Source organism: Calypte anna, chromosome 3 (assembly GCF_003957555.1).
Source record: "Calypte anna isolate BGI_N300 chromosome 3, bCalAnn1_v1.p, whole genome shotgun sequence".
NCBI lineage: Eukaryota > Metazoa > Chordata > Aves > Apodiformes > Trochilidae > Calypte > Calypte anna.
In genome coordinates this window covers 65,257,932-65,330,020 of record NC_044246.1, presented here as the reverse complement: position 1 = coordinate 65,330,020, position 72,089 = coordinate 65,257,932, and positions in this window count along the sequence as shown.

The following is a 72,089-nucleotide window of genomic DNA, read 5'->3' as shown; positions in this document are numbered from 1 at the left end:
AGGTCAATCTGAGCCCAAAGTTTAATATTAAGATAACAGATTATCAGTCTACTTTATTTTTTTTAAAGGTTAGTTTTTAAATGAAACCACTATGTGGTATTTAAAAGGAAATATCACAGAATTGTTTTATTTTCTTAGAAACATATGAAAGGACATGAAATATCTCTTTTAATTTTGAATTAGACAAAATATCTTCTGTTTTCTTCAGGCAACTGAAATGCTTGAATTTCTTATTTTTGGAAGTAGAATTTCCCATTGAAATATCTGCATGGGTTTTTTTGTGTGTGTGACATTGCAGTTATCTAAAAATTTACTTCTCCTCCTGTATATGTTCAAAACTGACAATACCCAGAGGTACTATTTTAAATCCCTGGGATTATGTTTTCATACAGAAGAAAATAGGACTTACTGGGCTTCCAAATCCCCAACACATTTTTTATGGTACAGGGAAAATGGACACGAGGGAGCAAAGAGAGAAGTGGGAAGAGGTTGTCCTCCACTGCTACAGTTCAGTAAGTCAAAGAAAGGTTTTATTTTTTTATTTTATTTCATAAAAATTCATAATGTCTTGCCAGCCTTCAGGTGCTAAAAATACTGGAGTCTAATATCTTGGCTGGATCCACAATGAAAGAAATCCAGGCTAACATTTTCTGAGCAGTAGGAGTAGTTACCATTGCAGTCGATATTATTGCACTGTGGGAAATTTATACTTCTCATTCATTGCTCACACAGTGATTTGTTGATCCCTGTCTGAAGGAAAGGCTGGTGCTTGATGATGTGGGGAGAGTGCTGGGCTCTCATTTTTCTCTGTATTGACTCTTCTTTTCACAAATCCTGTCCTCTTGAGAAACCAACTCACACCATGCCCCGAGGCTTGACTTATGCTGAAAAGAAAATGTTCTGGAGGGTGAGTATTTTTTGTTCTTAGAACTCATAGAAAGTGTTCAGCTTTGCTGTGAAGTGGTACAAAAGACAGCTTCTCTTTGCAGAGGAGGGTAATGTCTGGCTGGGCATTTAAAAGTTTGGATGGGTTTTCTCCATTCTTGCTTTCTGGAGCTGCTTCATTCAGCCTTTAGTGACTCTGAGAAGATGGGAGAGGAAAAGTAATGATCCTGTTAGAACTTGATAATACAACATTTGCCACAAGAAAGACCTTATTCTGTGTAAGGAAGTCGTGCCATTTAATTAGGGTTTCCTCAAGTGACAGAACTTAGGCCAGTGAAATCTGCTGGGGTGTGCTTTTGTTTCAGTGTGATGGGAAGGTTTTTGGTTTACTTGAAGATGATTTGGTTTAGCAACATACTTTTTAAATAATACCTTTCACTTCTGTATCACAGGTCTTAGACAGCTAGAATAGTTCAGTTTCCCAAGGTGTCAGATATATAGCACCAAGGAACCTGTTTTTCAGCTATTTATTCAGGCAGGAGCCCATTGTGGCCAGATTAGTCACTTTGAGAATCTTTCATCAAGTATAAATGTTTTGGGGTTTTTGTATAAAATGCTAGAGGGGAAAATGTTACTGGTCTCCTTCTCCTAGGAGTCTAATACATACCATCTTTCATTCAGTATTTTCTTACTCAGAACAAGTTGACAAATTGTTCTTGTTGAACACAGCACAAGTAGAATAAGTCATCAGGGCACTGAAATTTCAATACTTCTTGGTTCAGAAGTGAGGGGCAAAGATCATGTTTCACCAACAGGAGCAGGAAAATTCCTGTAGCAGCACAATTTCCAGTGTCCCATCATGGTTGAGGCAGGACACACCAGAGAGGCAGGTGCTACCACGTGGAAAGGAACAGTTCTGCTTTCAAGAACTGCACCGACATGACTGGACCAGGCTTTTACCTGGCACCACGGAAAGACCATCCTGCTGTCATTCACTGTGTTGAATACCACGAAAATCTATAAGCTCTATTACTGCTCCATTACTCATGTTGAAAATTCAGATCTTCTACCTATTGTTTCTGGTGGCATAATGATAAATATGTATTTTTATTTTAGCAGTTCTACTTAAAAATCTGTAGTTTTGAGGTTTGGAGGATTCTGCATGGCTTTCTCAGTAAAGTAGGGGGCCCCTACATGATAAAAAGAGAAGCAGAGGAGTGAGTGATGCTTGGCTTTTCTTCCCAAACACTGTGGAAAGAAAATGAAACTTTTGAAAAAACTCAAGAAATGCTACAAGTCAAATAGAAACTTGAAAAGCTTCCCTGCTATATCCAGATGATGTAAAAACTATGGTAGATGGAAGAAGTAATCGCACAGCAGTTTCTTTCTCTTTAGGTCAGGGACAGAAGTCTTCCACTGCCCATATAACTCCCAGCTCACACCAAGCTCTCTGTGGCTCTGCCTGTTATTCTGAAAAATGAATAAAAACTGGGTCATACTGTAATTTTTAATAATGTCATCCCTACTTAGGTGAGTGTCAAGTACACTGAAGTATTACACTTAGGAAGCAAAAGTCAGCTTTGTCCTAGAACAGAGAAAAGCCTAGAAAAGCAGTGTCTTCAGAAGGTCTCTTAAATAAAGGGATTTCAAACCAGTTGAGATAACATTTAATTTATTCACAAAGCAGGCCCTTTTCTGTCTTTGGCAAAGTCTGCACTAGCCACTCACCTTTGCAAACTCCAGACAAACAAAAAGATGAAATAATTTTCAAGCTCATTTTTTTATAGATGCTGTTTGTGACTTAAGTCACACAATCAGACAGAATAAAGATGTTGAACTCATCTTTAATGGCTCCCTCTCTGATACAGCTGTTTAGTAAGGTGGATGCCCACACAACATTAACTGTGGGTTTCATAACAAAATCTGCCCTAAGATCAACTCTGTTTGCAAACAAACCTGGACAGAATATCCATCCATAGAACCTGAATCTTTTGCCTTTGTCCAGTACTGTGGCTTCTTTTTTTTTTTTTTTTTTTTTTTTTCAGTCAACTTAAACAAGCTAGAACCAGCCTCAGGATGCAGACAAAACTTGAGAAAACAGTCCCCCTCATACTACTATATGCTGAGGACAAGCTACTGCTTTCCTGAAATCAGTTCTCCTTTTCTTCTGAACCATAACCAAAGGCACTGTTTAAAGCTATTTCTGGAATTGGCCTCTAGTAGATTTCTCTGCTACATCTGCTTGGTGTGTATAGTGAGACTGAGTTCAAAGACTGTGATGCTGCTTGTGCTGCAGCTCTGGAGAGTCCTGCTGGGATATTGTCCATGACATCCTAAGGTAGTGGCAGTGCCAGCCGGCGAAGACAATCAAAGGATAATTGTGCTCCACATCAGCAGCTGGTGATAGACCATTCCTTCCTCCTCCTCCTCCTCCCTCCTACTTCTCTTAGGAACAAACTGTTCAGAAATTCTGTAAGTAACTGTTGCAGGAGTTTCAACAGCAATCTCCTGCATCTTTGTTTATTGTTTTGATTTAGTGAAAAACAAGCATATCCAAAAGCATGAAAGCGTATTATGTGAAACATGACTCAAGATCAGTGCCATAACATAAAAACATTCTGAAAGTACTTAAAATGGGGTCTCACAGAACCCACTCCTCCTGCTTTATCAAAAAGAGTCCTGCTTTATCAGAACAGATGTCCTTTGAATGATGACCTAGAGGTCAACTAATTCAAGCTTTGTGGAGGATGGGAAAAACAGGTTCTGGAGTTCAGGACCTTTGTTAGAACACTGTCTCAGCCTCTCTTAATTATATCAGGGCTCTGTTAATACTTCAGGCGATCTCCACTCCTCCACTGCCATGCTTTTCACCTAAAAGCAAAAGCAAAAAAAAAGCATAATCTATGATAAAAGGAGCCTGTCAGCAAGCCTGGATTAAGTGCTTTTGGTTACAAGCAGAGTACCCTCTTTTTCCTGTGGTTAGTGTTGGTTTAGCACCCTGCTATTGTTTGTTATGAAAAATGGTGCTCATTAATTAAATATTATTAACTCAAAACCTTACTGTGGGCTTGGAAAATGTCTGGGTATCCCAAAATAGACACTTTGTTTATTCTTTATATTATGGTAACACCTAGAGGCCAGAGCTCTACTGTGCAAGACACTGTACAAATATACACAGGGGACTGGCTCTTGTTTTGAGGAATATATTGAAAATGCTAGATATAAGCAGCAAAGGGGTTATGTAGCAAAGTGTAGTAAAAGCAACAGCAAGATGTTGATGGTAAATATAAAAAAAGTGACTGCAGTGCCTCCTCTGCTGATCTGTAGTTGAGTTTTGTGGTGCTCTTTGTCAGAGAAGAGATCACAGGATTGACTTGGAAGGAGCTGTTGGACCAGAGACATTCTATGATAAATTACATTGAGCGTATGCTGTGTCATATGCATGTGCTAGCATCCCTCACTAGCCTCACTTTCCACATACTAGGATTTTCATTATGTATTCAGCACGAACCAATATATTAGAAGGAAAAAAATTGAATGAAGATGGTAGTCCCTTGCAGAATCACTCAATGTGGGATTTACTTGTGTCCTGAAGACTGAGGATGTTGAGTTCTCAGATTTTCCTTTTGAGTAGCATCTCTGAAGAAAAGTTATTGATAATATTGAATAATCCTAGATCTGAACTCCCCCCCCCCCCCCCCGCCTCTTTCTACTGAGTTAGTGGCAGGAAAATCAAGAACAATTTTGGTTTCAAAAGCAACAGTAAAGCCGTGGAGAACATTACTACTGGAGTCTGGTAAAATTTCACAACTAATCTACACTCAGCTGGAAAATGTTATCAAATCTGACAGTGACTTAAGACAGTCAGTTTGAGGGGCTGGGTGTTAGCCTTGGCTTTGGTTTAGTTACTGAGTCTATTGGAGAAGGAGTTTATTAGTGTCAGAGAAAATCTTTTTCTACTTTTATAAAACAGCTGTGAGAGGCTCCTTGGAAGTGGGTGACATTTGGCTGATGAGCTAGCTGTAAGAAAGTTGCAAGTTTTGTGGTATTTATCACATAGCAACATTTTTCTCTGGCAGCAAGTCTTCTGTGGAGCATTATTCTTCTTGTTATCAATGGAATTGGACTGCTTTCTAATGCTTTCCCTGAACGTTTTCCAAACCTATCTGGTTGGCTGGGAAATACTCAGCAATACAGAAAACTAACGTGTGGCAGCTGTTTACCCATCTGGGTCCCTGGCACATGTTATTCTTTTCACATGGACAAGCATGAAATGGAAACTGCAGCCCACAGTTTGGCAGAACAGTCAGAGCCATGTCATGAGCAGCTCTGCAGTGGCACTGGCTCATCATCCATCTCCTGTAAGTCCCAACTCACTTTGCCTGTTACAGGGAGGTGGTAAAAAAGTAGAAGGGTTGAGTATTTGATTTGACAGTGTAAAACATACATAAATACATACATAAAACAGGTGCCAAAGAGCTTTGCACTGAGTGATCAGCTTCTCTGTCATCCAGTAAAGCTGTATAATTTCACTCAATGTCTTTTCAATCATGGCTTATCTCCTCTGAATTACATTTTTCCATTTCTATACTTTTACACTTCCACTACACTTGGCTGGGGGATCTTCATTCTAAATACTCACAAATTGTTTTCAAAAGTGAAGTCACAATGAAAGATGCAATCTTGAGAGAAAGCTGATTCCTGGTAGCCATTAGCAGATGCATCTTTCTAGCCTCAGAACTTCTGACCTACCCCTATCTCTAGCAACACATTTTTGTGATTGTTTAAACATTGCTTCTATGTGTAAAGAAGAAAGAAACGTGTCAAATGAGGAGTTCAGACTGATTGCAGTAAGCATTTATTTGACAAGTGAGAGACTATCAATAACACAAGTTACATTTTTATCACAGATAATTGAGGGCTACTGACTAAACAAGTGTTTCTGGAATCAAACCTGGTGAGGGCTGGAGAAGACTGATACAATAGTGCATACTGAAATTTCAGGCAGTGAAACAGTGGTGCACACTGAAGGCAGATGGAGATATGATTATCTTCATTGACATTTTGCTTCTAGTGGAAAGTGAAATCTTCTTCCTGCCATTGGCTTTCCTACAAACAATATCATCAGACATTTGACAGCAAAGGCTCTGTAGCTGGTTGTTGTTTTTCTCACTTCCCTGCTATTTCATAGGATTTGTTTCCCTTCCAGCATTACCAGGCAGAGACAACACAGCTGCCCTACAGCCCCTTGGTGAAAGTGACAGCCTCCTTCACCCTGGTGCTTTTCACTCCATATGTGAGTTCATGGTGCCTGCAGATTAACATTCAGGCTAGCACCAAGGCTGATTATTGTACTTTAAGTGGATTTATGGATGCAAATGGGTGCTTTTTGATAGTGTTTTGCATAGTGCAGGGCTTCTGTATTGAGAGTGACAGAATTGTATCACAGATAGTGTGGATTTAACAGTGATGCATTTCAGTTTCTCATCCCAGGTGATCTTCAACCTTGTGCACTCAAATGAGATCTCATTTTTTCTAATCTCACTTTACTTTTTAAGCATTAGTTTATATGCCAGGATTTGTGTTCATTTAGGACACAGAGGCAGTTCCTTCAAAAGCCGTAAAATGGCTTTTACTTGCAGGGACTGGCAATAATTTTTTTTCTTTGGAAAGAATAGGTCTGATTCTTTCTTCCTCCTGCCTAGCAAAATCAACACAGGATATTACTGTCGTGGCACCGGGGAAACAGTGGGAAATCAGGCTCGGAAATGTCACCTCATGGTGCTTTTTGTTCAGACAGACTTGACAAGCAAAGGACCAGGGAGAGAAAAGAGTGACCTGACTCTTTTGTAAGTAGGACAGCACAGTGTATCACCAAGCTATTACTGAAGTAACTAATAGGCAATTTACTCAACTGTGAGCAAAAAGCCACATAAATTTCTTCAGTTATTGCTTCATGAACCAGTGTCTGAGTACATAAAATGTGCACAGATGATTTTGAATCTAGTCCCTTTTGTATTCCTTCAGTGGTGGTTTAATTATACATCCTCATCTCCCAGCCTCATTCAGCTCACATTTCTGTGGTGATTTGTACAGAAGCTCACCTGCCTAATGCTGGTGTCTTCCTCATGCTGCTGTGAGTACTTTTCTTGGATAAAATGGGAATGATGTATTATTTGCACTAGCTGAAAACTAGAAATGAAAACACCAAATAGGATTTTATAGCATTCAAGTGAAATAATTTTCTGTGATTATCCAAATCAAAGCGGTAAATTACCCTAAATTGATATGACATTTTTTTTCATTATCTATTTCATAATTCTTGTTCTTTGTTATTGCTCTTGCAACCTACAAAGTTCTTCTCAATAGAAGGAAGAATGTCTGCAGTCACCAGTCTGTAACCATTTAATAGATGGTAATTCATGTAGTTTTGCCAATAGCTGCTGAAATTTTGTTTCGTTTTCTATTTAGCAAATATCTGATAGAAGCCATTCCCTGATACACAGAGACCTAAGACAGAACTCCTCCCAGGCACAGCTTTTCAATATCTAAAATATATTTTTCTGTTGTTGAACCAAAACTGTTTTGGTTTGGACTTGTTCAGAAATATGGAGCACTGTGCAAATTTGACAGTCCCAGGAAAAGCACTTGGTTTATTCATTGGCAAAAATGCAATTCTTTTCATCTCCATGGTGAAATACAAACCCCAGTGGTCAGGTCACTGATGAAGCACAAGGACTCCTCATTCCCTACAGAGAGGACACAGAGATACAGCAGGATCCTCTGTGCTAAGCCCTCTGAGGTTTAGCTGCTCCATGAGACTTGGGATTGTAGCTTAATATTTGGCATGACACAACAAATAAATAAATACCTTGGCACAAAGCCTGGAGCCTGTCAACATTGCCCCTGCTGCAACCTCCTGTTCAAAATACAGTGCTCTATTTATCGTCTTTCACAGAAAGCCTGTTCAGAGGAAATCACCTAGAATATGTTTCATTTCCTTCTTTGGCTTCTCAGTGATGTCACCTCAATACACACCATATCCAGAGACCCTGGCTGAGAGCATTAGGACAAGTGGCTGGGAAGGCTGTTGCATGTCAGTCATTTAATTCATAATGATGGTTTTCATAGTTGGTCTGTGCGAAGTCATCTTAAGCAGAATGCTTCCATTTGTGTTACTTCTCCAAAATCCTAAAGTGTGAAATAGTTACAGCTGCTGTTTTCTGAACCATTTCACAATCACAAGGATTTTTAGGCTGGATAGGAGCCCTGGTGCTGAGATTTTTTTATCCTTTCAGTGTGGTACATATTCCTAAGCATACTTGTTGAAAAGAGGTAAAACACATCCAAAACATGTACTGGAAGTTGGAAAGTAGCATGTATTTTTATCTTCCCTCCAGCCAGAATTGATGAATTCAGGTGGATTGTGGTGGTGGAATTGGGTGCATTTGGAATGAGGGGAGGATCATGGTGACAGTTCAGAGCTGGCAGCTTGGAAATTGTGGATGATATATTGAAACTGAAGGACAGAAAGAGTGGCATCCAAGAAAGGTAGTCATGATAACAAATGAAGGGGAACTTAGGGATAGGGGGAAAAAAAAAAAAGGTGCATTTTGGGAATTAGTTATTAAGTCACATCCTGGAAGAGCAAGATACATGGTTGGAAATTAATGGTCCTGGGGCGCCCTCCATCTGCTGCTCAGTCTGGGCAGTGAATCTCTTTGGGGTGTGAAGCATTTATTGAGGGATCTCAGGTGGAAGAACCAAACAAATAGTACATGATTAGGAAGGTGTCCTTGGACTCTCCTGGCCTTAAAATCTTTGAGTCTGAATACTTATTTTGGAAAAAAAGTACTGTGATACCTCATTTCTACCCTCTTTGGAAAGCATGTAATTTTTTCAAGACATGGAAGACGTTTTTTTTTTTCTTCTTTCCTTCAGAATGTTAACCTTTCAAAATTAAAAAGAAAACACAACATAACCTAGTATTTCAAGCCTGTTTCACCTCTCATGGCTATTTATAATTGCTAGTCAAATAGGAAATCCTTTTCTGACCTTTGATGCTGGAATATACTTGAAATTCATGCCTTACCGTGCTCTGTCAGCTCCTTTTTCATGCATGCTTTTATATGTGGACTAAACTAAGAGTTTTAGAGCAAAAACTCTGGCAGTGAAATCCAGTTCATGATTTTGCTGTGAGGTATGCTTGCAAAAACTAGAAACTGAAGGAGAACAATTTTTTCATTTAGGGCAGTTTTAAATATGACATCACTGTTTATGACTGACATTAGCAAGCAATTTTAATGTCAGAGTGACACATATGACAGGAACACTAAAGTTTAAGTAGCCTAGAGATGTACATTTTAATTAGTGCTCTTTGCTGAAACATGATTTGCCTGAATATGTGATGTAAGGTAACAGATTATTTTAATATTAGCCAAGCTACACTTTTGCTACTACAATACATTGCATTTCAGTCTCAGTGAGTCAAAATAAACCAATGGCCTATATATTCCAAACTGTGCAATGCTCATCTTTGGGCTGTGAAATTAATTCAGCAGTCTCAGGCTATGTGTTTGTGCTCTACATCTCCAAAATATTGCACCAATCAAACAGCAGGAGTTTGTAGATATGATGCTCAGGAAACACTGAGAAGCATTGGGATGCATCAAATCCTTTCATCCTCACAGCCCAGGCTGGGGCTGAACCAAAATCAGCAACTATTCCTTAGAGTCTTAGACAGACTAAAGTGTGTAGGAATAGTAATTTCTGCTGAGGCTAAGGCTGTGTATTTTGCTGACAATTTATCTCAACCTTATAACTTCTATATACCCGAGATAAAAATTTTCTGTATATCAATCAACCTATAATGTGCTAACTGAAGTTATTAAGGCTGAAATTAATAGAGAATAATGGAAATTAAAATAGGGTAGTAAACTGACTGCTGATTTGCATCACAGTATTGCACTCCTAGACTTAGGAGATACAGAGAAAATAATTTATGAAAGTTGTGTGTGAATTGGCAAGGGTTGGAGAAGAGAATATTCTCTTTTACCTGGAAGCTGTCAATGTAGTTCCTGCAGGAGTTTATCCATCATGACAAAAAGCAATATTTGGACACTAACAACACCTCTAGAGTTTTAGGCACGTACAAACAAAAAAAAAAATCCCACAGTTCTGGTCCGAGTAGAAAAAATGCAGGAATAGGGATGTTTTTTTTGTTTTTCTGTGGCTTCCTCATGCCAAATTCAAACGAAAATTAGGTTCATCTTTTAAGACCAACACATGTTTTAAAAATCGTCAGGATGTCTTTCATATAACCACTGATTTGTCTGCGTAAAAATGCTTCAAAGGAGCATAGCATCAAGTAGCTTTAATTTCACTGTTTTGCAATTTTGAACATGTTTATCTGTTTTTCTTGTTGCAACTTGGAGCTAAAACATCTGTAATACAAACACTGTTAAAATTAGTGCATTTTAGATACTAGATTAGAGTCCACATATATGATTTGGTGTGAGGATGACGATGATTTAATTTTTCCTGCAACTTAAACATGCAAAGAACTCTCAGCACAGGATTTAGAGAGAAACCTGTCAGTTGGAAATGGTTTCTGCTTGAATTGGTTCAGAATAATGTGTCGAAAACTGTATCTTCCTCTCTGAAGTACTTAAGATTTTCATGTTTGTTAACTTAGCTTTTAGAAAGGGAAACCAGAAAGTAAAACATTTTTCCTCCCTAAACATTTTATTTGGATCTAAATGTTAGATCTTCTTTGCCTTTAATTCAGTAGGGTCTCAGCTCAATTGCAGTCAGAGGAGTGTTTGAGTTCAGGAGCTGATGCAGGTGGCAAAGAGGTGTACCTGGGGAGCAGCAATGCCACCAAGAACTGGTGCTGATGCCTAACTCTTACCCCTAGAGATGGGTGTACAGGAGAAAGCTAAGGCAGAAATTATCTGGTACGTTGGGAAAGACAGTATCTGTTTGTTTTATCTTGAGAGCAAACCTACAGTGCTGCTGCTTATATCATCCCAGAATCTTTTATATACCCTCTAATTTGCTTTTGGTGCCTCATGAGAGGGGTGGTCTGACTAAAGAGCTCTCAGTCTCCCCTTGACCTTATTCTGCTGTGTATAAAATGCTGACACTTTCATGCAGAACTGTCTCAAATGAATGACTCCATAAACTGGTAGCTAGGACATCTGTGAAAGAGCCTCTACATCAGATTTACTCATGGATTGTGAGCAGGAAGTGTAAAAAGATCCCAGACCTCTGGGAGAAGTCCACAGTGATGTATTCCTGAGGTCATATAGGCAGGTCTGTCTTGATCTCAATTATTGGAGCTATTTCATTTGGAATAAAGTATTTAAAATATGAATCAGGTCAGAGAGGCCCTGGGAATGGTGCTTCATCCTGGCAAACAGACTGCTTGCTAGGGAGGTGGAATATATGAGTGCAATGAATCTTAATAACTTTAACTGAGGTTGAAGAGTCAGAGTAGGAGAGTTTGAGAAGCCATCACTCTGCCCTAGAGTGTGAGCAACCAGGTCACTGGGACGACTTTTCCCAGGCAGGTGGCAACTATCCTGACCCTTGTCCTGGCTCCTCTGCATAATCTGCTGGTTAATTAGATAAAACAGGCTGACAAATTTCTTGTCTTGTTATCCTGGGAGAATTAGCTGAAAACATTGTACCTCTGGTGAATTAAAATTAAACATTTCAGATGGCTTTTCTAGTACTTATTAAACTTTTAGAAAAGAGAAAAAAAAAAAAAAAAGGACTGAAGAATGAAGAAAGATGGACAGATAATTCTAAGCCTCCCTTGTGAGCTCATAACCTGTATTCAGAATATTTGTCCCTTGATCCATTATTTTTTATGAAGATAATAAATCATGTATCCATGATAACACTGACAAAGCCATGTCTCCTATTATGGTGCTCATTTTGAGATCTTGACAGAAAATACTTGATCTTGAAGGGCAAGGATATGAGGCAAAAGGTGAACAAGAGTTTATTGATTTGCTATTTTAGTGTATTCTTGAGTGCTGTATGACCATTTGATTACCTTTTCTGACCCTTTATCCTTGATACTGTCTGTCTGAAGTTAACCACATACCATTTTAATGGTTAACCAGTTAACCATTAACCACATACCATTTTTCAGTACTGTCTGGTGTGTATTGTTTAATCCATATTCTTACAAGATTAACTGTCCTGTTCTTGGTTTTGGGTGGTTGGTTTGTTTTGTGGTTTGTTTTGTTTTGTTTCATTTGGGGTTTTTGTTACTTTTTTACTTAGTTTGTTGTTTTGTTCTGGTGTTGGATAGGGGTTTTTTTTCTTCTTCTTCTTCTTTTCAGTATTCTGTTGTCTTGAGCATATTATGCCTCCTGGATTCTTGATTCTAAATGAGGCCACCATTTTGAACAGTGTCCTCTAGTTTTAATCTTGGTTTTTATACTTTTCTGTGTATGTCCTACCACCTTAGCTTGTGTGACAGGCATTGTTTGTTGAGCCAAGATTTTTACTGAGATGCCTCTAAGGGTGCTTCTTCCTTGACATCAAGAAGATAATTTAGGTTTCTCTATTGTTTCTGAATAGTATTGTCTGATCCACCATGAATATGCTCTTGTAGTTCTGTACAACAAAAAATGTCTGGAGAAAAAAAACCAAAAAGCAGCTGGAGGTGTTGAGATGCTACTGTATAAGGCACTAGTCAAACATGAAAACTTTTTGGTCTAATTTACAGCTAATAAACCTGTGGTGGCTGGTGAGAAAAGGCTAAATGTTAGTGCACTTGCCTTTTTGTGAGAACCAAAACATTTTAATGGGCTTGGCTTTTTATTATACCTGTCTCCTTAGCACCTCATGTCTGCCAGAAGTAATTTCTCTGAAGAGACTGCAAACTGACAAGGTAGAAACACTATTAAGCATTTATTCTAAAAACAGAATTTAAGGAGCCCTCAGTAGCAAGAGAGTCACAAGAGACCATAATAATGCAAGAGCAATGTGGCAGCCAGAGAGGGGCAGGATTTCTGTGTTGTGGTTCATGATGTAATACTGAGATGAAACTGGACAGAGGCTATTTCAGCCTGACTGCTGATGCACTTTCTAATAGTGACAGCTATCAGACTGATAGAGTCTCTAGAGGGAAGCAGTAGATACTCCAGCAGTGAATAATTTAAAAATTACTCTGCTACAACAACACTTGAGAACACAGTAAATCGAAGAGGTCTGTGTTGGCAGAGGACAGCTGAAAAAAAAATGAACATGTTCTTTACGTGAGTCTGGGACAGCTACAACACACTTTTATTTCACTTGTCTGGTACATGTACCCAAACTGGCCAGTCGTCTAGTACCAGAGAGAGGGAGAGATATACTGTGTTAAAGGCTTTCACTTATGAACTTCATATATGCCATGAAATTTCTGGCAGTTCTTCCCAGTGGAGGAATTTTTTCCTGAAGTCTTTTCCATCAAAACAAATAATGCAATCAGATTCAGGTAGCAAAATAAAATATGAAAAGGTACTGTTCCAGAATATGCAGTTCCTTTGTACTAGAACAGTGTTTTAATTTTAAGTTGGATTTTTTCACAAATGAAATAGAAGGTATTCTAGGAGATGGTTTACGGATTTTGTAAATAGCTAAATACCTTCAATTATTTTAGAAACAAATTCTCAAATGCTTGCAGCAATTACTCTCCAAGCTAAGTGGAAATTGAAGTTGTTTGGAGTCAGATGGATAAAGAGTGTGCATTATCATCAGTGAGGCATTATCAAAAAAACCCCACTCCTCCACTCTTTGTATGATCCATTCAGGTAGCAGTGTAAGGATAAGCTCTTACCAACTGTACTGTGATAAGATGATGGTAGATTTAAACACTGTGGATTTACCTGTAGCACAAACCATCCTAGGTAAATAGCAACACTCCTCAGCTTTGCTTAATAAACAGAATCACTGCAAGCATTCATTCTGTCATTTCTTTCATTTTTCCTACCTTTGTTTTGCATGCCTGAGTTTAAAAAATGTACCTGCTGTTGAGGACCAACCCCAAGTCTCTCCAACCCTTCACACAGGTTGAAGATGTCCCTGTTCATTGAATCCAGTTAGGATGTTTTTCCAAAAGCTCACAGAGGATGCTGCACTTTTGCCTTAGTAATCCATTTTTGCTGTATGGGGTGGCAGCCCCCAAGGATCTCCTTGGTGTGAGAGATACTACAGAAAGGCACATTGCTCTGATCAGTTCTTTCACAGCTTGCAGCCTACTTAAAAGTTGATGTGCAGGTACAATGAAAAGTGGGACATCATCAAAAATCTATGATGGGACAAATACAACCCAGCACTGTGGTTTATCTCATGTCCACAGAACTGGATAGGTCTGATGCACTTTTTAAAGTAGGTTTAATGAAAGGCTCTAAGCCTGCTACCTCTTTTCTTAAGCTCTTACTGCTTTTCTGTAATGCTTTTTAGCTTTCACTATCATTCTCTTTGCCTGACATAGCTTATTTTTACCTTTTGTATTCCTGATGCACCCTCCAGGGCACAGGATGCAACAGAGAAGGCTGATGTTTCATGGCAGAGCTGCAGAGCAGACAGACATTTCTTGCAGGGCTTCTGAGAGTTAAGTATTCTCCCAGAGAGGCTACAAATGTGATGCCAGAGGCTTGACCACTACCTGGGCTGCTTGCTTGTCCACAACAGCCCAGGTCTCAACTCACCTCAGAGCCAGCAATGCTGAAGCAGAGGGGAAAGGGGAGAGGCTCTGCTGTTCCTGAGGTTCATTGGTGGTATCTGAACCAAATGTTGACATTGTCCTGTGCTGGAGAGTTGGGGTTATAGCAGCATGTCAAGACCAGAAAAGAGCCATAGCATCTGGGCTAGATGGAGAGACCTTACCTGCTTTTAGTCACATTTTCTAGTTGTACCCTTGAGCTGTCAGCTACATTCTGCAAAATCCTTATAGTTTGCAGGGCAGGACTCACTGCAGCATGGCATCTTTGTGTTCAACCAACATGCAGGTGAATAGAAATATACTTTAAGTCTTCTGCTTGTTTTCCTGAAGTGTGTATTCCCCAAAATAAGGGGAAGACTGGTGTGTCACATTGTTTACTTACCAAAATATAATTACAATCAATAGTTGGTGGCCCTTGTCACAAATATTTGAAAAAAGGCTCTCAACTGAAAACAGCTCCTGAGGAATCAGACGTGCTATAGGGCAGTCAGTTAGTGAAGTCTCCACAATTACTCGTTCTTGGAAGAAAGAATTGGGAAAGAAAAACTTGTGGAATGAAATAACAAGATCTTTGCAGCAAAAAAATGTTTTACAAAACAGAGCATGTCTGATAGAGCAGTTTTTGTAGAACCTGAAAACTGAGAATACTGGGTGATTGTGCTTACATCCTTCTTTCCCGGAGAACCAAGATTCCTGAAACAAATCTTCCAATTGCCATAATAACAACGAAAGGAACCCTGGATCATTTTGAAATATTTCTGCAAAAAAGCACATTAGACCTAATGACTGCACGCTGGGTGATGGAAAGCACTTCACTTATCTGGGAAAAAAAATGCTTTTTAATGACTTCATTTATCCATTTTTTTAAAACAGTAAAGTTGTCATGTTATAATCTCCCAGAGATCCTCCTGGGTGAGCTGCTGAAAGGTAATTTCAGCACACCAAGGGCTTCACACTGTAATGTAACCTGTTGTGCCTTACAGCTCAATCACACTGTGGCATTTAGAAATCATTCATCGTGGCTGGCAAAAATGTCTTGCAATAACACCATTACTGCAACTTACATTTTTACAGCAATTCTTTCTTCTTAGGCAAACACGCTGAAGTAATCTACAAAACATTTCAAATACATAACAGGCACTGAATCACTGAGCATTGTGATCCCTTATGAACTAGCAATGTCCCTTATATAATAAAAATATATCATTTTTTCATAAGACATTATCTCTGTTATAAAACATGAATACATTCTGAAGTTACATAAAAATTCCTTTTCCAAAAGATCATCCTGAGCCATGGACTCAGATAGCAAATCTTAAAATACAAGACAGTGCCTTATACCTACATGGAGATGAGCAGTCTGATACCAAACAATCAAAAGTTTTAAAGAAAATCTTGACACAAACTGTGATAAAAAGTGCTTCTAGCAGACTACTAACCTTACGTGGAGTTAACCAGGCTCAGGACTGTACAGAACAGGGAATTCAGCATGTAATACTCCCAGTGCTCAGGGCACAGGCTGACATCCACATTTGGAAAGAATTCAGGTATTGGTATGTCATGGTGGAATATTAAAATCAGGGTAAGGTTATATTTCTCTACAGGTGAAAAACATGTTTAATTTTTTAAGATTTGGGGCGTCAGTTATAAATCTTTTAGTGTGTGCTGCAAGAAAAGAGTTTCCTTCTGTCCACACACCTTTACGCAGTTTTGTTTGGCTTATTTACTTTGAGAGGAGCCCATCTAAACCAGCTGCATTCTTCATTGATTACTGGAGCTCATTTCCTCATCTGTCTAAGAGATATGTTGAACTTTCCCCAGTAGAAACAATGGGATGGACATTTAATCTGAGTGGGTGAGTGAGTGAGATAGATTAAGTAAATAAATATTTTTCCTTGGTTCTTGCTGATTCCATGTGCTTCATAGAAGGTTTCTCATCACTGTCTGTACGATAGGTATGATGCAATTTTTATAAATGCAAAGAAGTCTACAATGGAATTGGAACATTTTATATCTATAGATAATAATCAGACTATGTGAGTAAAATGTAAATCAGTGTGTTTACACCTAACACCAAGATATGATTTTATGCATGTGATGTACTCATGAGATACTTGAAAAAATATACTGGGTTTATTTTTCTTCACTGTATCCATTTATACCTTTTCTAACTGAGAAAACAACTCTCAGAAGAAACATAATGACATCCAGAACCGCTATTAATATATTTTAAACAGCTCAAAATACATATTGGAATACTGTATGAAATATTGAAAGATAAGGAATAGGATGCTTATCCTGTTCTGGTTAATCTTGCAAATAACTAAACCTAAATGTACACTAGATTTGGGGTGGAAGGAAAGAAGATCTACTGAACTGGAACTCTGCTGCCTAGTGACTTCTAGTGCTGGCCTAAAATACACTGCAGCACAAGCCCTGTTATCAGAAACCCCCAAACTTGAACAATGTTGCTGGATATCCAATATTTAGGGCCTAAGAACAGAGTGATCTAACCTAAAATTGAGAATTCAAAGCCAGATTCATATTTTCGGTCCTTAGGAATGGTGGAGAAATTGGTATAGTAGATTTTATTTCAAAGGAATAATGGTTTTAGTAGAGCTGCTTGAATCTTTGCTAAACTCTTTGTCTCTGGGGTTTTTGTTGTTTCTTTTTTGTGTGTTTGTTTTATTTATTTGGTTGTTTTTTTTTTAATTGGCAAGCTATATTCAGGATCAATGCTTTCTCACAAAAGAATCTACATATAGGCAATGCATGCTGTATATGAAAAAGCTGAAAACCCATTCTTCATGTGCCTTGCTTTAAAAATTCACAGAATTGATGGCTGGAAGTCTCAGAGGTCACCCAATACACAGCATGACTTAAAGCTGACACCATCATCAGTGCTATATTACCTTGATAGGCTCTGAACTCAGTAATTTTTTCAATAAATTTTGCTTAGGGTATGTTTTAAAGTTACAGGAAATGTGAAGCATCCTTCAACACTGAAATTTTCCAAGTATAATCTGATCATGATAAGAGAAAGCCAGTGATGTGACAACCAAATGGAATTATATTACGGTAAACATGAGAAGGTTCTAGCAAGGACAGCAAGACAGATAAATAAGTATAACCGATCAGCTCAGCCAAGGCAGAGGTGTCTGCATTGGGATTTTATATGTGATTGCATATACCTGGAGTGCTCTGAAGTAAAACTGATTTTAAAGTAAACGCTGTTGCATATTCACCTACAGCAAAATAAAATCTGTCCTAGACCTTGTGCTGACATCATCCTTAAAATCCCCTGCTGCTGCCTTTATGTTCTTTTGCCATTGGTTCCCTTTTAAGCATATTTTTCTTACCAGGAAGAAAACAAGGAGAGATTTGTAAGCAGCAGAAGAATGACCAGTAGAATTCTCACTCTCCCATGGGCAGAAGTCATGGGTTTTTAGTATTACTGAGTGGTCTAAATTTGGGGTTAATGTATCTTGAGTGCCCAGGTGGAGCATCTATACTTTAAAGCCTAGAGGTGGGCCAGGAAGGGCATGTTAGTTTAATACTTCAAACTGATTTTAATTTCCTATCTCACCTAATTGCCATTAAAATTGCAGATTTACTGAACATTAATCTCTGTATGAAAAGCAACATCCTTCATATTTATGGACATTAACATCAGATCTGTTAGAATTTTAAAAATTGTAATAATTTATTAATAGCTATCATGTATTTGGAGCATGAATTCCTCGTAGACCTGACAGCATGTCTAGGAGCTTCAGTTCTGTCCATGATATATATATATACAGACAGCACTGAAGTCTATGTGAATCCACAAAAATTATTTGGGTCTAATACCTACCACTGCCTCATTGCACCTGCAAGCACAAAGCTCAGTTACAGCTGATCCTGATCCAGTTGTGCTCAATGCTGTCTTGCCAGAGATTAGGTCACATTTTAGAAGTGTGGATGAAGCAGCTTTGCCCAGATGAATGAAAAGCACTTTTACAGTAAAGGAAAAGTTTGGCAGTGTTTTAGGATGATGGCATACCCAAGAGGCTGTATGGTGGCCTGGGTTTTGAGATGAAGGCATGCCTAGAAGTCATCTCAGTACATACCAGTTTTTCAGGCTCTTAGAAGTGTAGAAATAACAGATGTTTGTTAATAAGGAGCTATCTACTTTAATTATTTTTAAATATTTTAGTAATTAGCATAAGCAGTGTCAATGCAGCAATAAGAAAGAGTAGAGTAACTCTTTAATCATTTTATTGATGCTGTAGATTAACAGAAGAAAATGGAAAACTTAAATAATACAAAGTCTTTCATACAAATTAAGACATAAAAGTGGGTTATGTTTTGCAACATAGTAACTTCAGTTAATTCCTACTAAGCTGGTTTTGGACAAACTTTTTGTGAATATTTTTGCAGCAAACTGACTTTTCAAATGAGGGAAGGCCTGGGGGGGAGTCAGAATTTGCAGCAGTGTTGCAATGCATTCTCTGCAAGCCTTCTGGACATTGCCCATCAGAAATAAAGGAGCAAGGCTGGATCTAAAAGGGGTGTAGCTGCCTAAGGACAATTTAAATATGTGTGAGCCAGAAACTCCTTGTATGTGCAATAGATTAAATACTGAAGGTGCTTTGTTTTTTTCTGTTTGTTTGTTTGTTTTCATGTGAGGTTACGCCTTTGTATATAACAAAAAAAAAAAGCTTTTTGTATTCCTTCATAGGTGTGCCTCTGGTTCACAATTGAGATACCAAGCAAAACATTCTTCTGCCTCTCCCTCAAAAGTGATCCAGACTGAGAGCAAGTACCACACCGGGATCCACAACAGATGCAACAGTAACAGATTCTTTCCTGAAGGCTGGGTGAGAAGGGAGATGGGCTGTTTCTCTCCACCTCTTTCACCTTTCAGAAGAAAGCAGTAAGAAGCAAGGTTACAGGTATTCTGCACACAGAGAGCAGCTGGAAAAGCTGTATCACTTTCCATAAGCTGTCGGAGATTCATTGCATCAGAGAGAGGAACTGTGATCTCCTGGTCTGAACAGAACCCTGGTGATTCACCCAAACACTTAACACATGGGGCCTGGGCCATTTTGAGGGGATCATAGTCACAGTGGAAATTCATGCAATAACAATGAAGTCTAAATGGCTCTCTACACCACAGGCTTTTACTCATGTAAACCCGTGGGACCACTCATGCAATAAAGCATCTGTCAGAGCTGAGCCTTAGATGTCTCATGCATCCAACCTGATTGTGGGTGTGAGTATACAGTGATGCAAAAATATAAATGTAAATATGCCATGCTCCATGTAGCTGTCAGTAACTGATAGAATCACCTGCTTATTGAAAGTGAATTCATAACTAAAATATGAGATACTTCTTAATAGATTTTTTTCTTTTTTTTTTCCTGAATGGTTGGAGACTAATTAGAGCTCTGATTAAGCAATTTCACCTGACACAGTTATCTGAATATTAACTCATCAGTAGTGCAGTAGTGAGGGATTTTACATACTCTGAGAAATCTGTGCAGATTCCTTCAAATCCCTTGAGTTTTGTGCCTATCAGTTTTATGTGGCCTCCCCAGGCTTTTGAGTGGGGTTTGCATAAACTTTGTTCTGCTTTATTTTTCAAGTGTACATTAATAGATCTCAATGGATTTTTTTAGAGGTGCTTTTTGAATTTATTTTCAATTTAATATGTGAACAAGGCGTGAACCATCTGCAGGACAAAGGGGCAGAATTTGTTGAGTCAGATGTCTCTGCCCAGGTCTTAATTCCCAGTTCATACTTCGTTTGGTGCTGCCCCTGCACATGTGCTTCTATGAACCTGGTCATTGGGTTGAATTGTGTGTGCTTTCTACATTAGCTGCACAGTAACAGCTTCACACAATCCTGTCTTCTAGCCATATTTTTTTTCTTAGGGTGTTGCTCAGGACAAATGTTCAGCATTACTCTGGCAGGTCAAGTTATACCCAGCTGGCTGTGCACCAGTGAGATAAACCACAAGCCTGCACCACAGTGTCCTTTTAACATTAAAATGTGCACATAAAAAATGCTCTGCCTTCTGCTATAAAAAGAAAAATTAATACCTGGGCACTCGGGAATCTTTCTATTTAAATGCAGATTAGAGCTTTCCCCACAGCCGTTTGGAACCATTAATCCTTTTAGGAGCTCTCTCTTCCCAAGGTGGAGAGAGATGGAGAGAGTTGCCTTTCCATAAGGTGGAGTTTTTTTGGTTTTTCTTTGGTTCTATTCAAACCTTCAGCTTGTAGAAAGTGGTGGATCTGCCCGAGTTTTACTGAAAGGAAAAGAAGGAGATGACCTTAAATCTGTTACCCCTGGCACTGGAAAACATTCACTATTTCCAGAGTGTGCCTCTGCACTGAACAAGATTTTGAACCTATATAAACTTTGCCTGAGAAAGACTCCAGCTTTTCTAGTGACTTATAGTTACCGTGAGGTCACTACTTACTGTGTAGCCTACAGCTACAGAGACTTTTTAGCAAATTCCCCGTTTACTGTTCCCAGGCCTACTGCTGTCTGTAGGCTGCTGGAAGCCAAGACATCCTAAGAGATTAATTTGGGATTAAGTAGAGTTGTGCCTGTTTTGGTTATGCTCAAGGGAGTAATGAGGCCAACACTGAAGTCTCCTGGCTGATGATACCTCTTTGGAGACAGCTTAAATGGGAGCAGGTCTTTCTGACAGTTCACAAGGAGTCTTGAATTCAAGCAGTAGGAACTGAAGCAAAACACTTTAACTGTTTAGCTGCTGTGCTTTTGTGTTTTAACTCAGTCATGATGCATCTGACTGTCAAGCTAGTTTAGGGTTTCCTGTAACCCAATAGATTCATTTAAAGTCCTGTCATTTAACACCAAAATAAAGTGTACTGTCTTTTTTTTTTTTTTTTTTTTTTTTTCGAAGCAATCCAGTTGAACTAGAAGTAAAGATTGAAAGAAGAATTTATTATTTCTGTCCTGTCCTGTTGCTGGATAAAAATCTCTCTTCTCAGGAATTTAATTTTTATGGGGAAGTGGGGACTCGGCACTTTATGCATTAAAATACAGGATGTCCAAGGCAGGCCAAAAGTCAGCCCAACTCAGGAGCCTTAGAATGTCGTTCAGATCCACCTGCTCTTCATTTTTGCCCAAGGATCTTCACTTCGTGAAGATAAAGCTTATGCTCTTTATATTCTTTATAGAGGAAGTGCTTCGACTTGAGGTAAGCTGAGAAATGGAATATCTCACCAGAGGTGCTGAACACTATCCTGAAGGCATTTTAAACTCACGTGCTTTGTTTTTCCTTAGGTTATGCATGCTGCACAGTTGAGCATAAAAGATGTAAGACCTCTAGACTGTAGTTTCATCTCTAATAACTGCAACTGGGAATGTATGAAGTGCAAGGCAGAATACTAAAATAGTGGTGGCTATTAATGATTTTTTTTCCTCTTTTTCCCATCACATAAAATAATACATTGAGTCAGAAGAGTGAAACACTCAAAATGAAAAGGGAAGCCTCACTGGGAGCAGATTAGAAAGCAGGGACATATTTTGAGATATTTTATGTAAGAAACCCAGTGAGCATGAAAGAGTTTTGGATGCTTTACCTCAGTTTGTGCTAGGAGATATTTCCAGTGAAGGGGTTCCTTCTCTCATAGCACCATGAGGGCTATCATGGACCTAAGCTCTGGCCAGCTTTTGGATGATTTACATCGGTGGTAGGATTATAACACCCAAAACACATTCCTACTGAATTTTCTCCCCTGCTTTTTCCTCCACTGCAAAGAAGCAGAAGGTGCAGCTGAGTAGCAGTAATATTATGATATTCTTCCCAGTTGTCTAATTGTCTGAAAAGCTGCTGTTACTAGCTCTAGGTCACAGCCATTGAAATGCAACCCTTAGCAACATAAAGAGGAACATAACGATGGTCTCTCTGGATGAAAGACCTAACAAATTAGGGGAATGGGTGATAACTAACAAGCACCTAACTCTTTCCTTTAATGAGATGAAGGTTTCTCATTTCTTGCTTCTTGTGGCCTCTTACAATAGTACTTCGTGCTTATACTGTGCTTTTGATCTTCAAAGCACTGGATAAACATTAACTAATTAATCCTTAAAACACCCCATGAATTAGGTGAGAGAGAGCAATATTTCCATATACTTTCAGCTGGTGCTGTAGGGGAAATATTAGAAAGGATTTTAAAAAGGAGCCCTTTGCTCATTTGTATGTATTAACCTTTGTGTTACATATGTCTGAACTGCACAGTTTCCTTTAAGGCACACAGCAAAGCAGTGACATTTATCTCTATTTATCTGATTTTAATTTTTTTTTTTCATTAGCTTGCTAAGAATCAAGTATATACCCCCCCTCCTGCAATCTGAATCACTCTCTGACTTAATATCATGGTTTTATGCCTTCCTCATCCTTGGGGATAAAAGTTAGCACATGAAGGTAGTATGATTAATCCTATTTTGGACAGGGTCTTGTAGCTCCTACAAGATGTATGATTTAACTTCTCTCCTATCCTTAGCTTTCCTGTGGTATCTGTCTTTGTGCTGTTCTTGCTATTAGTTTTTCTGCCTCAAAACGCAAGTCCTGTTATGAAATTATATCCTAGGTATTGTGATGCTTGGAACTGCTGTACTTAACTTCCAAGACTCTGGTACAAAATTCAGTACCAGATTAACTAAACATGATGATGTCTTGGGAGCTAGAAGTCTATCTGCAGTTATTATCTGTGTGCACCCTTAGTGAACAAATTTGAGCATGCTAATATTTTATGTTTCACTTGCTGGTGAAAGAGAAGTTGCCCGTTCCTCCTCAGGATGTGTCCAGAGGGAATAGCAGCCTTACAAGGCTGCGAGCAAGCTGTTGGGCAACCATTACTGCCTGCAGCTACAGTACTTCATAGAAATTCATATTTCATCACTTATCCAAAGCCACTGCTTCTTCCAGGACTCTATATCATGCTAACTCTTGTTACTATATTTGACTTCTGTTTACATTTCTGCATACACTGAAATCTTCTTTCCTGAATTCCTGATGTCAAAGACCTCCTTGCTCCCTGTGTTGTTAGATGAGTTTTAGAAGATGACAACTGGTAATTCACTGTATTTGGTATGCGCCTGCCTCTGAAAAATTATACATTTAATTGGGATCTTACCCTGTAACCTTTTTTAACTCCTTAATTTACCAATCCATCAGATCAGTTTCCACGTTTAATGAAAATTAGGAAATTTACTTATTATGAAATAACTGATTAAATACTACTGAAGACTATTTAAATAAAATGTTCACTAAGTCTGTAGATTGTTACTGTTACATCGGATATAATGCACCTAATTGTAAACAATATTTGACATGCACAGATGCTGTCTTTCAGAAGAAACTATTCCATGGAAACCAAGTAAGTCATTCAAGAAAACCATTTTCCACATATCCTATGTATGTGTGTCTATACATAATTCGGGTTGGCTTTTCTTGCACCATTGGGACACACTCTCTGCTTTTTTGTTTGAGTTTTGTTTGGTTGGTTTTTTGGTTGGTTTTTGTTTTTTTTTCCTTCTTAAACATCCTTAATATAATTGATTGGACAGAGTTGTCTGTTATCTTTAATCAGGAGTTCTTTTGGATATGAGAGATTCCCCTTGGCTTGATAGTAGTGGCTATGAGCACAAGCTTCCAGTCACCCTGTGCTAACAGACTGTTTCCTGTCTCCTAAAATGTTGTCCCATTTACAATTTATCCAGCACCTGTTTGGGTTTTTTTAACCAAATTTAACTGTTTTTTTAATCATATGCTTTAGAGAACGTGCTCTTGTGGCTATTAATGTTCTTCTCAGCTTGTTTTCAACTTGTAAACTATGTTTTTAAATGAAAGCCTAAGATTGTGCTTTTAGTACTGCTTGCCAGTCTCCTTTGCTAGTGTTGGCAAGCTATTTCTATTGTATTTCAGACAGCCATAGTCACCAGAAGGAACAAACATAGCAATTTTTATATCAATCCACTGTTAGCTTGATTTGGGTCCCTCTGTTGCAAGCCAGTGGTCTAATTTTTTTATCATAATGGTAAAAACAGACTGTGCAAAAATCTGTCTGGAGGACATCTATTCTCTATAGAATTTTAACTTTTCTGTCCCAGTTCCTTAGGGCTGAGACCTCTTTAAAGACACCTGATTTAATTTCCCCAACTTTTGCCTTCTCCATAGCTACCTTAAATCACCATTCATACTATTGGGGGGGAGTTGTGTTCAAGGTACCAGAATAATTTCAAAGTAGGAAAATATCTTCTACAACAAGATAGTTATAATTTTTATCAAATAAAAAAAAAAAGTACTTGATATTATCTTGTACTTTCCAGAGCATAAATTCAGAATTGGTAAAAATCCTACAGCAACTTATATACCAACACCCAGCTTGGGAGAAATGTTCTTTCACTTGCTTTCCCGTGGGCTGTCAACTAAACTTTTTAGGGAGCACAGCCTATAGGTTTGTGAGGACCTCTGACATGCTAACAGGGCTGTCATAATTCTCCTTGCTTCTGTACTAGCAGCTCTCAGAAATAGTGAGAAATACTATGGCTCCTTTTATCTATTGTGTGTTTCCTATTTTCTAGCATTGCCAAAGCCAGTGCTTTGTCCAAAAAAATACAACATTGTGTATTACTTTGTTCTTCTTTAACATGGAGTTTTGTGGCTCTTTTGTCACATGTTCTTGGGCTTTTAGGTGCACTTTTAGAGATTCACTTTTGTTGGAAGGTCAGAGTCTGCCCAGAAATGTGTAACTTGCATTGTACAGCAAAAGGCAGAGAATGAAAACTTGATCTCTTACCTTATTCTGAGTTATTTTATTCTAAATCCAATTAGTGACTAGGATTTTAGAATTTGAAGGTGGTCTTTTCAGCCTCAGATCAGTTATAAAGTCTTCTTTTTTTTCATCTTCTCTTAGTCTCCTCTGATAAAAATCAGATGCATGTGCAACATATTTATAGCATGGGGAGCAGTACTAAGTTTCTGTAAATACTAAGTTCCTGTACAAGATATTAGACAAATTGGATACTTTGGAACCAGCCAACCATGAAAAATACCCCGTGTCTTCCATCTACTGCTCCCTATTACATGCAAAGGAAAACGACGCTTGAATTTTCTTCCAGTTTATTTTGACATTTCTACAGGGGTCCAGCTACTATGATGGAGCTTTTAGCAGCCCCATCCTTCCATTTGGAATATTTTAGTATATTTTCTTTTACTCTTTATCAATATGGGTAATCTCTCTGATCTGTTGATTGTCTCACACCTTTTTAATTTATTAGTTCAGTTTCCTCTGCCTTTGAATTATGAAACAAAAGCTGTTTAATAGTGCAGCTTCCTTTCAGCATCACAGCAGTCAAGAAACCAAATAGATTCAACAGACTCCCAAAGTACATCAGTTTAAAACCACCTTAGTTTCTTGGCAAGAGATTGGTAAATTCTCAGGGAAGTGGAGATCATGAAGGCTGTGGCAGCTGGTTGAAAGAGGAGAGAAAAGGGAACTATCCTAGCTGTAGAGGGAATAAGGTCTGTTTTGTCGCTTCTGTCATCATAAATCCGAACCTTTGCTTTAAGGCAATGGCAGCTTTTCCTAGTGTTCTGCTCCTTTTAAGTCAGTCTTTTCACAAAAATCTTTTAATGCAAACTCATTAAAAGCCCCACAAGCCCATCTATATATGATATATAATTCATGAGAAAAATGCGCAGGGATTTACATGAAACACATTGTGCCAAAGAATTAACCACTCTAAAGGAGAAAAGATAAAAATGGATATAATAAACAGATGTCAAGTGGCTCAAAGATATGTGGTTTGTCATTAGTGTAATGGAATTTTGCAAATGTAAACAAGGAAGCCATTAAACTTGAGATGAAAAAAAATATATATTCTGTGGAGGCATTAGTCATATCTGGAGAACAAGTTTTATTATTTAAGAAAGGGAATAATTGGGCTGCAGTACAAGATTTCTGTGAAAACTCTCCACTTGCAAATCTGCCTCTCTGCTGTTTGTGGAGGTGCTATGACAGCTTTGTCAGTCACTCAAACTGCAAAAGCAGCACAGCACTTCTGTTTCAAGTGAGTCTGTCAGAGTGCTGCTCTAACAAACCAGCTTCAATTTCTCCTCCAGTACAAACAGCAATCCTCAACATTTCACTCATATCAAACTTTTTGGTGGGAGGAAGGTTCAAGGCTATGCTATGCAAAACATAAACTTCCCCAGTTTCTACTTTCTATTATCCAACATACACACCAGAAACCATAGCAGAAAGAAATAGCTTCTTTAAAAAGTAACCTTTTCTAAGGATTTAAGAGATCATAACAATAAGACAAAAGAATCAGTTCCAGATGAAGGCTGTAAAGTTTTGAGAGGTAACTAAAGAAATAACTCTGGACTGAAGAGCTCTGGGGTGTAGAAGCAGCTGATCCCAAGCACTGTAGTTTTTAATGGACTTCTCTGGTAAGCTGTCAAGACTCTTCTCCCCCATGACTCTTCAATCATTTCACTTACTTTCTCCCTCTCAAATGCTGTTCATTCTGTCGTGAGAGTTGCTAAAATTTGTTCCTCTCAGTAATTAACTAAAATTTAAAAATTTGTTCCTGATCGGTGATTACTGAACTGCTCACCAAACACTGATAGCTACAAGGTTTTAATAAGCAAGATACATTTTAAACAAAACAATGTGGTTTTACTAAACTTTTTCAACTGTGGCATTTTGTCCACAACTGCAAATGGTCTTGGGTTTAAAATGGAGCCAACTCGTATGAAAGAATTTCTGTTTTACTAAGAGGTAGAAAAATTGTTGTGTCAGGCAGCAACAACTATGCCAATGTCAAGAAGTAATGATAATTTCTGATGCTGGCTACTGCACTGACTATTTACAGATAAGAAACTGAAAAAAGAGTTTCCCACTGGTTGCATCTGGACTGAGCTGGTGCGTCCTACAGAGCGTCCTGGCTCCTGGTTCTTTGAGAATCAAGTTGGGGCCAGAGCACACCAGGGCTCCTCTTTGTCCCAGCTCGTCCTGCAGGGATGAAAGCCTGGAAGTGCTTGTGGTAGCTGGGAGAGCACTGTGATCCATGATCTGTGCTCAGCTTCTGAAGAGAGAGTGTAGTGAGGAAAAGTCATGAATCTTAGAATAACCTGAAAACTCCATGGTGTGATTTAGTGTGACAGGGGTTGGATCTGGTGGTTGAATCACAGAAACACGGAATTGTCATGGTTGGAAAAGACCTCTGAGATCACTGAGTACAACTGTCAGCAGGAGTTTGGGATGAGGAAAGGACTGAGTCAAAAAAAATAAGCTTAGCAGGAAGAATGTAGTCTTCAACAAATTAATGTCTGTCTTTTGCCTTTCCTAAAGGCATCTCTTCAAAGCAACATTAGCAAAGTTCAGCCAGCTGTGTTATACACTATTTATTTACTAAACATGATTATCTTTCTTATCTCAGACATGGTTTATCTAGCATATAGTTTTAGGCTTTGGCAAATTTCATGTTAATCATAATGAAACACTAATTAGCCTCACAGAAGGCAGAAAGAAGGAAAGATGTCTGGAGCTTTCCCCTTCCCCAAGCTGTTTTCAAAAGTTAACAAAATATATACTCTCCATTGTGTTCACAGAGCTAAAATTTCTGGATGTATGAGGTATAGGTAGTATATATTCTGGGAGGAAATTTGAGAGAGAATTTTTGTTTGCCAGTGCTTCCTTTGCCATTGGGCAGAGTGGGTTCTTATAAATGCCAGCAGACCACAGAACTGCGAGCTCTGACTTTCCCCTGGGACTCCTCAAATTTCCTTCAGCCCTTCTGCCTGCTTCCCCAATCTAAAATCTTGTCACTATCCCTGCTCACTCTATTTTGCCTCTTCCCAGTTCTTTTTACACTTGTTTTCTTTGCCTGCATTTTCTCAACCTGTGTTCTTTGGATATTTCATACCAGCCCCACTGGCCCATTCGTGTCTAATTCTCCTTTCTTAATTCTTCCAGCACTCAGTTCCCTTCCCCTTGGGTTGCAGTCCTAATCTCATCCTGTGGTTTTCATCAGAATACCTCCATGCCCCCTCCTTGGCTCTTTCAGCAGTCTCAAGTCTGCTCTGTCAATTTCCCATCCTTTTGCATTCCAGCATGTTTGCATCCACAGTTCTTCTCACTGTTATTTTCCCGTTTCCTATCAATCTGTTCCAGATTGCTTAAACTATAGAAACAAATTTCTCCATATTTTTCAACCATTTCTCCAGTCTAGCCAGAGAACTCTGAAGTCTTTTCCTAGCTTCTAGTCCTAGTCTCTTTCAACTTGCTTGCTTTGCAAAGTCTTGTTTGGCTCTGGGTCATCATTGCCTTTTAACATATCAGTCAAAACAGTTTGAAATCACAAAAAACCTAGGAACAGGGAGCACTGGGAAATTTGAATAGGGGATGGTATTAGCCTACATACAGCAAAGACTGCAGTCTCCTTCGAGTAATGCCCTTGTCTTTGTCCTGCTGCACACCCATAAAGTGCCAAGGAAGCCATTAGAACCATTTCATCTTATTTTATTATCTACCAATAGTATAAGTAACTGCCTATTATAACTTAGATCTCTCTGGCTTTGGAGAAAATTGAAGTGGCATCAAGTAATAGAAAAATGGTAATAAGCCAGATGCTAAGATGATGTAAATCAGTGTGAATGTATTGAAGACTAAACAGCAATTCCAATTTGTACTAGCTGAAGATCTGCTGTCTTTTGAATATATATTTGAATATCTATATGTACTAAAGGGATTGCTAATAAAAATGTTAAACTGAGGCTAAATTCTATCTCATAAGTCCAGCAACTTGATCAGTCTAGTTTTTCTTTTGATTATCATTTATGTGAAAAAATGGTAGGGTTATTTTTATTATCTAAGTAAACATTCTAATTAGAGAACAATCAAAGTTTTATAACACAGGCATACAATGTTAAGAGCTCAGGTTAAGTATATTGATTAGAAACTGAGGTTGTATTCCCCTAAAAGCCCTATAGATTTATTATTTTTCTGCTTATATAAACTACATTAAATCTTAGGACTTGTATTTTGTGTTCATTTTTCTTTTGCTTTCTTCCCATCCTCCAGAACCTTCTTGTCATATTTGGATATTCTGATTTGATTTTTCTCTCCTCACTCATAGGACTTTTCATTTCTATTTATTTTTTTATAGTCCCCAGGACTACTGAATAATGATAAGTGATTAACCTGTTTCCAGTTATGGAAACTTGTTTATATAAACTAGTTTCAAAAGAACTAATTTCTTGATTTATTTTTATTTAAGCTTCACCTGTGTAAAATTATTTTATAAGTTTTATTACCACTTTACTTTATAGTTTCCAGCTCCTTTCCAGCAACTTTCTCAAGCATAAGACAGTGAGATAATTTTCATTTTGTCACTGATTTAACTGGCTGATGCATGCCAGACCTGATTAACTTAACACCAGTGCTTTTGCACAATTAGTAGAGGTAGTCTGCATAGTTTGGTGCAACACAAGTCAGCCAACTATGTAGTTTTCATATTTAACAGCTTCTATATATTTGCCTTACACAAAATAGAGTATGAACCAAGGAGTATTATATAGGAATCCTTGCACTAACACCAAGTTCAGCTTGGGTCTAAGAATGATTCTGACAAAATATTTTACATGAAGGTTTCCACAGAGATGTTTCATTTTAGGTTTTCCACAGGAAAGATCTGCTATGCCCATTCATTTATCAGAGGTATAAGCAGGGAAAAAAAAAAAAAGTTGAAGAGTCTTGCTGATTTTTTTAATATTCACAGCTTTTACAGACAAATTAAAATTTCTTCAGATATTGATACCATTCAATACCAAAAATCTTTACAGTGAAACTTTGATGAAAAAACCTACCGCAGGCCAACTACCATTTTTTAGTATTCCCCACAATAACATCCAAACCCCAAAGATATCTGTGGCACTGAGCCTGAGTCACAAAGATTACTTTTGTGTTGTATAACTACTGATTGCAGTAGTAAACCACGTTCTCAATTACTAAGATACGAGATTTTTACTCTTATTAGTCATTCCTTAGTGATTTCAGCAAGGCTTTTTGCATCCAGCTGAACTCACCCAGCAGCTTTGTACTTATAATATGAAAAGCTTTACTGTAATTAGACCCCAAATGTCCATAACCAAGTAATTTGTTCTATTCTAGGTGTTATTCCCAGGACTGAATGTGCTCACTTTATGTATTTATTTATTTATCTGGTTGTTTGTGTATTTCAGTTCTAGGGGGCAACAAAAAAATTTCAGTTCCATTATGCAACATTTAAAACTACAGAAGGAATATGTATACAAAAAAGATATTTTCAAACCAAGAGTCACCCAATATACAAATTGATGGAGTACTGAAGCATTGCTAGTATGCTGGCATCTCTTTTAGTTTTACAGTGTTGCTTTAAAATCTGTCCTTAATTCTTTATAATATTTGGTGGGGGTTTTTTCACATGTTTTCACAATGTTTGCTACATGTCATTCTCCTTTCCAAATGAATGTTTGCCTTTGCCTCTTCTTAAATAAAGGAAAAGAGGAGCCTAGAAAATGTACATCAAATGCTGAGAAGTTTAAGAAAATTATGGTGTGAGAAAAGAAGGTGGTTCTGGAATGCAGACAAATAAGAGACCACAGTGGCAGTGCACAGCTGCTACCCACTGAATGTCTAATACAGCGTGAGCAGTGAAAAAACATGGAACACTTTAGCTGTCACTTGTTTCACAGAATAATGCAACAATACTCCTGCCAGGTTTCATTCCTGCTCTGTAAGTGACTTAAATATTTTTGCACCTCTTCTGTTTCCCTTGGTGGCCGCTACTGTTGCTACTATATGCGGGAGAAAGTCACCAGAGGGTAAATCTAACATTTAACTATATTTCTTTGACATATTTTCCACATACAGTGAAAGGCTGGATACGTGTTTGCAGAAATAATGGCATCCCAAGGGAGAAGGAGCCGTGTTTTAACTGCTGCCTTGTGAGCATTCCTTGTTTTATGATTTATGGTAGGTATTAAGCAAATGTTTGCACAAATTAGAGTTGATTTAAGTGTAACAAAAGTTAAAAAAAAAAAAAAAAAAGAAAATGAAACGCAAACACCAGGCTTTCTAGTGCATCAGATGATTGATGAAAAATTAAACTATATACAAAATTAAACTTAAGACATTCAGTATTCTGACAGCACTCTATGGTTTTCCTTCAGATATTTTCTTGCCTAACTTGGTCTTGTTTTCTAGTGTTTCTTCTGCCTGATGTGAAATTCTTAAAAATTAATTAATTCATGGAATGTTCATACACAGTCCCAGGAAGGATTTATACCTTTTTTACAGCACACTCTAATGAGTATGTCTGTTGGCCAGGTAGTGTTGTAAGGTGGAGCTGTTGTATGGATGTTTGTATTGCAGTCATTCAGCATGCATGCCTGCGTTTGTGTTTCAAGATTAACACTATAGACACTTCATTATTCTTTATTTTCTCTCTTTTGTCTTCATGTTTTGGAGTCTTTTGAAAGTGGTCTACAGTGAATTGCAGCATGGGGGAGGTTGGCCTAGAGGGGATCCCATCCCAAAGAGACCGTGTAACTTTGAGTTATTATTACAGTGACTTTCAGTCATTAGAATCACTGGGGAAATGCAGACCTGCTGTGTACTTTGCATCTCTCCAAATGAATCCCTTATTCATGTTGCCTGATTTTTTTTAATTCCCTTTATCATCATCTGTCCTTTTACTTTATCTCTCTCTCTCAATGCTGCTAAGACAAGAGTCTGGAGAATGAGGCCATGAGGTTAAGTAGCAGATCTCCACATCTATAAAGGAGCAGAGCAGTACGTGGACCTGAGTCCCTTGAGGTCTGTGTCCAGTCTTTGTTCTACTATTTTTTCTTGTGTCCTTAGAAGAGAGCCACATTTTCTGTTTTCTTCTTTCAAGTCTCCTGCCCTGCAAGTTGTGTTTATATGCTCACAAAGTCCTTCCCAGAACTTGCTTTCTTTGTCCAACAAGGAGCTTCATCATATCCACCAGTCAGCCATCCCTTCCCTGTGTGCTGTGTTCTTAGCTTGTGTTGTCATTAGAGTTTCAACATGAGGCACTCTTTGTTACTAGGTCAACTTGCTATCAGTTCCTCCACTGCCAGCTTATTTGGCCAGATGATTTTGGGGGTCTACATCATTATCTGAATACAAATGCCCCTCCTTCACTCTGTAGAAGCATGCTAGTAACATGTGCTTGAAAAGAATTTGGCATATTCAGCTGAGGGATATGGTGTCCTGCCTTATTCCATTTGGTCCCTTTTGTGTAGCAGCATAGGTATATTCCTCATGTCTGACATTAACATTTACTTAACTTACATCGTGCCTACCATAATACTATCTGGTTGATAGAGGCCTCTCTTAAAATAAGAATAATTGTTAAATGACTGTTATCCTTCCTAATGGAGATGATAGTTATAGTAATAAATGTTCCTCTCCTTTCGTAATCTCAGGGTTCCCTGATTCCCATTAGCTTCTGCAGAAGAATTGTCATTGTGACTTTTTCCTGTACTTATGAATCTTTCTGTTATCTCTACAAGTAATTTCTGCTTCAAATTTGGACTCTGGACCTCAAAATTCCAAAGAAAAATGTTAGGGCTCATGACAGAGAAAGGTGTTTTTCTTGGGCATGGCTTGATAGTGTACAGATGTTTTTTAAAGATTTACTTTAAATATGCTCGTACCGTATACACTGAAAATGATTTGAGATAGGATGAAACATTTTAAGTCTATTATGAAGAAAATATCTTCAAGGTTCTTGTTGTCTCTTGTCACTAAGTAAAAATACAGGAATATTTTGTTTTCTAGCATTAAAATTTTTCTATGTCTGAATTCTTATTACCTGAAGTAAAATGCCTGTCTGGTCCCAGTTGCACATAGAAGCAACAGAGATTGGCAGCTTCTCCAAACAAGTCAAATCCTGTCTGGAATCTGCAGTATAAAACAATTGTTGTTCCATCTCTCTAGAAGGCAAAACTGTGTTTATTCCCCATTGTAGTAGGATAGATAGACACAGGCAAAGATTTCTGCATGTAATACATGGGGACTTTTTGGCATCTCTACCTCTGGTCATCTTGAAAGTATGCTTTTTCAGTAGGAGAGGTAGTATTAAGAAACAAGCTTGTACTGAAATAGCTGTTGGTTCTATAACATGAAAGCAAGGAAGGCTTTAAGTTATAGAATACAAGAAAAAGAGAGAAGAAGAGAAGGAGAGAAAGAAAGAAAGAAAGAAAGAAAGAAAGAAAGAAAGAAAGAAAGAAAGAAAGAAAGAAAGAAAGAAAGAAAGAAGAAAGAAAGAAAGAAAGAAAGAAAGAAAGAAAGAAAGAAAGAAAGAAAGAAAGAAAGAAAGAAAGAAAGAAAGAAAGAAAGAAAGAAAGAAAGAAAGAAAGAAAGAAAGAAAGAAAGAAAGAAAGAAAGAAAGAAAGAAGAAAGAAAGAAAGAATTATAAAGTCTTATAAAATCTAAGTTGCAAAATGTCCTTACACAGAGATATTTATTGTTATGTTTGAGATTATGTCCTCAGTCACACAACTATTTGTTATAGACTTTGTCCTATTTCTTAAATTGAAAGCTGTATTTTTATTATTCAGAAAACTAAAATACCTTTTCACACCATGACAGAATGCTAGTATTTCCACTTCTGTTTTGAATAAATTCTTCTTATTTACCAAGAAATTGCCATTAGTTGGCAACAGCCAGTTTTAAGGCACCCATCTCCACATTTCCAGAAAGACTGAATACGTATCTGTTTTGTTTTATTAGAAGACCATTAACATTAAGAACCTTCTTTTTCTTATTCCCATGACTGATGGTGTGATACCAATTTGATTATGATAAAATATGCAGTACAGTGTATTTTTTTCTTTCCCCACTTGGTATGTGAATTACAGCAGGCATCATAGTTGCTCTTTGAAGCTTTCTAATTCATACGTGGTGCTGTAACCATGACTCCCCACATCGAGTTGGAAAGCAGTAATTTAGAATTACTGACTCTTTACAGCAGGCAGACCTAAAAGTTCCTACCTCCCAATTAGCAGGGGCTGACCTTTGACTTGCTCATTTATTAAAGCTGTAGGACTGTAACAGGAAACCAGCAAAGAAAACAGAGGGTCTCTCTTTTAACTACCAAACTGTATTCCTGCTTTTCTCTCATCATTATTCCTGCCTGATAAGGTGTTAATTTTCAGAGACCAGCTACGTTCTCTCTTGCTGACTGGATATAAATTCCTCCAGGGATTGCTTTTGATTTGCATTCTCCTATTAATGCTACCATTAGCCTTGATAGCTTTGCTGAGAAGGTTACAGAAAGTAATAAGTATATTCATCTGGGACTTTGTGCTTTCTTGTTTGGCTTGTTTTGAACAGATTTTTCACTGTTGAGATGAATTAACTGAAATACTGCCTCAGCTTCTACTTGGAAGGCAATGTTTGCTCCACTGATGGAAAGGCTCAGTGTCCTCCTGTCATCTTTGCTCTGTCACTAATTATCTGTTTGCATTTATAAGTTGTCCTCCCTCTGGTATAGATTTGAAAAAAGCAGTGCTTGAAAAAGATACAATGCAAGTGTTGTATTATGTCAGTTAATTAATTGTCTTTGGTTTGGCTAAGACAAAATTTGGGAATGGAGAGTTGGAAACAGTGCATACAAAATACTGGGATGAGGTGAAGTGTGCAGTAAGGTGGATGATCTTTTAGTTCAGGATTATAATAGAAATTGCCAATATTTCTAAACAAATCAAGAGAAAGTTGCTCAAAGATGTGAAAACTGTGTGAGAAACAATAGCTACAGATTCCTCTATGAAGCCACAAAGCAGAAACTGAATACTTCGAATAAATGACAGCTGCAAGAAAATTAAAATTGATCTCTCAGTAGTGTGGGGACAGAAACTGCTTAAACAACTAGAGAGCAAGAACAAGAAGCACTAAACAGCAGTGAAGAGAGAAAGTTTTTCTTTTCTGCTTTCTATGGCAATGTTGCCATGGGGAGGATGAAAGTGTGCATTGAAAAAGGAATGAAGAAAGAAAATAGGTAGGAAAAAGATGAGTCCAAGGAGACTGCCCCCAAAGGCTGAGGAAACCTTGCCAGTAGGGTCATAATTACCTGGACAGAAGAGAGCAGAGGGAAACAGGCTGTGTCATTCCAGTCTGTCCAGTGCTCCCCATGGGCAGGTATTGTCAGGTTAGAAGGAGCAAAATACACAATAGAAAGTGGAGTTGGACATGGACAGAAAGAAAAAGAGAAAGAGGGAAGGACACCCACAAAATAAATATAACAAAGGTATGTTTGTGATGCTCCCAAAAGGCTGAGGTTAATTGTTACATATTTATGATGTGAGTGCTGGCAAGTCACTTCATTTGTCTGTGCTTTGTCTTCTGTAAAGTGGTCTTGTTTCATCTGTCACCTGGTTTCCTCAGGAATGGAAATTATAATGGTTTGAGGAGGAATTTTCACTGGTGTGCTATGGGTTCTCTCAATAGAAGATTCCTGAGCTGTGGGCTTTATCTGCCACAAAGTTAGGCCTGTCTTTTACTACAGCCCATGTGCTCTCTCTCTAAATATATACACACAGTATGCAGCCTATCACAAAGTAGTCTGTTGGCTCTGAAAGCAGTAATAATAAGAGAGGAAAGTCTGACAATTATAGTAATAGCCAATGATTTACTGATAGATGTCTAGGTTAGATATAATTGGCTCTGAAAGTGAATGAGAGCTCTATCTACTCAGTAAATACATGGTTTTAATGCAGTTGCTGGAACAAGATAGTTGTTTTTTAGCATTTAGATAGTTGTTTTTTAGCATTTACACTAATGGTTTCTTCCTCAGTTTACAACACAGAGGGCTTATTTAGCTGGGCAAGACTGCAGTTTCTGCCTTTGCTCTACTGATTTTAGAAACAAGCATATTCGACTTAATTTTCCAACCTTGTCAGCTCAAGTCTCACAAGCATTATATTCAATTAGGAAGAAAACCAAATCCAATATAAAACAAATGGCAAAAGGAAGAATCCACACAGAATAAAGCTGCTTGCTCACCACTGTAATGTCCATCCCACTTACTCAGCTGCTGGGATTATGTCAAGAGAGTAATTGTAACTACTGTTTTTTTCAGCTTATTTTAAGTTTCCATGGTGAGTCTCAATTTCCCTAGTATGTATGTTTTAAAACAGCTTTCCTTGTAAATGCAAATGCTGTAGGAATGGCCTCTTAATGGCTTAATGTTCAATATTAACTTAAGTGTGACTCATTTACTCAACCTTCTGCTTACAGTGGTGGAATCAAATAGTTATTGCTATTCTAATACTGCTTCATGCAAGTGTCAGGTTATTCAGTGTCTCACTTTGTGTTGACTCCCCCAGCATATTCAAGCTTTTTTGTGCCTGTTGTGTGTTGAGTTAACTATGGATTTTTAGTTGCCTTTCAGCATCTGAGCATAAATATTATGATTTAGAATTGTTTCTGTAACAGCTACGCTCAGATGTCTAAAAGTGACCTCAGGATGTACAGCTTGCAAACTTCATTGGAAATGAACTTGTCATGGGAAGATATATGGGACAGATGTGTCCTACTAGCCAGTCTGGTCCTTTGTGAAGTGAGTTTGAAATAAATATCAAACCTTTTTTAAAAATGTGAAATTATTTAGCATCTGTCAGTGGATTTGTACCTTTATCTTCTGCTGTGTAGTTAGAGTGCTCTATGTATTATTTCCTGCCACAGCTGATCCCATATTCTCTCCATCTCTGTGCTATCAGTGCGTCACATCTTCAAGCAGGTGCTGAAATTTGTTCTGTAAATGTTAACAGAAACGGCAGAAGAAATTTGAACATTCACTACCAAATGTCCTCGGAAAACCAGCAGCTGAAAGAGCCCAACAAAAAGCTCCTGCTAGAAACTATTTGATCATAAACCTTTCAAGCAGAAAATTGGCAATCACTGCAGAAACAATTCCTCAGGAAAGTATTCAACTTTCAAATAACCCTGAAACACAACTGAATATCATTTGATTTCTAGTGAGAGAGCCTAGCAGTCCATTCCTGAACCAAGACCCTGTGAAAGGTAAGGCCTGCCTGCTGTTCCCAGAGTCCCTGGAAATCACATCCTTTAAGAAGAAAGAATGCAATTGGTCCATTTTCTTATAGGGACAATGATTCTCTACATGTGCTGATTCACACAAAAGTGAGGAAACCTTAAAAATTCTTGGCTGATTTCTTTAAAACCCCTAAGATTCTTGTAAAGCCCTTGACAGATTTGCAGCAAGCAAAATGTGAGACAGCTATTATTCAGATCTGATAATTTCACAGTCTTACTTGCACACTTTCCAGGTGTGTGTGGTAGATGGTAAACACCAGTGGTTGTGTGTGTGTGCACTGAATCTGAGGTACAAAATAGATGAAAAGGCAAAGAAGATGAAGAGGCAAAATAGGTTTGGGACCAGCCTCTTCATATCGTAATCCTAGCTGAAGTAAGGTAGGAGTGGAGCAGGTGCCTTGGAAGAAGCCTGCAGGTTTTAAATTATTGTTCCACTTCTTTCAAGTGCAGTATACAGGGAAAAAAAATAGAGGTGGTTTCCTGTGCTCATATATGTCTTCATCCACAAACATGAAAGGGTCTATTGCAATATGAAGCAATAAAACTTCTTTCCACAAAAATCCAAAAGTTCAATTGGAAGGAAGTTCTGCAAACAAGGAGCCTGAACTGTGAGCATACCATTCACATGGGAAATACCTCTTATTCAGTTGAGAAAAAAAACTTTACTTAGCCAGAAAAGTAACAATCAGAAGTTTTTTATTTGTCATAGAATCATAGAATGGTTAGGGCTGGAAGGGACCTTTTAGATCATTTAGTTCCAACCCCCCTGCATGGGCAGTGACACCTTCCACTAGACAGGTTGCTCCAAGCACCATGCAGTCTGTCCTTGAACACTTCCAGGGAGGGGACAGCCACAACTTCCTTGGGCAACCTGTTCCAGCATCTCACCACCCTAGAGGAAATAAATTTTTCTTAATGTCTAACCTAAATCTCCCCTTTTCAAGTTTTAAACCATTGTCAACATAAGCACAGAATGTAGGGAGGTTGTATGCTTATCTGATAGGCTGAGGTTTCATGTAGGGAAAATATCAATCTATCATAAGTCAGCGTTAAGTAGACTTCAGTGCAAGATTATGGTATGTGGAAACAAAGCAGTGAATAATTTTTCAAGGGTTTTACAAAGGTGATCTACCTTTGGTGGATAAGTTCCACAATTTTAGGCTATGAACACTAATTTTCATAGAATCATAGAATGGTTTGGGTTGGAAGGAACCATAAAGATTATCTAGTTCCAACCGCCCTACCTCCCTTCCTCTCCTAACTCTGCCACCAGAATAGGATCATCAACCTTCCCACAGCTTTTCCCACTATTGCCATCCAATCCCACTGAAGGGCTGTGGCACTCCCTGCATCCTGAGACCTGGATGGCTGCATGTTTCTATGGGAGCTCTGTCTGCGTTGCCACATCCGTTCTCTCAAGTGCGGAGAAGAGAGCTTTCCTCTGGGTAGATTAGCAGAACTAAGCTCCTGAGAGGGTGATGAACATCAATTGAACTCCTCTCTTGGGCTGGCAGGGTGATGCCACCCTTCCTGCACACACTTCCCCATGACCTGCCATGGGAAGTGCTGTACCCAGGCCCTTGCTGATGCCCCACACACTCTGTCTCCTCTGGCCTCTGATGCTTCCCAGGACACTTTTTGTGGTCACCATAAGCCTTGCCAGTGGCTGCCACAGAACTGCTGGCTCCTGGTGGATCTCTTCACTGCCCTGGCTTTTCCTTTCCTGAGGAAACACCCCTGTGCCCAAGTTCTGCTGTTTCCCTCTGGGCTGGGCTGGCACCTGAGCAGCTCCCCTCAGTGACATTTTATATATGCCTAAGTCATATGAGTGACTTGCCATGAGAAAATGTTTTGGAAAGGCTTAGTTCACATTCCAAAATGACCAAGATTAGCAGAAGCATGAATAATTACAGTTTAAAAATAAAATCAGTCTAGAACATTGCTTTTCATGGCATTGGTTCCTAATTGTGATGAACAAGGGAAACTGGGAAGGACTAGACTTTCCTCAACCATTTGGGAGTGAGTGAGCTTATCTCCCATATATGCAAATATTTTTCTTCTGTAGAAGAAATGCAGCCAGTCTGTGGACTGCCTCAGCTCCTGTTCTCCGTGTAAATGGACTTCAGCAAACTGATTTTTCAAGATATGTGTTGATTTGTGTCTCTGCTTTAGATGTCAGGGATTAAGCCCTCAAGGGTATGTGTGTGCATAGATTCGTATGGAAGAGGAATGAAGTGTGGCAACTGCTGGTGACAAGACTAAGGCAGCCTTTCACATGTATACTTTTCTGCCTCAGGTAATAACAGTAGCAGAAATGAAAAAAATTACATGAACAGAAGTGGGATGAAGTGTTTTAATTTCGCAGTGCATAATACACAGCCGGGGGTAGTAATAAAGGAAATACCAAAGGAGTTAAGTGTCTTTTGAATATCTGAAAACTAGACCATATAAGAAAAGATTTAATAATTAATGTTTCACTTCTAATGAACATCAGTGTAGAGGCTTCCAGTAAACTTTCTAGCTTCCAGCTTCCTTAGGCATAGAAGTGAGATGCTCTGTATAAATAGGTTTATATTTGCATATAATTTAAATGGTACACTTATAGTGTATACACTTCATAGACAGAAAAAGCAGTAAAAGCTTTCAAATCTTTTAGTAGCTTTTAAAATTACAGGAAAAGCAAATAGTATTTGTGTCTACTGGAATATAAGGAAGTTATAGTTTATGATATAGTTTTGTGCAAACCAAGGTCAGAATTATTCATAAATCACTTGCTAGTAGAAATATATGTTTATTTCACTCTTGTGGGAATACATTCTGCTATAGATTTTATAATACCTTTCACTTGATCATATAAGATATAATCTTAATCTTACCAGTATTTAATAAATAATAGGACTAGGGAAACTGAGGTAGGAGGGCTAGCTAGCTTATTTTGAGGAAAATTATTTTATTTCTTTTCTCATTTAACTGTCAGTTTAATTTAATCATAATAAATATTGTACAGCCCAGTCACGCATAATGCCAACTTCTCTCTACTCAAGTATTCTTAAGATTTTTATGAGTTGTCTGGTGGCCACTGTTTTATTATTTTAATTTTTAAGAATTGTTAATGGTATTCTGTTACTTCCACAATAAGTATTGTAAGAGAGGGGGAGACACTGAAAGATCTTGGAGTCAAGCTTTCCCTCATTCTTCCCTTACTGTGAGCTTTTAAACCCCTAAATGTCAAGTAAACATTTATTTCAGAATTAAGTTATAGCATATTATGGTGAAAATGGTGATTATTACTTAGGCACTAACACAGTTGTTATAGTAAAACAGGCCAATGCTTTCTTTCATGTAGCTGCAGGATGTGAATGCCTGAGACAGTTACTTAAAACAGCTCAGATGAATTATGCTTCTGCAGTGCTTGTATTTTTCCCCATTGATTATAACAGGAGCTGAAGGTAGTTAGTTTAGATTCAGAGACCTAATTTCTTGACATCTTGAAATATGAGAGATGAATCCTGGCATCTGCTAGTGTTACCAGTGGTGACATTTTGTACCATTCCTTTTAACTACCCCACGTAAAACCACTTTGCAGCGACCTCCTTTTCTTCCATATTTTTATTAGATGGGTTTGGCAGTGCATGAATATTCATTTCTGCTACAACCAAGTAACTTTGCAGTCTTGAGAACAGTAATTATTAGCTGTGACTCCAAAGACAGCTTCTGAAAATCATCAGCTAGAGTTTTGTTCAAAGACTGATGAGTTGGTTTATAATTTCTCAACATTTAATAGAGGTGTGTGGGGGGGGAGTGTTGTTTGGTTTTGTTTGTTTGTTTGTTTGCTTATTATTTTAAGGCTTAGGTTACTCCATTCAGGATTAGTGGAGTACTCAATGATGGCACTTAATCCTTTGGCAACACATCTTGGATGCTCAGTCACATTCCCTGCCCACCATTAATACAGGTGATAACCCAGGTAGAAGTTCAGGCTTGTTCTCTGCTTACTTGTTTGCCCTATGAATGTGGGCTTAAGTGCCCAAGAATCAATGAGAGCATTTTTTAAAAACTGGTGCTGCATTCATATTGCACCAGTGCTTGCTGTCACTCATATTTCCTTCCCTGAAGTATTAACCTTCTATAGTTGCTCTGGCTTGGGACAGCGATTGCCTAGATGTGAGTTTTCAATCCTGACAGCTAACTTTTTATTTCACTAGAAAGACAAGAACCAATTACTTAAACATGTCTGCTGGTTTCTTTTGTATTGTCCCTTTAAGTTCTTGTGGGGTCACTGATGTAGTATGTTGGATATTCTGGTTCTAGACTCAAGTTTGAATTCTGGTTGAATGTTTTCATTGATGTGGCATGGACTGAAAGTGCTTCTATTTGTTCTTGTTCTGGTTTTGAGGGTTGCTCAAGATTTGGCTTAGGGACACAAATAGGAAGGCCAAGTTCTATATTTGCCTAATCATAACTTGGGGAATTAAAGAATTAAACATATTTTGGATGCTTTGAAATTTCTTTCAGCAGCTCTGCTGCCATCAATGGTAGAAAATAAAGAAGTTATACTGCTGAAATGAAAGGTCACTCAGGGTTTCTGGCCAAAACTCTAAATTAATTCAACCTTTAATATTTTGATTTTTATGTCTACACATGGAATAACATGCTTGTTTCCTATAAGCCTACTAACAGAAGCACTGCAGGAGGTAATGACAAACCTTGCTGAGATGAGCTTGTAGTCTGTGCTGTGCATATGAGAGCCTGCAGCTCAAAAGAAAGCAGCATGAAGTGATGCTGAACTGAATCATGACCTCCCAGTGATGGTGTATCTCATGGCTGCCCTGTTCCTGTTAGAAACATTCAATTGCAGCAGCTACAAGAGCTGGAAGAGCTGAAAAAGTGCCTGTTGCAGCATAAGCTTGACATAACCCTCTTTGAAAAGTTTTTGATGCTTTTTCTACATTATTTCCTTGGTAGAAAGAGGCTTGTCCAGATCAAGGGTGTTGGAATTTGAACAGAGATGGTGTTGTGATGCAGTTCCTGAAGATGCGTGCTCAGTGCCTTATAGTTGCTTTGTGCTGTTTACACAGTATAAATGCAGCCTGTTTGTGGTCTGTGCCCCCTCACATTGCACAGTGTGCAAGGTATAGCACATTTACATTATATATTCTGCATTCTTTACATGTTCAGTCATTAAAAAGTATTTTTGTTGTTACTTTTCATTTTTAGTTTAGCCTTAGGAGGGACAATCATTAAATGGATTTCACCTGAATCTTCAGTCAGTGGAAAACAGAGAAATCAAGAGTTATGTTTGCAGAGATTGCTAGCACACCTAAGGGGAAACTACAATTATGGTGTTGGCTTTTTTTTTTTTTTTCCAAGTTCTTTCTTTTCTACCTTTTTTCTGTCCGTCCATATGAAATCCACTGTTTGCTTATTTGAGTACTGTGGACATTTTTGTGTTTGTCTTTAGGTTAAATTTTGGGTTTGTCTTTGCTCTGAAGATAACACGAAAGAAAGATTTTCTGCACATTCAGATTGCATCAAAATCAGGGACTACTGCAGACAGTTTTGGAGTATTGCATATGCATATTAATGATCTATATGTGAATAGTTTCCCAAACCTCTCATTTTAGTTATCTGTCAGAAAGCATCTTTTTGGTTTCTTCCTCAATATCTGTTTTTGTGGTAAACCCAAGTGTAAGTGGACTCGCTTTTTTTGGGGGGTGGGGAAGAAATATCCTGTGGGATGGTGTTTTTTACTTGTGGTATCTTGCTGTGATGGAGTTGTAGGAAAAAAAAGTAGATAACCTGTTCAGGCAGGCAAACCATTGAGATCTGTCCTGAAATCTTCTTTAGCAAAGCTGAAGATGCTGGGAAGTGTGAATGGAAGTAATTTAAAAGTGTTAGTTTACAGAGAGCTGCTGTTTAATTTTTAGAGGCTTTGAAGGGGGTGAGAATGAGTGGCCTTATGAGACCTGATATGGTAGGGCTGGTTGGCTCCAAGAAGTCTAAAAAATACCCAGAAAGATACAGGAAATTAAAAGCATATACAAAAGCCCCCTGTCAAAGAACTCAGTAGTAATGAGAGATGAAAAAAGGAGAAAGAAAGGTGTTGAGGGAGTGCAGGAAGTCAGCATTATGTGAAAACTGTAGCAGAGGGGCAGCAATTGGCAGTACTGAAGTAAAAGACAAAGCAAAACTGCCCCTGTGTGTAAAATTTTGAAGTGAGATATATATGCAACACCAGAATCATTCAAAATACCCCCAAGTGATTGTGGATGATACCTGATACTTAAAACAACTTCCTCTTTTTTGCTGTGTTTACAGCCTTTTAGGAAGCAAATTGCAAATACAGCTATTTTCTCTGGTACCTAACTTGCTGTAACATATTCTTGAAGAAAAATAACTTTCTGACTGCTGCCAAAAAGTAGATAAGGGTTTATCTGGAGCTCTTAATCTAGAGAGGCAAGCCGTGAAAGGTGCTGTGCACTGGAGTGATGTTCTCTCATTTTCTTGCAATACCTCAGAGATAGTCTGATCCATTTGGGCAGTGGAAGACCAGATCCTGAAAGGACACAGCAAAACAAGTTGAACGTAGAGATGTATGAAGACAATAGGAGCCCCATATTTAACATACCTTTTCCAGATTCTATGTCAAAAGATGTTTCAATGTTTTTTAAAGTTGACTTTCTAACTCTCCCTCAGAAGTCTCACAGCTTTTTGATGGTCTGTACAAAATCAAAAGGATGATTAATACTGAAATACTACGTTTAATGCAGAGGTATTTAGGAATGCAGTAACATCTTTCTCTTCTAGAGTGTAGGGTGACTTACGTGAGGCTACAGCTGTGTCCGTGGACATGGAGGAAGCTTTTAGGAGAGCATGGTCAGAGCTGTGGACAAGCTACAGTTGTGCTAGAAGCCAGTTTGTCCAGTTTACTATGGTTGGCTCCATTCCCTGCTTCCAGGGTTTGTGTACCCCCTTGTGTCTGGCTTAGCAGACAGCTCCCCTCCTTCATCTGGATTCTAATAAGCCTGAAAGTCTCACTTTGCACCCCATCCCTGCATTGTCCCTGATTTGTCTGCAGCTCCACCTCACACTCCTTGTCTCTGCTTCCATGGATGGGTTGCCCTCATTGAGAAACCCTCTTTGGGAGAGCATCTGGTTACAGCTGTCTGCTTGGGCTCCAGCGTCTCACTGGCTCAGATCTGGGCTGATCACAGTCACAGAAATCAAGTGTGTGCCTCAAAACAGTGCTGGACTGTCTGAAGTGACACTTCTTGGTGCCTGGACTAAACTTCTCTCTTCATACAGCATCAGGGTATTTGCTGCTCTCGTAGGTGACAGATGTCAGTGAGGCAAGCAGAGGGACCACTGAAATGGAGGACTGCATGGTGCTCTGAGCTCTACAGATTGCACTGTGGTTCTTGGAAGTCTGGCAAGCTAACAATTGTCCTGGTTTCAGGATGCTCTGGTGTCTCTAACCCCACACTGAATTCAGTTCCCTGATTTGGATGTTGAAAACTCTTCCATCTGGGGATGGAAGAGCAAGACCTCTCCAACGCTGCATTAGCATCATCAGTGACATTCATCTGGGGAACTGGAACAAAGGGGAAATGAACAACTGTTTGCCAGGCTATGACTTTGATTCCACTTTCCTGATGGTGAATACAACCCGTTCTCCAACTCTTTGCAGATCTCCTCCCATAAAAGCAAGGAGTATTTCAGTAATTTCAAAAATATATTTTAAAATGTTTTTATTTAATTATTATTTCTGAGACAGTCATAACAAGCAGATGTCTTAAAGCGAAGTCTCCTGGTTCCTCCTCATGCTGACAACAAACTCTGAAATAAACTAAACCAGAATTAAATTAATGCCTCATTTTCCCCTTGTTGTTCCTCTAGCATTTTTTTTCTTAGTGCTCTTCATTCTTCTGAGTTGAAGTACCCAGGCAGTCAGAGTGGCTAAGTACTTTTTTTTTCCTTTTTTTTTCAGCTCATACTCTACAGAGATGAGTTTCATTTCATGAGCATGAGGGAAAATGAGCTACATGATCCTCTCAGAGCTTTCATCCTCTTGAAAGGAATTATGAGCCTGTATGGGTGCTTACAAAACTGTTACTTCCTGAAAATTTTCTAATGCTATAGACTATAATGAGGTAATTTACATTTACTGAGACACACATCAACAAAGTGAAAGGAAAGTCCATGATATTCATGAATATTTTGGCAAGCTGGATTTTTTCAACAAGCTTTCACTAAATTAGAGTGGTTCCATTTGACACTTGAATATCAAATTTAATTTTGCCTTTGGATTAGGGTTGTTTGTGTCACTCAGATCTCCTTAACAATGAATAATTTATTTATTTTTTTCTTTCAGAGTGTGTGCAAAGTTGAGAACTTACATCATTGCAGTTCTCTGACAAAGTCTGAATTTTTTGGTCAGTTGAAGATTTGAACTATCTCTGTGTAAAACACTATATGTGTGCAACTCATTGATAGGAAGAGTTTTCACCTTTTCTTCTGCTGCTATGATCAGAAAGTATATGGAAATTACTTTATTACACTTTGGAGTTCAATGAGGAATGCCATAACAGTGGCTTTATGTTTCTCAGGAGGACATGCAGTAGTGTTCTGAGAACATAGTGAAAAGAAAGGAAAAAGCCAAGAAACTGAAAAAATAGAATGGTGTCCAAAAAATAAGGCCTGGATAAATACATAGATTGTACTCTATAAACCTGTTGGATGTTTGTTCCATTTATCTGGAGAGTGCATTTCAGAAGCAAAAGTTTGCTAAGATAGAGGAACTGGTCAATGGAAATTATGCACATTTCTTATGCATGAAAACCTGCTGCAGGTAAGAGGATCAATAATTAGATGGGTTTTATTCTCTGCTTCATTTTGAGTCTCATTTAAAATTGCTTATCAATGTTGATTTGTTCTTTATCTAATACATCTCATGAATTGCTACTAGCTTGCATACATGATAGAATATTTTATTCAGAAGAATGGATGACCTCTACATATAAAACAGACTTTAATGAACACTGTTATGCTGAGTAAATTACTTTCTCTCTTACACTTTATTCAAAGTTTGATGCCTAAATTTGTTTATTCTGCTGGATACAGAAGATCACAGACTTCATTTTTTGCTGTTAGTGATGGAAGTACCCAAAAAGTGTTTTTGATTACAGGAAATTTTTATTTGCACATGTCTTTGAAGGAGAATGTGTGAACAGCTTAAGGTATTAACACCAAGAGATTAAACATAACACCAAGTGATTAGGCAATTTTAATTGGTCATATAAATAAATAAATACAGTGGAACCAATTTATTTTTTTTCAGATGTATAGTTTCTGGGTGAAAATATACTAAAAAAAATTTAGTCAACTTCTTTTTTTATTCTTAACTGCAGAAAAAAATGTCTTAGGGTCTTAACAATTAAGATTTATTGCATTTCTGTAATTTGCCTAAGTACTTTTTATGTCATTAATGGAAATTTGTTAATCTTGTAAAGTTGGATTGGCTTGCTTTTCTTTTCTTTGTACTTCTGACCTACCTAACAGAAGACGTTTATGGTAGATTTATTTAACTTTTTGATCTGCTAAAATTGTAATCCTCCTGGTGTTTGTGAACAATGCAGTAACAGTCTATGCCATCAAGAAAGTGCCACATCTATTGTAGCCTCTTTCAAGGGTAATGAGACTTTCAATTAGCTCTGTCAAAGTACTGCTGTGAATTATCGGACTCAATGTATCCTATTTTTTATTGTTCATAAGTAGATCCTGAATTTTATCGATACAATCTTTATTTTCAAGCATTTGTCAAACAGCAAACAATTTTATGTTATGGATTATTTACAAATTATCTGAATTCTCTGTGGGAATGGTTACCTCACTGGCACTATTTATTTTTCTGTCATGTATGGAAGTATCTTGTAAAAGCCATGGCTTATCAATAAAAAAAACCATGCTAACACTCTGTTTCATATGCAAATATACTTGTTTCTGCAGATGAAAAGGGACTGGAGGAAGAGTAATAGAAACAAAATCCCATTAATACAAACAAAAAAGAATTGATGGACCAAACAGCTTTTCAAATTCAAATGAATGTTTGCAAGAACACTTTTATCTTCTTGGAATATCTATGGCTGGCTGGATTATGGGTTCAAAGTATACCTCCTGTTTACATTCCTCCTTTCCTGTAAGGTATCTTTCTGAATTGCATTAAGCTGATCTTGCAAGCTTTCTCTTAAGCTTATCAAATGAAGCAGCTTAACCTCCTTATTCAGCCTCCTTATTCACTGCTCCTTATTCACTCCTCCTTATTCACAGCTGTATGTTGCAGTTACCAGAAAGTTTGTGACTTTTAGCTTTTGGAAACCCACAGGTGTTTTGGAACTAAGTGTTTTCTCTTGCTCAGAATTAAATAGCTCTGGAAGCAGAGATGGAGAGCTGAGTGTGGAAAGAAGGGTGATGCAGGAAGATGCCTGTCAGCTGTAGTGATTATGTTCGTGCTGTGCATGCTGAAGCTTCAAGTGGTGTGAACAATATCTTGCCCTGCTATAATAACAGCAAAATCTGAAATGAAAAATGCCTTCATTACTGTCTTATGCTGTGTGGTTAACAAAAATCTCCCACATTCTTAGCTGTACTGAAAAACAAATAGAAAATAATGCTTAAGGGAATTTTAGCCTATTTTTTAATGTCTCGAAACGAATATTCTGGTAGATTGTCTACATGCAATTTGTAGTTATGTGTAAAGGTTCTTAGGACTGGAAGAACCAACAAACCTGCTTAGAAAAACTGTTGGATTTTGAAATCTAGATTTAAGCTCTATAGTCTCTTACAGTCCTCCTAATTCTTTGCATCCTATACATTTGTCACTCTAACTGGAATTTATGTCAGCCTGACTCAAAGGCATAAATGAAGGGGCCTTCTGCCAAGAGCATTTACCTGACTAAGTCTTTTAGAACATAACTGAGATTAAACCAGTGGGCTTCTAAGGAAATTAAGAAAATAAACTGTCAAAAAGAATAAAAAACCCAAAAGCTTCTTATAACCTTTTAAAACATTTTATAGAAGAATATGTCAGGTGTCTAATTCCTCATTAAATCAAAAAAATCTTCAGATAAGGAGAAATGGCCAAAAGGCAGCTGAATTGAAAGGCCCTAATGAGTACAGTAAAGGGAGGAAGGTAAAGCTGATTCAAGGCTTAGCTGCCTGCATTAGCTACATTGCAAACTCATCAATGGACTAGGCTTGCAACACCACTTAATGAAAACCTTTTCATTAATTGTAATTACTTGAAATAATTCTTAAAGAAGTATCTACTGCCTAAAAGGACTGGATTTGATGGAATATGAGATTTTTAAATTAACAATTTGATGGACGGTTTAGGAATAGAATGGATGTTTGGACCATGAGACCTATGTCTCAAAGAGTCTGTTCTTATGTTTTTTCTTACAGATCTAAAACCAAATTCTAAAGAAGCTTCAGAGCAAACAAATTAAATCTTAGGTATATCTCCTAAGTTTCTTATAAAACTCAAAGTGATTTTTGTTCTTCAAATTCCCTCTGGACTACTGATACCCATGTGAATATTTAATATCTTATAGTATTTGGTTCCTGGGGGAATTATTGTCCTCAAGCAAGAAACACTTGAGATGCCTGTCATTATCAGTGCTGTTTTTACACAGGCAGAATAGAGAAGACACAGTCTCTATGCTGTTTCCTGACCACATGCAGGTGTTACCCCTGCCATGAAGCCATACAAAATAGGTTTGATGGTATGAAAAACTAAATGGAAAAGAAAATGAACCTTAGTTGAAAAGTATAACAGATATTCTTCTTATCTAGATTTAATCACTTTAAGTTCCAGCACTCACTCCAGAGATAGGAGTGTGGAAACCCCTGCACTCATTTTTGTAAACTGTCCATCTACCCTGGCAGATTGGGACTGCAGTGAATTTTGAAATGTGATGGATGGTGAATCTATCAGTGTCTACTCTGGAACAGAATTTCTCTGTCCCAGTCCCCAGACTGGCATAATTTCATGTAACCTGTGGCAAGCACTCAATGAGGAGGGGAATCAATAGGGTTAAATTTGCACTTCCAATACAGAAATTGAATATTTTTCTTTGCAGGTCAGTCTTTTTAAGGCTTGTCAGGTGAAGATGCTCAGATGCTCAGTATTAAAGTGAATTCCAAGGAGCTGACTCTCGTGGTAAAAAGGTAAATGATACAATCAATAAATCAATACGTTAGCTATATTTCTGTGGTTACAACACATATGGGACCAAAGGAAACGGTGCCTGTTGTAGAGCACCAATCTCTTGATCTGTATTGTTTTACCACAGTCAACAGAGCACCACCATTTCTGTCTCTATTACAGGATGTTCTTTAACATTGCATGAGTTAATACTGTCAAGACACATAAGTAACTATATTCAATTTTTTTTTTTTTGTCCTTCTGGTGAGTAGAGGACAGAAGAGAAGCCTTATTGTGTATTCATAGACTACAAAAGGCACATGTTTTGTAAACAGGAAAAGCAGAAAGACAACACAAACTACCCTGCTATACTTTTGTGTAGGTCACAGATACAGAGGCTGCTACCAACTTGTGGGACAGTGTGAGGACCCCAGGAAAGGTCAGCCTAATTAAGTCTCTCTAATGAAAGTGTTTAAGGTAGTGTTAGCAGGGTGAGATTTGTTCTGCTTGCAGCTCACACTGAAGAAACTTCATCACTGAGCATTATGAGGCAGGAAACATTATACTCCCTCTCTATGCTCAGTATTCATGCTTCTTAGCTTACATTAATGCTGTATACTGAAATCCCTACCATAACCTGATAGACAACAAACAGTTCATCCTCTGCCTCCCCACAAGGGGGATGCTAAAAATCCTTAAAATCTAACAGCAGATAATGAATTAAGGGTTCCAGGATACTCTCAGTCTTTGCCATTTCTCCACAGAGGGTACAGCAGTACTTTGCTCCTGCCACTTCATTTACAAATTCCCTGCTTTTGATTTGCATTGCTGTGACTTTGTTTGGTAGTTCTGAGAATTTGGTGTTCTACAAAATCTGCCCTCAGAAAAAAAAGCTCCTACCCTCATTTCAGCAGGAGAATTGAATAATAAGGAGAAGCAATAAATCCCTTCCCCATCTTGTTTTTTAATTGTAGAACTTAAAGCCTTTACTCCAACTGTGCTAAGTGCCCTGCACAAAAGTATAAAAAGAAACAGCTCATAAGAAACAACTCATTTTAACAGTCTATGTAGGCATTATTAGGAAGTGGAGAGGGCTACTATTATGCTTGCTTATTCTGTTGTACGGAGGGATTTGATTAATTAGCCAAGGCTGTGTCAGAAGTTTGTGGAAGAGGTGGGACTGGAACTTGGCTCTTTTGAGAGCTTCTCAGAGTTGTGTAATTATAAGGTCATACATGCATGATGGTTAACACCAAACACTCTATTAGGCATTTCTTCCTCTCCATTTCCTTCTCTGGGCAATGTCCCCTTCTTTTCCCATCCAAGTCTCTTGTGTCACAGACTCTATTGAATGGTCTTTTATTGGTCCTGCGTCCAGTCTTCATATTTGGAAATTTTGTTTAGGTACACAGGAATTGCTTATTTATGGATTTCAGGATTATTTTTAAGTTCATTGCCATTTTGCATTTTGCACAAGTAAAAACTAATTTACAGTTCCTGTGTTTCTGAACACCAGTAATGGTATTTAATTTATCTTTTCTGGAGTCCTGAAGGATTCCCGCTCATGTGTGCATATTTGGGTCTTTCCATTAATAGATCCCTTGGTTGGCCTTGGTTTAATATGTAGAAGTATTCTCTCCATCAGTGATGATGGGCACAGTGATGTTCAGATGCTTCAGTTACTTTACTTCCCAGAATCACTCATCCCTTAGTGGTATGGTCTTTAGCAGTTTCTAGCAGCTCCAGTTATTCTGTTTCTACTTCAGAAACATCAGCATCTGTCTGATCTGAAGGGAGAACAGTGACAGTCAGAAAGATAATACTGAAAAGAAAGAGCTGATTGTGAAATGTCTTGGATATTTCCCCCGTCCATCTCTGAGCAAAGCCATCAAAAGCCCACTTGGGTTCCTCAGAAAGGACAACTGCCAGAGTAGATTATGAGAATATCAATTGAGCTTCCCATGCTTCTGCTGAAAGCCTGTTCAAGGCTCTTAATTTATTCACAGATAAACAAAATACTCTTTAGTGCCTCACATGCTCTTCTGACAGATGGTCCTTAGTATTCAGCCCAGGTGTAAAAAGAGAGATAAATGAACCTGTTCTTTTTAATTCACACACACTTGTGACTTTAATCTGAAAAGCTCCTCAGGCTGTCTATCCATTTCTTGTTCTATCTATTAGGCAGATCTTCTATCCAGATATTCACTTTATTGTGCCTTTTAACTGAAGTCCCTCCCCCTGGAATATGCAATTTGCAGAGCATGAATCATATGTATCATTAATACCTGATTTAAAAGTAAAATAACTTTTAATTATGAACATTCTGGAGTTACTTCACTGAGTGGAAAGTCTTATGAAAAGAAAAGGAAAAAAGTACCGATTCACCCCATATGTGAAAGAGGTTGTTTCATTTCACTTTTCAAGAAGTAATGAGTAGGTAGTTACATGAAGTCAAACACTGAAAGAAAACAGGATGGAAATGAAAGGGATCTTTCTGAATACAGATTTTTTCCTATCCTAATAAGCATCTTGATGGACTTCCTTGCTCAAGTGTGCAGATAATGAGCAGTACATCACATGGGAGAAGTTTTGTGTCATACTCACCTTCTGCAAAATTTCTTTTGCCGTGGGGAGTGCTGTATTTCTCAATACCTTAAGCTGTGTCACATTGTCAGAAACTACAGAAGATGGAAAGCCAATAAAAAGGCAAAGCAGGAGAGGTGTCTGGTATTTTGTCATTAACTTATAGATTAGGGTGCAAAGAATCTTAATGGCAAAATACCTGTTTTCATTAAGAAGGAGGGCCTCAGAAACCAAAGAGAAAATGGTACATATAGAATCTTTCAAATAAATATAATGTGTTTGAGACACTGAAAAAATATTCAACTCAGCTCTGTTGAGGGCAAGGTCTTGGAAACAGCAGTACTCCACACCTATGTGCTTTATAATGCGATTTAACTATATGTTATAGGCAAACCTGTACTGACTTTATGTCAAGCTGCTCTTGATCACTATTAGCAAGAAAGAGAGTTTCAGTCAGGGGAACTGGACCTTAACTTACTTCAGATTTTAAACCAGAGATCATACTTACGTAGTAGAAGTTATATTGGTGCATGTCTTGCTTCAGTTTTTTTCTATTATGTTATACTGCTGTCTTTGCTTTTGAAAGTATTTCTTTGTTTTCCTCACCTTCTACAGTCATGGTTTGGCCCATAGAATATGAAACTGGCTGTATCTCAGACCTGGAGATAGTAGGGTAGTTAAGTCTAGCCCACTTTTTCTCTCTTTATTAATTTTGCTTAAATATGCTACATATCTGATGTTAGTCAATCACCATCACTGGAGTGATGTGCAATACTCTTGCTTCTACACTTTTAGGCAGAGTGGTAATTCAGTGCAAACTAGAGGGTTTTGTTCAGGATTTGTGACACTGCCACATACGATGGCATGGAAACTGACCATGAGCCAGCAGTGTGCCCAGGTGGCCAAGAAGGCCAATGGCATCCTGGCCTGTATCAGGAACAGCGTGGCCAGCAGGTCCAAGGACGTGATTCTGCCCCTGTACTCAGCCCTGGTGAGGCCACACCTTGAGTCCTGTGTCCAGTTCTGGGCCTCTCAATCCAGGAAGGAGATTGAGGTGCTGGAGCAGGTCCGGAGAAGAGCAAGGAGGCTGTGAAGGGATCCAGCACAAGTCCTGTGAGGAAGGGCTGAGGGAGCTGGGGGGGGGGGGTCAGTCTGGAGAAGAGGAGGCTCGGGGGAGACCTCATCACTCTCTACAACTCCCTGAGAGTGTAGCAAGGGCGGGTGTCGGTCTCTTCTCCCAGGCAGCTGTCAGTAGGACAAGAAGGCATGGACTTAAGCTCTGCCAGGGGAGGGTTAGGTTGGATATTAGGAAAGAATTCTTTACAGAGAGGGTGATCAGGCATTGGAATGGGCTGCCCAGGGAGGTGGTGGATTCTGCATCCCTGGAGGTTTTTAGAAGAGACTGATGTGGCACTCAGTGCCATGGTCTGGTAACCACAGTGGCAGTGGATTAAGGGTTGGACTTGGTGATCTCAGAGGTCCTTTCCAACCCAAGTGATTCTGTGAGCCTGTGTGATTCTATGGGATTTGCTGGTATTCTTTTGCCTCTACAAGCTGCTACTGCTGTAACAAACTGTAGGACAACCCAGCCCTTGTATCAATAAAAGTGGTAAATTTACTGAGATTGAGGTTGGTGGAACCACAGGATCCTAGGTGGAGATAAGGTGTGCAGCTTGGGGTATTTTCTCTTCTCCCTACCTTTTCAGAGTATCTGGTGGTAGCTACTGGACAGTGATCCAGCTTCAGGTGATGGTGATAAACCAGAGATTTCCCTGGCTCTATCTGCTGCCTTTGGCTATAAAGTATAAGGCAGGAAAGATGAAGAATTGACTGTGTGAATGAAACCAGTCTATGCAGTAAATTATCTTCTCTGAGAGTATGTTACCCTTCCTGCTCCCAAATGATGCTTTAACTACATTTCCAAGAATTTCTAATCACACTATTTAATCATAGACTATCACTAGAATTTGGAATTCAAAAGGACTTTATTTTTTCCCTTTCATTGTAAGGTATTTAGTGTATTTTTATACTTCCTCTACTAGAATTCCATTGTCAGTTAATAAAAAGCACAAATAAAAATTTTAAATCCCCACTCTTACGGTGGAGTTTGCTTTTTTTGTGTGTATGTTTGAGCTTGTCCAGAACAAGCAAGAAGTTCAAAGGGAGCTGATCCCACAGGTGAAAATGAAACCTTTGAAATAACCACTGAGTCTGTTAGTTTGGATGGAGAAGAGATCTTACAACCTTAGCACCAGCTACCTTCATGTGCACTGCATTTCTCCCCGCAGGAAGAAGATGAGAGGAGTGAGAAGCAAACAGAATCTGACAGAGGAGGATAAAAAAGGCAATCTCAAAAGTTGCTGCTTGGTGTGAGGCTGCTTTAATGCTGTAGCTGGCTCAGGGAATGCCAGGTTCTTTGAGATGGAGGCAGCTTGATGTTATACTTAAAAGATAATAAGATGCAACCTTCTGCTTAAAATTCTGTCCATGGGTTTATGATTTTCTGTCCCATGTATCTTGTCTTCTAACCAGTCTGTGTACCAGACTAGAGAGTTCATCTCTGCTCTGATGTAACTGTGAAGTTTGGAAGTAAGTGATCATTCTTTACTTCGGTTAAACCTGTGAAAAAGCACTGAAATCTGGCATATTATAAACAGAGAGTGCTTGAATATGTTTTCTGATATTAATGTTTGGAAAACAGCAACATTATCTTTGCAAATATCCTAACTGGAATTGCTGTTTTCTGGAAATGGTGCTAAAGCTTTTACTCCCAGGCTGTCTTTCTCTCTATTCCCCATCCTTTCCTGTTATGTGAAGTCAGAGTTCAAATGTATGTTCTCTGCTTTGAAATACTCTCCTGTGCCAAGATGCAAAATCAAAGAGAATAAAAGTTTTGATACTCTACAAACTGGTCCAATGCTGGCTGGAGATATCTGGCGCCTTGCTGAAGAGTCTGTATCATTAATGAAGTATCTGAAAACCTTTCTGTGAAGGAGAGGAGGGTGACAAAAAAAGATTCTGATTATACTTCTACCTCTCTTTCTCAAGACATTTTGTGGGGGTGACATTTCCCAAGGCTGCCCTGCCTGAGACATATTTCAGCTAGATGGAAAATGCAGCGAATCGTATCGTGCATGTGCCTCAGAGGAACAGGTTTGTTCAAATCCAGGGCCATACTGCTATGCAAATAAATTTATACAACATCCAGATCACAGCTGGCTCTTATCCAACCACCCTGGAGCGTGGGCAGAATAAGTTTTTGTCTGCCTCCAAACCCCAGCGTAGGCATAGCCATTCTTCTGAATTTGTGCTTGCTGTCTTTGGCACAGGAAGGTTGTTTCAAGCCCCCATGCAAGCTGTGAAAGGCAGTAGTTGAATGTACTGTGGTGACCTTTTCAAAGTTCTTCCACAGCTCAATTGATTTCTTAACACTTGTGGCTTCACCTTCAGTGCTGAGAGTTAGGGGCAAGATGCCAGCTAGTCAAAATTATAGGATATTGAAAAGGTTAAATCAGTCCTGTCTCATCATAACTATCTTTAACAAATGGAGTTAGGCAAAATAGTTCTGATTTCTTGTAATGCTGCTCTAGACAGCTGAAAAAAGAGGAGAAACTTTTAATGAATATGCATGGCTGTAATAAGAGCAGAAAATGGTACATATACTTAACCTTTTTTATTACAAAAAAGACTGTACTCTTGTAGTCCTCCTGATCTGATATACCTGAGCTGCAAAGCAGTATTTGCAGAGTTTTTGATCTTACAAAAGTCTTCTACCTTTTATAGTCTGAAATGATTTGATGCTTCAGTGGTTTTGACTTATAAATGGTAGTTGCAAATCCTTTTTATTCTTTTGGACCTTAAGTCAAAATGTAATTTTATGGAGAAATAATAAGTAGATGACATCTTTGTAAGAGGAAAGAACTGGCATATGTCTGCAGGGTATAGAGCATTTTCCTACAAAGTGGAGAACACTCTTTTTTGAGGTAGTCTCTTGTACCTCTGAACTAAGCTGTTTGGGGTTTTTTTGGGTTTTTTCAAGGGAAAAGTGCAAACACCTTCGAGCCGAAAAATAAAAAATTGTGGCTTAAGTAGCCACAGTAGTTTCCCCCAGAAAGATAAGAATTTTTTTTTTTTTAGCCATGCTTTAATGAGTCATAAAATATTTGCCTGTGTTCTTGGTAAATATTTGAGGTGATTTAGTTGTCTTCAGAGTTCTGATCATCTATAGGGCTTATGATGAAAGCCGCACTTATATAGTTGTAGAGTCTTTTCTAGGAAAACAACTTTTAACTTCAAAACTATGCCTAGAGTCATACAGTACTGTTAGAGATGACAAACTCCTTTCAACACCCTGACATTTAAAAAGCAGACATAATATTCAGTACAAATTTCAATTTCTGGGCTGCAGTAAACACTACAACCTGTGCGGATTTTGTTAAAAAATGCCCTTAAGAAGTGATTTGCAAGATCTTCACAGGATTTAGTGAAGAGCTGTAGCAGAGTAACGCATTCTTGCACTGCTTACCTACATTGAGGAAGGGATTGCAGGTCTATAGTAACAAATACAGGTAGGTAAGGAGCAAGTAGATAGAGTCCAAGGCTCACAATGTGCAAACCAAACCATCTGAACTGGGAGGGAGACTGGATCAACAACTATAAATGGTTGTTTTATTTGCTTATGAATTAGTTTAGATAGTTTTGATAAAGATAAATTTCATGCTTTTGATAGAAGAACAAAATAGGAGCTAAAAGGTGACCTAATTTTGCTGTTTAGGAGTGAATGTATTTAATCTGAAGCTAGGAGAAGTTTTATGAAGTTTTAGAAGTTTTAGACCCTAAATACAGATCTGGGACAAATTTAAGATTAAAAAGCTGGCCTGTATTACAAAAAGTCCAGTCCTCAGTATAATAGATTTTATGTTTGGATCCAGGTGGAGGCAATGATGATATTTGGAGGTGAAATTATACATGCAATGGAAGAATTAAAACCAAACCTGTTTTACCAGCAATTGCCAAACCCAGGGATTTCTGTGTTGCGGCTCAACTCTAGCTTGGGAGTGTTTTCAGCAACAGAATGACACTGGCATCATGGTGCTCAAGAGAATATAGCAGTGAGACCATTCTGCCTGGTTTTGTAATTGCAGCATCACTACTAAATGGAAGATAGATTTCAAAATACACCTATTTTTGTACAAGGCAGTGACTGGGAAGCTGTAATTCAGCTTCAGTACACCGAGGAATTTCTGGTTTAGCCCTATGTTAATGAAAGGGAAACCCTTTTTGCCAGACTTCTGCAAGAATGTCAGAAAAGGGGTTGTAGGGGGAAAGGTGCAGATATTAGGCAAAGGTGAGGATGGATTCTGCTTAAGAAAAAACGCTTCATGTCAATCGTCATTATTCTGAAAACAATAATACTTGCTATCTAGTGCCTGCTAGCACTGATCCATACTGGCTGAAAAGCCTGTGGTAGTCAGTCTGGCCCCTGGTGCAGGGACCCACACATTGTGATTGCTCATCTAAGAGACTCAGCACCTTGCAAGTTCAAGCTCTACATGAAAAGTAAGTGCTACATTTAAGACAAAGGAATCAAAATTCCTTACTTGCCCTGTAATGAGGCTGTGCCTGGATTGGCAGTGCTAAGCCCTTGGGGTTGGCTGGAGCTGTGTGTGACCAGCTGCTTAAGACAGAGCTGCAGCTGAAGGGAATCCCATCACAGAGCCAAGGTGTGAGAAGCAGGGCTAGAAGAGCAGAAAATCCTCCTTACCTTACCCATCTGCTCCTGTGCCCACCTAATGAGGAGCTCTAAGAGCATCTGGCAGCCTCTGAAGTGGGACTTTGGCACCCTGGGTAAGTCACAGCTTATAGCAGAAAGCCACATAGAGCCAGCAAGATGGAAATGCAAGACACAGACTTTGGTGGATTTTAAATTGCTATTACTGAACATGGCCTAATGGGGCAGCTTTTAGGTCTCTCAGATGTTTGTGTGGGAGAAGAAGTACATTTAGTTGTGGTAAGAGAGAGAGGGAAACAGGAAGAAACCTGGTTTACTTAAAGATTTTTAAATCTGCGATTGTACCAGGCATGAGCAAGTCTGAAGGGATATTTTAAAAAGCTTTTTGGTGTTGTTCATGGTGTCAGATACTTCATCCAGTGATGCATATTGTATACAGGGTAATTAAAGTTGAGGATTGCTTGTTTCATTTGAAAATGAAACAAGTCCTGGCTCAATAATACATTTAATTTGCTCTCATTTGAAGCTCTGTAACTGAACTGAGATTCACATAATATAGACACTTAGAGAAACAAGAAAGCAAGGAATGCAATATTCTCAGTCAATTTTATTTAATTTTTTTCTTTCCTGATGTCATATAGTGTGCTTCTACTATGAATGTTTAAGCTGCTTATCTTCATGTTGCAAGGATAAGCTGTAAATAACTCTTACTAAAAAGAAACTACCTAGCCCATAAGCTGTGAATTTTGGTTGCTGTTCCAAAGAAGAGCTGCTTCTAATGAGCATGGCTAATATTCACAGCGTTCAAGAGCCTGTAAATTACTTTCACTAACCAAGCTGTGGCATTCATGTATATCTAGAAATGGCACTGTTGTGGGTCCTAGTAATTTGGGAGCATACAGTGGGTGTTAAGGTGTCACATACCTTAAGGCAACTGTCAGTGCTGCCAGAGCTGCAAAATGGTTCATGTAGAGAGCAAATACATTAAACCCCAAGCATTCCTATCCCCAGATGAAATGGAAGTATTTCATATATTTTTTATATGAAATAATACAATGAATAGAATTTACAATTAATAGACCCAGGGAGGTGGTGGATTCTGCATCCCTGGAGGTTTTTAGAAGAGACTGATGTGGCACTCAGTGCCGTGGTCTGGTAACCACAGTGGTAGTGGATAAAGGGTTGGACTTGATGGTCTCAGAGGCCCTTTCCAACCCAAGTGATTCTGTGATTTATGTGTAGTTTTGCAAGGATCTCCGAGGTTAACAGGGATTAAGGCAGGAATCTTAATCACATAATTACTCCCTTCTGTTGATAGTGATGATTGCCTCCTTTTTGTTAAAAGAAATAACTTTTTAAATATGATAGTGTGATGCTAAAGTAGGTACCAATTTTTAGTTGCAACACTTCTTTTACCACAAAGATACAGAATATTCTGTGCCTAAAATCATAGAACAGTCTGCTCAAGAAACCTTTCACTGGTATTTGCAGCAGCTGCGTTTGTTCATTACACAAAAATTCTACCTCCAAGCTTCTTTCTTGGCATCAAGAGTTGTGTTTTCTTCTTTAATATTCTACTAGTGTTCAAAGCACTAAAATAATATGCAAATAAAAGACATTGTGTTGAGTCCGTAATGGATCCAAAAGATGTCACAATACATTGACAAGATACTTTGGAACAAATAACTCAAGGATTGTGTAAAAATTTATTCTGGTTCGGATGCAAGTTTAGACCTACCCACGTGTCCTGGTCTAGTGATGGCCAGATCTGTTCATTCGTCTCTTCTTACTTAGATACAGACACCCTTTTTGAAAGTAAGTTGTCCACCTGAAGGCATGGTTTATGAGTGAAATCTCTGTCTTTTCATAGCTTGCTGGGAAGGTGGGATATGAAGGTCAAAGCAAATTGTTTATCATTCCCCTCCTGCCTTTCTGTTTACTACAAACACTGTGCCTTCTTCAGAGTTAGCAAACAGCTCTTTGGACTTTGGAAGGTCAATCACCAAAGGCCTTCTTTCCATCTCCTTCCATCTGAAGAAGGGGTAGGGGTGACTAGTGAAATCCAGGGCAGCTACAGGAGTGCACTGCATGGTCTAAAGCATAGCAGCACTTCAAATAATTACTGATAAAGTGTGCAGAAGCATTCCTGTGGGCTCAGTGTTCCTTGTGCAGGTAAAGCAGCTGTACTGAGGCTCCAGGGTGGCCTTTGGCCCACAGGTAAAGACCAGAAGCTCAATTAAGAAGCAAATAGCTCATTCTAGAAAGGCATTAGCTAACATTGCTTAGACAGGTTACTAACACCAAACCACACCCCATGACCCAATAAATAGCTGTAATTTTCCTAACTTTTCTTTCATACCTTGATCAAAACCAGCTACAGAGATCAAAATAGATTAGGCATTCCCTCCCACCCTCACGCCAATAGCTGTAACCAAGATCCATGCTGTTTGTGTGCTCATGTCATATCCAAACAGCATCTGACTGTCCTCTGCTTAATAACCTTGTCTCCCTTACTCACTCTTGGATTGGGCTCTGCATATTCCACTATTCTCCTTTTACATTTAAGCTCATTAAAGTTGATGGATTTTGCATGGTAAATAGCTCCTTTCAGGCTCACATTGCTCAGCACTTCAGCAAAGCCTTTACCTGAGATGAGCAATGCTTCAGCAAGACCCGCAATGAATACCAATTATTATTTTTGTTGTTCATGAATATTGCTTCTACTGATAGTAAATTTTGCTTTGTCATATGTACTTCAGCTACCATTTTCCCCAGCTGAGCTACTGCAGATGAAATAACTTCATTTTGAATAGGAAACAAAAAGGTTATATTTGCTTCCTTTAACTAGAATTGATTGAATGACCTGTATGTAATGTTTACCTTGTTATCTCTAGTGTCTGTTTCAGGCTCTGTTTGATGCCTGAGCAACTTAATTCTTCCTTGTCTCTTCTGACCTTGTCTAAGCTCTGTGTGGATCCACAGTGAGAAATTCAGTGTATGATTATAGCAGTTTTTTATAACTACTATGCTAGTGGTGTATTGACAGCAAGAGATGTGAGTGTTTTCAGAATTTTGGCAAATGAAACCTCTACAGAAAATTAGAGGTCAGTTTTCAAGGTGGGTGCATGCATGTTTTTCACTTTTTGCTTTCCTTTTTAACAACGTGGCATTTACCATTTCTACAAAAGACTTCCTATTCCAGTCAGGAAAATCAAACCCTTCTGTAGGACTGGTTGTTTCTTGGCAACAGGATCAAATGTCCGACATGCTTCTCTATGTACCATTTCTATCATGCATATAGTGCCTTGTGTAATTCAGAATGGTTCTATAAAGGCTTCTATGCTCAGAAGCTGGACCTACTGTCCTGGTTTCAGCTGAGTTAGAGTTAATTTTCTTCCTAGTAGCTGGTATAGTCCTGTGCTTTGGATTTATAATGAGAGAATGTTTATAACACACTGATGTTTTAGTTGTTGCTAAGCACCAAATCACAGACTTGTCAGCTTCTCATGCCTTGCCAGCACAAATGCTAGAGGCACACAGGAAGATGGAAGGGGGCAAAGCCTGGACAGCTGACCCAAACTGGCCCAAGGCATATTCCATACCATAGGGTGTCATGCTCAGCATAGTCCCTGGAGGTTTTTAAAAAGAGACTGGATGGCACTCAGTGCCATGGTCTGGTAACCACAGTGGTAGTGGATCAAGGGTTGGACTTGATGATCTCAGAGGTCCTTTCCAACCCAGATGATTCTGTGATTCTGTAGTAGGAACTGGGGGGGGAGGGGTAGTGGAGTAGTGATAGCTGCTCAGGGACTGGCTGAGCATGGGGCAGGTGGTGGTGAGCAGGTTACATTATGCATCACTTCTTATGTGTGTATCTATGTGTGTATGTATATATATATATTCTTTTTCCTTTTCTGTCCTATTGCACTAAATGTCTTTATCCCAACCTTCAAATTTCACTTTTTCCCCTGATTCTCCTCCCCTTCCCACTGTGGAGGTGGGTAAGGGAGGAGTGAGCCAGGGGCTGTGTGGTTCTTAGTTGCTATCTAGGGTTAATCCATGATACCTGCATGCAGTTTAGAGAATGGCCCCAAAAATAGGGGCTGCAGAGAAGCAGGGTTTAAGCCTTTGCTTTTGATTCTGAGGAGCGGAGTTCAAGATCAACTCTCATACAGCCCAAGAGTTGTATTGTTTTTTTTTAATTTTCTGTTATTTTCATCTCAAGGCCTCAGGGCTATTTTGACATTATACTCTCATTTTCTTTTCCCAGATGCCTTTAGCCTTTTTTGTTTGTTTTTGGTGGGGTTTTTTGTTTTTTTTGTTTTGTTTTTTTTTTTTGGACTTCTATTAGCAGGTAATTGGAAGGTCTGTCCACATCTTTTCTCTGCTTCCTGGCTAGAGGGAACATGCAAGGTGGATCCCCCAAGGCAGCCAAACTCTTTTGCTTTGTTTCCATTCCAGTTTGGTTTGTGTTTAGTTTTAGGTTTTACACTTTTCTTTCCTCTTGCCTCTCTTCCCACACAGTCCTGAGTCTTCCATAAATTGGATAAAAATCCTCCAGCAATGCTATTTTCGGGCTGCATGGGTTCTTTTTTCATGCCAAGGACACTTGGTGCAGTTTAGCCTCCAGGTCAGGTGGTTTGTAGCTGCCCCACTGCCTGCACTGCTGCCTGTCCTCCCAGAGCATCCTCTCTGTGCCCTGCTGTGCAGCCAAGCACTGCTTTTTTGAGTAGCAGAATTAGATACTGAGTGGACTGGAGTAGAAATTGTTTGCACACAGCTCTGGCACTTGAATTTTATTCAAGTTGTTGTGCTGACATCCTTCTTACAAACCCCAGATGAGCTTCTGTTCTCTCCTTCCTGCTCTGTTAGCAAGCAACAGATTGAGAGGTCCAAATCAATGCTTGTAACATCAGTATTTTCTAGTATATGGGCAGAATTAACAAAGTTGTGGTTTAGTATACTGAGCATACCAATAGACTGGTTACTGTGAGGGTCCTGGAAAGGCATCTGACAAAAGTTTTTTCTAAGACTACCAATGGCTGTGAAATGGAGAGTTAGGACTGTCTGATTCCATTGCTTTGTGCACTGTGGATGGGGACTATGAAGAATAAACTGGTATAACACAGTTGGTCTTGTGTCCAAATATCCTTGTCTTATTCCTGTCCCCAAGGGTGTCCAGGGACAGTGTAATTTTGTAGACGTATTACTATGGTGAGCACTGAATATAAGTCAAAGTGCTTACTTTGGCAGCCCTCTCCATTTGTTTATCCATTCCCTGAATGATAGTGTTGGATGTTCAGGACACATAGGCACCTAAAGAATGCACGAGTTCAGAAAAACCAGGCTTCTGGGCTCCAGGAGTCTGAAACAGGAAAGGATGGGGGATAATTGCTTTTTCTCATCTGTAGAAGTTATGAGGAAACCATTTCCCTGTGCAGCAGCTACATGCAAGATTTGCTGCTGTGTAGTATGGCCCTGGTAATACACTAGGTAACGTTCTGACCTGTGAACTTTCACACTGCTCAGCTTTTTCAGCCTCTGTAAGAGCATTCATTTACTCAGGTACAGATGGAACTTTGAATGAAGGAAGGACAGCAGCAACAGCAAGTGCTGCTACTGGTTTCAACTCTTGACTTCCTTTTCTACCTTATCTCTTTTTCTTTCAAATGCTTGTGGAACTGGTGGAGATGACCAGCTCCTGCACACAGCAGGTAACCTCTCAGACTTGGAACAGAAATCTTAATGCAATTCTTGTTTTTTCTAAATATGGCCCATCTTGGGGCTTCTTTCACAGCAGGGCTGCACTGATATCAGACCTCTTCCTTTTTTCTTCATTGATGGCTGAACTTGTTTTCATGCTTTTTCAGACACTTTTGTGCCATCCTGCTTTCACTGTTTTGCTTTCAGTTCTATTTTTCGCCCTCTCTAGTCCTCGATATTTTGACAAGATTGGATGAGAGCTGCTCAGGTGGGTCATGGGACACTTACTGTAAAAGGAGGTGCTGCTGGGCCTGGGGTTTCACCCTGTGCCCTCTGCTTTGTCACAGGTCCCTTCACCCTGCCTGCACCCTTTGTAGCCCAGTGAAACTAAACATTTGGGAGGCATAATGAAGAAGTTCTGTTCTGGTTTCACCGTACACTTCTGGGTGCTGTCAAGTCCAGCAATACTAGAAAGTAGGTTCTGGTTCTGGAGGCAGAATTCATGAGATTGACCTACAAAAGGTGGCACTACACTGTTATGGAAGGAGTAAAATCCCTGTATTAGGCATCACAACAACATGCAGAGTACATTAACACCTGCACGAAGGGCAGGAGTATGTCTGCAAATTTTGCATCCTAGGGAGCTTTATGAAGCTAGAAGAATAGGTGAGTTAAACAACTTTGTGCTCTTGGATTCTCCCTCACGGCTCGGGGTTTAATGCCCTCACAGAAGGAGTTGGGAACTGGGATACCTAGGCTTTCTATGGAAAAACTATGGGGAGAATGTCTCCACAGTTAATTGTATCAGAGCTGTAATGGACTAGCCTAACTTCACAGAGGTTTCTAACCATGCCTAGAAGTAGGTGTCTAGGCCAGATTGGAGGCACTCAGCACATGTTCTCTGGTTCTGCCTGCTCACACATTGCAGCTTCTGGTATAGGAACTTCTTGACCCAACGATAGTATTTTCTATTTAATAACCATTAATTTTCTCTCTAAATCAAATTCCTTTTTGATCGGATTTAGAGTTTTGGCCTCCACAGCCTCCTGCTGTAGATGGTTCTGTAGTTTAAGCATGCTCAGCTTTAAGGCTGCAGTTTGATAATTTAATTTAATACCCCTTTGTACGTTATGATGATCTAAATAATAATTCTTATTCATACCACTCATTATTTTACCTCTATTATATTGCCACCTGTGGTCCTTTCTCTTACCACTATAACAATTCTAGTTGATTTAATCTCTTAGCATGCAGACATCATTCCATACCTTTGATCAACTTTTTCATTTTTCTCTGTACCTTTCATAGTTCTATTGCATCCCTTTTTGAAATAAATGGCCATAACTCCATATAGGAATAAAGATAGGCCATGAATATATGCAGTGGCATTTAATATTTTCTTTGTCCTCTTTCTGTTCTAGCAATTTCAACGGTTCTATTTATTACTTGACACCACATATACAAAAATGAGAACTGCCTTCAGTAGCTTCAAAATCTGTTCCTCAATGATAAGAGGTAATATCAAGCCCACCACTGTATTCGGTTAATTAGGTCTGTTTATTCCTCATTTGGGTTCCTTTTCATTTATGAACACTGAATGTTATCATTTGATTTGAATGGAATTTCATCGGTGTTGCTAAATACTATGAGATGTTCTGAAATCTGCCTTCTCAGTGTCTGTTTAACCCCTTTGTAGTATATCCACATCTTTTCTGGCTCACGGAATTGCCAAGACTCCATATCCTTATAGAGTTTTGTTACTTTTTATTAAGCTATTAACTTACAAGAGGCAAGTGAGAGTGGTTGAGAAATTGTGTTTTTTAAACATGGGGTTTATTCAACAGCTGGTTGGTATTCAAATTCAGGCAGAGTGCCACCATTCTTTTAAACCCATTCTTTTAAGAATATTTCTTTTTTAAAAAATTAGTTCTTTCTAAGAACAGGTAAGGAACAAGATTGTTTGCCAATTTAAAAATGCTACTTTGATACTCTTATCTTCATTCTGAATACTACTAGGAAGGAAATTGGTGCCCAGTTTGACAAACAGTCACAGCCTTAGGTACCCACAAAAGTTGGTCCTGAAACCTGAGGCATTTAGGTCTTCATCAGAAGTCAAGTGGCTTTGCCTGAATAGTCCTTCTGGCTGTAAGTGGTTGTTGAATACCTAAGGTAACCTCCCTGTTCAGCTGCTCTTTTTCCTGCACATTTTGGTCAGCCTGTTTCACCTCTAATAAAGACAATCTGCATGGGTGGCTTCAGCATTTGTGAGTATTTTGGAGTTCTCTCAATAGAAAGAGAAATATTGGCTACATCAAATCCCAACTTTCACTTCAGGAGTATTTTTTTTTTTTTTTTTTTTTTTTTTTACCTTCTGGAAACTCAAAAAGGAGGTACAGTGTGAAATCAAACCAAAGGCCCTAGGTGCAGAAGGAATGTCTGCACTGTGGAGAGTTCCTTGCTATGCGACTGAGCTGGTCTTGCTAGATTGTCAAATTTTAGAGTAATACAAATATTCCTTAATATGAATTCCAGCTCACCTTTCCTTAGTTTTTCATCTCATGGCTTACTTCAGAAGATCACTCTAAATGAAGGGAAAAAGAGGAGTGCCCATCAGGTTCAAAGTAACAAAAAAATAGCAGAATGGGTTCTCCTGCTTGCATTCTTACTTATTTAGGGGCTCAGTTGAATAGGACTGAGGAAAAAATAAAAACCCAATGAACTCAAACCACAAACAAGAAGAAAAATAAAATTAATTATAAACTATTCACCTTTCAAAATTACTACTAGTATGCCGAGTTTAAAAAATCAAGCAAAAATTATTTTTTATTGGTCAGGTACCATTTTGAATTGGAAAATATCTTTATTATATCATTCTATAGTTATTTTAATCTTTTAAGTTTAGAAATATTCACCAGTTCTTAGAATCATAGAATCATAGAATTGGCTGGGTTGGAAGGGACCTCAGAGATCATCAAGTCCAACCCTTGAACCACCGCTGCAGTTACCAGACCATGGCACTGAGTGCCACATCCAGTCTCTTTTTAAATATCTCCAGGAACGGAGAATCCACTACTTCCCTGGTCAGCCCATTCCAATGCCTGATCACCCTCTCCATAAAGAAATTCTTTCTAATATCTAACCTAAACTTCCCCTGGCACAACTTAAGACCTTGCCCTCTTGTCTTGTTGAAAGTCGTCTGGCAAAAGAGCCCAACCCCCCCCTGGCTACTCCCTCCTTTCAGGTAGTTGTAGACAGCAATGAGGTCTCCCTTGAGCCTCCTCTTCTCCAGGCTGAACAACCCCAGCTCTCTCAGCCTCTCCTCATAGTGTCTGTGCTCAAGTCCCTTCACCAGCCTGGTTGCCCTCCTTAGGACCCACTCCAGGAGCTCGATATCCTTCCAGAACTGAGGGGCCCAGAACTGGACACAGTACTCGAGGTGTGGCCTCACCAGGGCTGAGTACAGGGGCAGAATCCCTTCCTGGGACCTGCTGGCGACGCTGTTCCTGATACAGGCCAGGATGCCATTGGCCTTCTTGGCCACCTGGGCACACTGCTGGCTCATGGTCACCTTCCTGTCGATCCAGACTCCCAGGTCCCTTTCTGCCTGGCTGCTCTCCAGCCACTCTGTCCCCAGCCTGTAGCGCTGCATGGGGTTGTTGTGGCCAAAGTGCAGGACCTGGCACTTGGCCGTGTTAAACCTCATCCCATTGGAATCAGCCCAACTCTCCAGTCTGTCCAGGTTCCTCTGCAGAGCCCTCCTGCCTTCCAGCTGATCCACACTTCCCCCCAGCTTAGTGTCGTCTGCAAATTTGCTGATGATGGACTCAATCCCTTCATCTAAATCATCAATGAAGATATTGAACAGAACTGGGCCCAACACTGATCCCTGGGGGACACCACTAGTGACCGGCTGCCAACTGGATGCAGCCCCATTCAGCACCACTCTCTGGGCCCAGCCCTCCAGCCAGTTCTTAACCCAGCACAGGGTGCTCCTGTCCAAGCTGTGGGCTGATAGTTTTTTCAGGAGGATGCTGTGGGAGACGGTGTCAAAGGCCTTGCTGAAGTCCAGGTAGACCACATCCACAGCCTTCCACTCATTCACCAGTCGGGTCACCTGATCATAAAAGGAGATCAGGTTGGTCAGACAGGACCTGCCCTTCCTAAACCCGTGCTGGCTGGGTCTGATCCCTTGCCTATCCTGCAGGTGCTGTGTGATTGCACTGAGGATGATCTGCTCCATAACCCTGCCAGGCACTGAGGTCAGGCTGACGGGGCTGTAGTTTCCTGGGTCCTCTTTCTGGCCCTTTTTGTGGATTGGCGTGACATTCGCCAACTTCCAATCATCTGGGATGTCCCCAGTGAGCCAGGAAATTCTTGCTAAGATGCATTAAGTTTGACAAGGAAGAAAAAAAATTAAGAACTAAGAAACCTTTTGAACACAATCCTTTTCAGGTGTCATGGTGAATAACCCATGTTATGGACACAGAACTAGATGAAAGGCTGGTTTTGGCTGGTGCTTTTGGTTCTGGCTTTGCTATATAACATAAATAACAGGGGAATATGCATTTATGCATTTGCTTTTCTTTTTTTTTTTTTTTTTTTTTCTTTTTCCCTTTTTCTGAGTAGAATGAAGGATCCAGTTTCTGAGGATATTTTGGCATCAAAAAACATGGGTAGGCACATCATTCCTCTGCTACTCCCAAGGACTAGCCTGAGTATAAGCTTGTATGCTTTTTTTGGCCTTTGTATTAGTTCTGTTTTTTCATTAAATCTGTTTATATTTCAGCCCATGGGGTTTCTCTCTTCTTCCTGATTCTCCTTTGTGTCTGGGTAGGGGTAACTGAGTAAGATAGCAAACAGTTTCAGTTTAGCCCTGGCTATGGGCTTAAAGGCAAATGTACAGAGTGTAAATGTTTAAAAACAAGCCATGGATCACAAGGTCCATAAAAACTAATTGCTTGAGGATCTATGGCTGTAACAAGATTTTAGTATAAAGCAGAATCTGCCACTTAGTAAGCAGAAGAGTTTAAAGGCTGGAATCTCTCTTCTGCTTCAAAAGATATGGAAAAATATATCAAGAAATGCCTTTGGGACACTTAGGCTGCTTCAGAAAAAAACCTGTCCACATAAAGCTGGAGAGATTTTCTTGAGTAGGATGAAAATATTATCCTACTTTTTTTGTTATGAATCGTGTCTAGTTACTGCTATCACACTGTATGCTGAAGGTCTTACTCAAAAATGTAGTCAAGGTTCTTCATGACATCTCACTAAACTTTTGAGTCAACTATTGAGTCAACTGCCAAGGCATCATCCTGAGTACAATAACTTTGCAAAGAAAAATTTAGTGACTGTTACTTGCAAAAATTATCCTTCCTGTTATTACTCTAGAATAAAAAAACAAAATAAATCAACAAACAAACCTAAAAGGAAGAATTAGACCTGTAAACATGTTATTATCAAGTATTTTAAAGCTTAAGCTTCCTCTGCAAGGAAATGTTAGCTAAAGGAAAAAGAAATAGAAAATTTGCAGGGTACTGTAATAATTTCCTTATTTTCACTGTATGGTGTCTACATCCCTTAATTTCTCTGCTTAGACTGAGATTTTCAAAGGAAGCAATGCTATGTACTTATCCTTCCATTTACAAGCCTGTCAGTAAGTGAGGAATAAACTTCAAACCTACTTGCAGCTCACTGAAATAGCCACCCTTAGATGACAGACACTCAGAGGTTGTTAACAAACATTTGAACATAAAAATGTGATTCCAGATACTGCTCTTGTAAGAAAAAAACCAATAGTGTGCCAAGTGGACAAAGATCAGTTTCTATGCATGGCAAGAGATCAGGAGAGTAGGATGTGCACAGCAATGGGATGTGGTGGTGCTGGCTGGTACCTGGGGCTGTGATTCAGGCCCAAGGGACAGGAAGTATGGCACATGGTCAGATTATCAAAGAAATGTAACAATTGTGAAACTCTGCCTTCTACTACAAACAATACTACCACACTCATGCCCCAGCTATGATATATTTATTTTGTCTTTATTTCAATGCAAAAATGAAAAATACTGAAGCTGACTGTTAAAATGCAGATGCAAATTTGTATGTCTGTACTAACTTGACATTCAATCACTGATGCAATTTCCAAGAGGCTAAGCAACCTGCTTTTAGTAGGTACTTATTTTGAATGGTTCTTCATAATACATTCACTGCTTTCCTTGAACATCTGAGCAACCTTTTTATTGGCTCAAGCACAGAACATCTGGCTGATCCACAAAAAGTAAAGCCATGAATGAATTATGCTGCCTGTTCTAAACATATAAAATAACCCTATCTGCTACAGGAAACAAGACAGGATTTTTGTTTATCTTGCACGTTTTAGAAAAACTATTTTATAGCGTGAATATAAGAGACTTTTAAGAAAGTTTTGAGTACTGCCTCTATTTGTTTCTTTCACCTGGCAGCATCTTTGCTTGCTGAGGGCTATAGACATTTAGGTAAATTGTATTCACCTCTTAGTTTCTTACACTTGGCTGAGTTTTGGCTCACTGAGAACCACAGTAATTTAGGTTAAGGGAGTAACTATTTCCAGTCAGCTTCCTGCTGTGGATCATAGTCCTTGGTGGCATGTTCTCCCAAGCTGCTGAAAAGCAGGACCTAAAGTCCTATCTCTACAGCCCCCTGTACTGTAAGGTGGTTGCATCAAAACTTTTTTTTTTTTTTTCAGGAGATGTGTGAAATGACTGTCAACATTTTGCACTTCATTGCTGTTTATGATGAGGAAATTACTTTGTGGATGTTTTTCCCCTCTCTGACAGTGTTCTCCTGGTAGCTTTTATTTCCAGGTCTACCAAACAATCTCCATTTCTCCTCTATAGAGAAGTTCATCATAGAGTTTCTGGAATTAGGACAACTTATTCCTTTGTTTTTTCCTTTCCTCCTTTCTGTTAACACTGAGCTTGGGTTTTGTTGACATTCCACCTTTCCTCAGGAGCCACTGGCAGGGGGGAATGTGCCCAAATGTTGCTTTTTGTCTTTTTCCTGGCAGAACTGCTGCTAGTGATGGCCAGAAGCTATCTGGTCTGGCACACCTGCCTTGAGGCAGCTCAGGGGGAATTTGTGCACAGGAGATTTACTCCTGGAGAGCTCAGATCCATATGGATGTAGGGCAGATGTGTACTTTGCATTAATGTGAGCTGTCATTCTGTTGCAGCTCAGATGGTTAACAAGCAAGATACTCTGTTAAAGAGTTGACACTGTGCTGCTTAAATCTCAGGAGGTTTAGGGTCTGTGGAAAATCTAGGCATAGATATGTGCCAGTAAGTGGACCCTTCAAAGCTGGGCTGTAGAGAAGGCTGGGAACCCAGTTTTACACAGTCTTACAGGTTTTCTTGGACTGTCAGTGATGATAGGATAGAGGATATAAGGGCTGGGCTTCTTGTTTTGTGAGAAAGGGCTTCTTTAAAATTGGACATTTGTCACCATGGGCATATTTAATGTCCTTGAGACACTAGCTTAGACCAGAACTCAGAACTTGGAGCTGGTGTGATTTTGGTTTCTTTTCTGCCTTCGTGCAGAAGCCAAAAGCCATCTCATTAAATTGTCACAGACTTTGTCTTGCTTCATCCTGCCAAAACACAGTTCAAAATCCAGCACAGCAAATCAGATGGCAATTGCCACAGCACCCAAAGTATAATCTCTTTGAAGTAATGTGCAAAAATAATTCAAAGTGAGCATTCAGTTTATGTGAGCCACAGGAAATGCAGTGCTGGTAAGAAATGGCCTTTTAAAAATTTTTCCTACCATAATCAGGTGCAAGGTCCAAGAAGTGGTTGAAGAGTTAATTTTGCTCCCCTGCCATGACTGCTCCATACTGCTCCCTTTCAAAATGGTAACACTCACCGGCTCTGCTTTTCCCAAACAGCCCTGGATATCTGTGGGATGATGAAGCCAATTTCTCATAGTTATTAGGAAAATCTCAGAGAAGGGTCTGCTTACTGCTGTTCTTTAAATTGCCATAGTACAATGCAGAGAATATGAAACTCGCCCATGTTTCCTCCTTGTTTTTTGTTTTTTGTTTTTTGTTTTTTTTTGTTCTATCCCAGTGTTACCAAG